Genomic DNA, 72,089 nt, shown 5'->3' on the forward strand with positions numbered 1-72,089 from the left:
GCAAAAATAAAGTTGAAGTTTATCATTTCATTATCAGCTTGTTTTGTTTGCAATATTTATGTTGTGTTTGGATAGATCTCTATAAAGAATAAAGTTTGGACCAGTTGGAAATAAACATGATTAAGATCACATTGCATGTAATTTCCATGTTACTTATCCATATTGACCTATGTCATTGAGTGTACTGATGTGGTGGTCATTGGGGTCTAGTTACATTTGTTGTTGTGACAAAAGCCGCAATGATTCCATTATTGATATATGGGATGGATCAGGTTGTTAAGTTGGAAGTCTAAAGGTAAATGGCATACAGATGCACGCTTAAGGATTTTTGATATAATTGTTACAATATGTAGCCCAAGTGGGAGATTGTTGTAATTTTTTATTCCAATAATTAATGTGGGCTAATATTATAAGATAATTATATTAGCTATTTATCATTATTGAGTTTCCTGTTAGACCGCCAAATCAGATGATATGGACTTAAATGAGCAAATGTCAATTGGTCCATAAGGAATAATAGGAACCCTATTAGGTTAACACACTATAAGAAGGTTATGGACCCTAATATGCCTAGCAGTCACACATAGTTTCTCTTCTTCCCATTTGAAGAGTTACATAAATCAGAAATCACCTACGAATTCAAATTCTGCTGCGTTTGTTTAATCAATCATTATGGATCTAAATATTCCTAAAACTCTTCCTTGATAATCTAACGTAATGCATTTTTAGTGGTTATTGATATTTTATAAGGATCCCCTAAAATCTCAACAGAAAAATAATACTTAATTGGCTAAAAAGTTTGAGGATATAAGTTTTGTATATGAACCAAAAGTGATAGTGATTTTTTTTAATCTTTTGTTAAAAAATACTGGAAACTTAATGAATCATATAAATGTTTGTGTGTATATGCTTGTTCTCTTTGTCTGTTTTATATTGACGGTGGGTTGTTTTTTTTTTTTTTATCTCTTTTGAAAATGCGTTTTAAAAATGTTAAGTATCATATGACTCTGTTTGTTTGTGAAAAGAGATAAAAAAAAAAAAAAAACACTAGGTTTTATTTTGAGTGTTATGTTACGGTGGTTTAGTTATTTATTTACTCATTCGTTAATGCAAATTTATTTTATTTTTACATTAGTTAGATTAAAATTTGAACTTATAACCTATATTACCCAAATCCCACCATTAGGTTGGCCTTAGTAATTTTAATACAATGTTTGATCGAATAGGAGAGCATGCCATTGGTCGTACTTTTATTTTTAGTTCGTGGATTAATATAAATAGTTCAAGTAAACATTTCTTTAACAAATTTTCATCTTTGTCGATAATAATATAATATTATTACTAGAGGTTAAAGTATGAAGATATTTCTAATTGGTACATAATGTAAAGATTGAGAATTGTTAAAATTAAACTCGTTGTTTTTATTTAAATAAATTCTTTCCCCCTAATTAAGACACCATTAGACGCTGTTAAAAAAAGAGACTATTAGACATTAAATCATATTCCTGTTTATTCTTTTTGTCTATTTTATTTTTTGTTGGCATTTTTTATTAAATTTTTTCTTGTCACATATAATAGCTTGTTTAATTTAGTTTATTTAGGACAAAAGGCTTTCTACAGGGGTGCTTTTTTTTCGTAATAGTTTTTTTGTTCATGTAAAGTTTCAACTGAAACACATAAAGTAAAAATATACCGTATACCAACATTCAGCAGAAAAATATTAGGTGCAAAATCAATTAATACAGGAATAACTATACTCTTATAAGTTTTCAGGAAAAAAAAAAAAAAAAAAAACTCATTCTTCAAATTTAATAGTCATACGAGTTCAGGGGCGAAAGTTTCATTTAAGGGGGGACCAAGTCAAAAAAACATAACTTCGTTTGCTTCTTTTTTTCTAAAAAAAAACAATAGGAATAACACTCGTACGAACTTTAACATATATAATAAATATCTTTTATGAGTAAAAGAAATACATAATTGGATTGAGTACAAGCAAGAGATATTTTTTTTTTTGAAGGATACATGCAAGAGATATATTAGTCATACCATGTGTGTACATCACCATATAAATTTAATTTACCATTGTTTCCCAACTATGTTAAAGTTTTAAAACCAACCAGTACAATTTGTTTGATAATTTGCAATTTGAATCTGAAATTATAAAACTCCAACTCAATTGTTTTGGGATATAAAAAAAAGGACTAAAATATCTGAAGATATAACAAGAAGGTAATGAAGCATTAAATGATGAAATGGAGAGAGAGGCATAAAATTGTTGTTGCATAAATTGTTGCATGAATAACACATCTCTATTAAATTATAAATGACTGATTTACCATTGTTAATTTCACAGAATGCAGAAGATAATCTGTACTCTGAAGGGGTGAATCCTTCACTAGTTCATGATAACTTCCAAGGACATAAAAGCAACTGGTGCTCCAGCTACATTACTGATTTTCAACAATGAAAAAGGTTTCTCCCCCAGAAACATTGAATATATATGCAGTGTTGGACTGTCCACAAAGAAAGGCAAAAGGAGCAGTGGTTACAAGGGCGACAAAGGTACACTCTATAACTTAATGTTCTTGCTTCCAGTGAAGATTAGTTAAATGACTCAAATGGTATTTGAATGTTAGAATAAATTGTTCATATATGCACACAACTTGCTTGGATCAATGCAGTGCCTAATTATTTGGTTTGTGAAGAGAATGCTTGTAACTGTTAACAATGCTTTAGTAAATAGCACTGTATTTCTTGGGCAAAACATGGTTAATGTCATATAAAGAATTTCTGAATCAAGGGTAGAAGCTAATGCATTGATGTGGCCTAATGAAACAAAAAGATGCAAATGTATGACACAATCTCTCCTATGGTTGATTTGCAGGAATCGGTTTCAGGACTGTATTTCTGGTCACTACTCAGCCTTATATTTTTAGCAATTGATATCAGATACTCTTCAATGAGAAGCCTTGTCCACATTGTGGTATTGAGTATATAGTTCCTAAATGGGTTGAGGAGAGGCCAACCCTTCAAGACATAAAGCAGATATATGATGCTGGTGATGATTTGGTTCCGACTACAACAATTGTCTTTCCTCTGAAACCGGATAAGGTCAATCCTGTGAAACAGCAGCTCTCAAACTTTCATCCGGAAGTTCTCTTGTTTCTTGCAAAGATCAGACACCTTTCTGTCAGAGAAGATAGATTAACTTTGTAACAAGGAAAAACATGAATGCTGAGCCCTACACACTGCATCCCTCTACTGATGAAAATGGTGGCACTGAAAAGGAATGCAGCTACTATATGTAGAAGCAAAAGTTTCCTATCAGGTTTGAAAATGAGGTGGAAAGGAGAATGGATGTGGAGGAGTGGATTGTTACATTAGCCTTTCCAAATCAGGAGAGGCTTCATAGGGGAAGGAGCTCACCTGGGATCTATGCATTTCTTCCTACACGGATGGTTACTTATTTCCCGTTCATAATTCAAGCAGATTTTGTCCTAGTCTCTTCAAGGGAGACAGTTATCTTGGATGATAAGTGGAACCATGGAATACTGGAGTGTGTTCCCTCAGCTTTTGTAGATGCATTCAAAACACTTGTCAGAGGGTCAAAATCAAAGCAAAACTGCTTCTCGGGAAAACATTATTCCTATTCAGACAGACAAGAAGCAGAAGCACTTTTATAAGCCTTGTGAAGTTGTCAGGCTACTGCCTGAATTCTGGGGTATTTCGAGAGAGGCTCAGACAGGAGTATACTTGCATAACCTATCATCTCACGATGGAAGGAAAATTTTGAGTTCTTCATTGGATACAAGGCAGTATGGCATACTGAATTTTTTAGGGGTACAAAAGGTCAGATTTGATTGGTATGCAAAATGCATTGAGAGTTCCAATCTTGTGAGCAGAGAATCCGAAAAGGTCTATCTGAAGCTTTTACTATTTGTTGCTACAATTTGGGGATGGATGTTTGACCACTCCAACATGAACATTCCATTATTGAAGTATGTGAATTCTAATGGGGAGTATGTCCTATTGCAGTGTCTATGATTGCACCAAAGGTGCCAAGCGCAAGCATTTGGTTCTAGCAGATCCTGACCAGTCCTGTCCTTGTTCTTGGCTGATTAGTTGGAACAGGGAATTTGCATGTGCAACCGACTGTTTTTTTATGCCAGAAATCACACAGCAAGAAATGCTGGGTTTTCTTGACAGCCATACTTTGTTGGGGAGGCTAGGAAATCAAGTTAAAGTTACTACATCGAATGTGTACACTTTTGCTAGTGTTCTTTGCAGTTCTGTAAAAAATAACTCAAAGCTTGCCATTACATAGCTCATTTTTTATATCATTCGTTCTCTAATGGTTACTTAGCAAGCCAGGAGATTGATACATTGTGTAGGTCTATGCCACTTTTGGACAACTTTGGCTGTGTGCGTAAATTGAGAAAAGGGGTTCTTATGCTTGCAAGTGTAAGCAAATGGGCAAGCTTCATTGTTTCTAATCCGTGGAGGAGTGAAGATTATGTTGAGCTGGGAAAAGAGTACTTGCACCCATCTTGTTATGCAGGGCAATCTACTGACTATGAGAAGCTCATCAAATTCTTGACAGATTGTGACATTCTTTATCCCAACATGCATATAAATGGAAAAAATGTATAAAATATAAAATCTAATTAAATCAATTTTATTCAATAAAATCGTAAGTAAATCCTCGTGAATAAAAGGTCCACATTCATTTCATTGTTACCAAATAAAACTTTTCAAAAATATTTTTGGCTAAAAACAAGAACGTTTAAGTTTACAAAATAACTTAAACTAAGCAGCAAAATAAAATAAAGATAACATGTTCGGAACATCATGCAATTAAAACAGAAACTCATGCTCCAATGTCACATTGTAACACCCTTTACCACAACATGCATATAAATGGGAAAAACATATAAAATGTTGAATCTAATTAAATCAATTTTATTCAATAAAATCATGAGTAAATCCACGTGAGTAAAAGTTTTACATTCGTTTCACTGTTATCAAATAAAACTCCTCAGAACTATTTCCAACTCAAAACAAGGTTGTTCAAGTTTTAAAAAAAAACTTAAGTTAAGCAACATGATAAGAAAGTCAAATAACATGTTAGGAACATCATGCAATTAAAACAGAAACCCATGTTCCAATGTCACATCCTATTAGAGCATTATGTCCTGACGTCCTTCAACATAAGGTTCCTTAAAGCAATCCACCTAATCATTTGCTCCCACGAACACAAGGTTCGAGATCATCACATGATTCAAACACAAATAACATACGGGGACTGAGTTATCACGTTTTTAAATAAAATACGGATAAACAAAGACATAAGCAAAATACATTATGAAAATATTTATCACATAGCTCAACTTAATACAATCCACATTATTTCACCACTTTATCATTTAAAATTAATTTTTCAATCACCAATCATGTTACACATGAATCACAAACTCTACTCAAGATGTAACAACACTTACCAATTTCATAATAAACAATTCAAAGGCATTATACAACAATTATATTAAGACTCAAGCCTATATGCAATGTGGTACCATGTCACTAAAAAACAACACTAGGGCGCCTAAGAGTACATAACAAGACATGCCACACAATGGGTATGTCAGGTCATTCTCACTAAGTGAAATCATAAGGTGACAAGTCAGGGTCACTCTATTTTGCAAGAATACTCCAACTATATGGGATCAAAATAGGTTTAAAGGAGCACTCAAACCGAGTGTCTTTACCCCCAAGGCCTAGACTACGAAGAATTTGTTAGGGCCTTATCTTCCTAATTCAAGCTCAATCCCTAAAATAACTTTTGCACACAGACACTGCTCATGAATTATAGAATACCCACGACCTCACACTTGTTTTCAGACACGTTTAACACATTGCACTATAATTTAACACCTCAGGTTTGTAACTTGGAATCGTACACTTTCTTTTTAACACCTCGCACATAAACACTTTTCTCAAGTTAAACACCAGTTGGGTTATTGTATAATTCACAATTCACAACACATGTGCGCTACTAAGCCCAGAAGGGCGCTAAGCGAGGAGACATGCTAGGCCTGTCTTGTGCGCTAAGCGAGCTGTCTCAATCTTCAACTTTTTCTTCAATGTTTTTTCTTCAAGTTTTTGTAACAATTTTTCCTCAAAAACACTTGTAATTTCCTTCTTTTGAATCTTGCTCATAAAAAATTAAATTAATATTAAAATTCTCATTATTCCATTTAAAACAATAGTAAAGTAGAGGAATTCTAATCATTCTTAATCAAAATTGACTATCAATTAAATCAAAATTTTGCAGTTATCATCGCGCATTAACTCGTCACCCTTAAAAGGTCTTACAATTGTGTGATTGTATGGTTTGTAACACTCCATCCTTCATAAAATAAATTAAAAAGGATTTTTATTTATTTAAAAATATATAGTTTTAGAAAGAAAAAAGTGATATTTTTATAATTAAATAAATACGTAGAAATAACTTTATTAATTAAAATAACTTTTTGAAGGAAAATAAAAAAGATATTTTATTTATTCATTTGATAGGAAATAAAATAGAATTCTTATTTATAAAATAATAAAAATAAAAAAAAAATATAGTAAATAATAGGCTGAGAGTACCCTAACTATAAAAAGAGACATGTTATATCAATTTTCATACTAAGGATACGTCTCTACGCTTCATCTTCCTCTCAATTTCATTTTCTTTCTTCCTCTCCCAAAACCCTCTCTTTTTCCTGCATACACTCAAACCTGTTTTGGTAAAATAACGATCTAGGACTTGTTAACCGTTGGATCATTGTGAAGTTTTAGAATCAGCTTTGTAACTCATTCTCCAATATTCTCACCATTGTAATTCTCCAAACAATATCTGAGGTGAGAGAAATGCTCTTCACATTATAGCTTTCTTTTTCCCGCATACACCAAAACCTGTTCCAGTAAAACTAAGATCCAAGACACGTTAACCGTTGGATTGTCGTAAATTTTAAAAACCAGGTTCATAATTCTCATTCTCACACCGCCACCGTCGGGATTTGTGAGATAGTGTCCATAGAGAGAGAAATTTCCCTCACAGGGAGACAGTAAAATAGAGGTTTAATCCCTTCTCTTTCGCTCTAACGTTTGGAAACCCTAATAGAGCAACCATAGGAAAAGCTTGAGGAATCTTAGAAAACAAATAGTGATGTTGTTATCACTACCAAAATATACACGTGAGCCCGCTTCGAGGTAAGGGATAATTTTATCGCAATTGAGATTAGAATGGACATGTGTAGGGATCCTTAGATGACCAAATTGGGGTTTATTTTGGTATGTTTATTGTATTGAAATTATTCCTATATGATTGTGTGAAATTGTTTGAGGGGTTTTACTCCCATTTTTTGAGAAGCATTTTTGTTTAAATTATTTATACTTTGGACAAGATTTGCTAGATTGACATGATAAATTATTATATTGAGATTATGAAATTGTGATTCAAATTGTGAGTAAGTGACAAATTGAACCTGTGATGAATGGTGAGATACATGTGTATTGAGATGTTGTATGTATTGAGTTGTGAGCTATGAACTGTGCAATCACGCAATTATAAGACCCTTTAAGGGTGACAAGTTTTTGTGCGACGAGTATCGTGATGGGATCCATTGTGGGAACCCGACGAATTGAATCACTTTGAGGTGCGATGAGTTAAAATGATTTTGAAAACAATTGAGTAGTTATGTGTATTGCATAGTTCATAGGTAAAATGTATGTGATTCATGAGGTGTGATAACATGTTACTTTGGAATTATACCATTGTGATTGAGACCGAGTGTATGTGATAAATTGAGTATGTATTGACTTGTAATATATATGTGCATTGAGTTGTGAGCTATGAATCATACAATCACACGACTATAAGATCCTTTAAGGGCGACAAGTTAATGTGTGACGAGTATTGTGATGGGAACCACTATGGGGACCCGATGAGTTTAATCATAAGCGCGACGAGATAAAATTATTTTGAGAATAATTAAGGAGTTGTGTGTTTTGTACAATTCGTAGATAGAGTCTGTGTGCTAAAATGTTTTCTGGGTTGGACTTGAATCAGGAGGGAGAGGCCCTGACGGACTCTTTGGAGTCTAGTCTTTGGGGTAAATACACTCGGTTTAAGTGTTCCTTTAAGCAAGTGTCGATCCCACATGGTTGGAGCATTCTCACAAAATAGAGTAACCCTGACTGGTCTCCCTATGATTTTACCTAGTGAAAGTGACTTACTTATCAGTGTGTGGTTTGTCTTGTCATGTACTCCTGGGTGCTCGACAAGGTTTTCCACTAACATGGTACCACATTGCATATATGATTGAGTCTTAGTATATTTGTTGCATAACACTTGTGTATTGATTGATATTGATTGGTTGAGTGTTAGTGTTTGATCCTTGAGTACATGAATGAAGTGAAAATGAATGAGACGTGTTGTGTTGAGATGTAATGTTACATAACAAGTTGTGTAATGACATGAGTTGTGTTTAAGTAAGTTCTATTTTGTTTATATGATATGTATATCTATGTTGGAAATGTGATAACTCACTCCCTGTATTGTTTGTGTTTGGATCTTGTGATGATCTTGAACTTTGTGTTCGTGGGAGCAAATGGTTAGGTGGATGGCTATGGAGAACCTCATGCTAGAGGGCACTAGAACACAATGCTTTGATAGGATGTGACATTGGGGCATAGGTTTCTATATTAATTGCATAAAGTCTTGGACGACCTTGTTTTGAGTCGAGATGATTTTATTATTTATTTGAATGCATTCTGTTATGATGTTAGAAAAATGAATGTGAGTCTTTTATCCTTTTGAAACGCTTTTGTTTAAATGTGTTTTAAAAAATTTTAATTAATTATGCATTCTTATTCCTTTTATTATTAGTACATATATGTGTGGGGTAGAGAGTGTCATACGATTCATAGCTCACAACTCAATGCACACAACATCTTAATACACATGTACATTACAATTCAATACATATTTAATTTATCACATACAGTCAATCTCAATCACAATGGTATAATCCCAAAGTAACATATTATCACACCTCAGGAATCATATACACATCACACAGTATTAATATATACATGACACAAACATAGACTTTACCTATGAATTATGCAATAGACATAACTACTCAATTGTTTTTAAAATCATTTTAACTAGTCGTGCCTCAAAGTGATTCAACTCATCGGGTTCCCACAGTGGATTTCATAACAATACTCGTCGCACAAAAATTCGTCACCTTTAAAGGGTCTTACAATTGTGTGATTCCACAATTCGTAGTTCACAACTCAATACATACAATATCTCAATACACATGTATCTCATAATCCATCACATATTCAATTTATCACTTACTCACAATTTCATGCTCCCAATATAACAATTTATCATGTTAATCTAGTAAATCTTGTCCAAAATACAAACAATTTATACAAAAAACATGAAAACATAATCACAACATGGGTTGTAAAACCCCTCAAACAATTTCACATAATCACGTCAAAATCAAAGGAATCAAAATTATAGGTCAAAAATATGAAAATACCAAGAGCACTCAATTTTATCAACCAATTCCAATCAGGATATCAATTGGTCCATCAAACACAACAATATCGTAATTATAATCGTAAAGGAAGAATTATAACACAATAAACATTCCAAAATAAACCTCAATTTAATCCTCCAAGGATTCCTATACATGTTCATTCTAATCCCAATTGCGATAAACTCATCCCTTACCTCTAAGTCGGCTCACGTGTGTAGTCCGGCAGTGATAGTGGCATCTCTAACGGCTCCCTTAGATTCCTCAAGCTTTTCCTTTGATTGCTCTATTAGGGTTTTCAAGCATTAGAGAGAATGAGGAGGGATTGAAACCTCCATTTTACATTCTCCGTGCTAGGGACATTTCTCTGACAACAAATGGTGGGGATATGTGAAAATGAGTTCCAAACCTGGTGTTCAAATTTCACGACGATCCAACGGTTAACGAGTCTGCGGTCATAGTATTACTAGGACAGGTTTGGGTGTATGCAAATAAAGAAAGCTACGTACGAAGGACATTTCTCTTACTCTGGACATTATTCTGAAAATCCAACGGTGGGGATGTGTGAAAATGAGTTCCAAACTTTGCGTTCAAATTTGATAATGATCCAATATAATGGTTAATAGATCCAGGATCGTAGTTTTACTAAGATAAGTTTGAGTATATGCGAGAAAAAGAAAGGGTTTTGGAAGGGGGGGAGGGAAAATGAATGAGAGGAAGAGAGAGCGTAGAGACGTATCATAAATGTAAAACTGACTTAATATGTCTCTATTTATAACTAGGGTACTCTCGATCTATTATTTATTCTATTTTTTTTATTTTATAAAAAAACTTTATTTTACTCCCTATCAAATGAATAAATAAAATCTCTTTATTATTTCCTAAGAACATATATTTATTTTATTTACCTTTAAACCATTATTTTAATTAATAAAAATATTTCTTCTTATTTGGTTAATTACAAAAACCTCGAAAAAATGGGATGTTACAACATGTTCATGTGTATCACACAAATTAACACATGCTTACATGTATAGTAAACAAGTACATCCTTACATTTTCTCCTAAGTTACTATGACCTTTGTAGAGAAAAATTATAAGTACAGGGGATGCACTTATCATATTGGGTTCATAGTTATCTTGTTTGAAAGCTAAGACAATTATCTACAACTCTTATGTTGATCACAAAAACCGGTTTGACCATTAACTATGTCTAAACCTAAGGTAAACATTGGATCATTGCTTAATCCTGACAACTCAACCTTTGCTCAATAATTTGACTATCTAGGGAGCTAGACAACTCCTAATTGGGTGGAGCCAACGAAATTTGTTAGCTAACATTCAAGGATACAACTTTCATGAATACCACAAAACCTAATTAAGTCATTTTTAGGCTACAATTTAATTCTCGTTGTGAGGAAAATAACACGTGCTTAAAACAACTTATTTTCACTAAGCAAGGGCATGCTCTCATCAAGCATGGTCGTGCTTTTAAACTCCATTTCGTGAAGCAAAAGAAGCACAATTCAGACCTCAAAACATACCCAAATTCAGAATAAATAACACAAAATATGTGATCAAATCATGGGGAACAAAGCACCTCTATCAATTTCAAGAAAATATGCAAGAATTAAGAATTCTCAAATTTCCAGATTTCTAACATTCAAAGTCAAACACTCAATTAAACCATCCAATTTGCATTAGGGCATCAATTGACCTACAAACATGAGCAATTCATAGTTATCATTATATAAGCAAAATTAAAACATATAACACACCCGAAAATTAACCCCAATTTGATCCTCTGAGGATCCCTACACATATTCACTCTAACCCTAATTGCCATAAACTTATCTCTTACCTCTAAGCGGACTCATGTGTGTAGTCCGGCAGTGATAGAGGTGTATCTAGCGATTTCATAAGATTCCTCAAGTTTTTCCTCTGATTGTTTTGCTAAGGTTTCTAAGCGTTAGAAAAATGGAGAAGAGATTGGAGTCTCAATTTCATTGTCTCTATATGAGGATCATTTCTCTCTCTACAGACATTATATCACAAATCCCAACGGTAGAAATTTTCAAAACTGAGTTCCCAAGGTGGTAACCAAATTTCAGGATGATCCAATGGTTAACGGGTTCAAAATTATAGTTTTACTGAGACATATTTAAGTGTATGCTAGAAAAAGAGAGGTTTAGATGATGAAGAAGGGAGAGTGAATTTGGGAGGAAGAAAGACCGTAGAGACGTATAGTAATCGTAAAAATTGACCTTGTATGTCTCTATTTATAATTAAGATACTTCGAACCTATTATTTACTTTATTTTTTTTATTTTTTTATTTTATAAAAATAAACTCTATTTTACTCTTTCATTAAATAAATAACCAATTAAAACATCTATTTATTCTCTAAAATATCACTTTACTCTATTTATTTTCTAATACTATGAAACTCTTATTTTAATTAAAAAGCCTTTCTTCTTATTTATTTAATTTCTAAAAACTCCATTAAATTTTAAATAAAACTCTTTATTTATTTTACGAAAAACGGAATGCTACTTTTAGTCTTTATGAAAATCTTATTAATTTTAAATGATGTGATTTAATTTCCCATTACACAGTTTTCTGTTCTTAGTTAGAAACTAAATCACATCATTTTGTTAATTTATAGAGATTAAAAATGAATAAAATTTTAATAGGGAGAAAAAAAAATCATGATATGACAATAGAGATACCATTTTTTTAGGAGAGAGTTTGCTTCCAATAGTGTACCAAATAAAAAAGAATAGTTGAATTCCATTTAGTATGCGAACTCACACGTAGACAATAATTTCTTAGAAATTGGTTAGTGTGGCATTTTCTTGGTGACAAGAAAACCACATGGTCAAGACAAGCAACGTATCAGATGCTATGTTACTAACAAGAAGCTAAGTATCAGAACACAGCTAAACTAGGGCAAAATTTGATCACTATGGCTTATACAAATGCCTTCATTGCAGATTTTTGTTAGAGACAAAGAGAAACAAACACCAACAAAGTAAGGAAGAAGTATGAATATAAATGGAATGCCAAAAAAGGCTTCTAGTAGTGTGCCCAAATGGCACTCTTCTTCCGTCACAACCAAAATGTTGAATAACTTCAATCCTATATGCCAAGCTACCCAACAATCAACTCTCAAGGGGAAGTTTGTGATCACACACAATCATAGCAAATCAATACCTGGAAAATTAATTTCTGTTCAGATTTATAGTGGGACAGAGGTGGATCCTGGTAAGTACCCCCTTTTACTATACACACTAACATTGGTTTAGGAATCTTTTTCATGAGAAATAATCACTTATTTTTGTTAACTTTAGGAAAGAGCTTCTGAAAATAAGCAAGTATTAATTTCTCGAAAAAATTTGAACCAAAGGTTTTCTAATTTTTATCTTATGGAAAAAATTTAATCTATCATTTTTATAAAGTTGTAATTTAGTCTTGGTAATTTTTTTTTTCCTTTCATGTAATCTCTTTATTAATCCTTTGTTCTGTGTGTTATATACGGAAAACATACCAGGAATTAAAAAGGGAATGAACTTTGACATAAATAATTATGTTAACAAATTACAATATTATAATTTTATTGTATAAAAAGTCAGTGTATGTCCACAATTTAATTGAAAAAAATTGAGGGGCTATGAAACACTGGCTCTTGAAAATGAAACACTGAATGAGAAATTTGTGACATTTAGAGGGAAGATATATCAAACTCATGCTATTTTTAGATAGCAAAAAAAGTAAGCACACTTCATAGATACACAAATGAAAGATGATGAGAGGGGCTATATGAAAAATATGGAGACTAGATACAACTTTAAAATAAGGAATCAAATGAAAAATTGACAATACTCAGAAGGACAAAAATATATTTATATTGTTTTGCTTTTGAAGGACTAGTTTAAATTGCATGATTTACTATATTTTTTATACGCTTACTATTATGTTCTCAACTTTGTGTTGCATTGGACAGAGACTGGTAAAGGGAAGTTGAGTGAGAAAGCATGTTTCAAACAGGGTGAGAGCATAAAACATAGCCATGATGCACAAACCATGATATATAAAATCAAGATACATGTTGACTCACATTTTGGAACTCCAAGAGCTTTTGTGATTCAAAACCAGCACAAGAAGAAATTCTTCCTTCAATCTGCATCTATTGAGACTAATGACCGCATCATTCACTTTGATTGCAATTCCTGGATATATCCAATCAAGAAGACCAAATCTGATAGACTCTTCTTCTCAAATAGAGTATGTTCTATATTCTTCTCCTGTTAAACTGATAGGTGACACTTACGTAGGAATTAATCCCTATACGATAAAAAAATTTAAGCTTTTGTCCATTTACGCGCTTTATTATTTCAAATCAATCCTAATATTACTAAGGGTGTGTTTGATTTATATTTTCAAAAACTGTTTTAAGTTTTCAAAATGCAACTAAACAAGGTTGCTCAAACAATTGGTGGAGGGTGCTGTAAGGCACAAATCAAAGCGTGGAATTGATGGAGAGATTAAACAAAACGAAAACAGAAGAAGAGAAAACACTTCCTAGCAGTTTCTATTTTTGGTTTTTAAAACACTTGTTTTGGTATTTGATTGCTAAGTAGTGTAGAATTGTTTTAGAAAAGAGTTTTTGAAACAAAAAAGTGAGAACAGAATCAAATAGGCCCTAAGTTTCTTAAGTTCTATTCTCCAAAAAACTAAAGTTTTAGTCCTCATATGCCCTTATAGGGGCTAAAACTTAAGCTTTTTTTCATACAGGACTGATTCTGAAATGAAATGAGTGTCATCTACAGAGACCAAATGATTAGTTTAACCTTCTTTTCCTGTTTTACTGGCAATTTTATGTTACATGAAAGTGCATAACTGTGTGATCATGACAGTGCTGTCTTCCAAGTCACACACCAAGAGCACTAGTGGAGCTAAGAAAGGAAGAGCTTGATAGATTGAGGGGTAATGGAATGGGAGAAAGAAAGGAATGGGATAGAATTTATGACTATGACTGCTATAATGACCTTGGTGATCCTGACAAAGGTCCAGAGCACCTTAGACCTGTCCTTGGTGGCTCAAGGTTATTTCCATATCCACGCAGAGGAAGAACAGGTCGAAAACATAGTACAGCAGGTACTTAATTTACTTTCCCCTTAAAGTCAGTTCAAGGTAGAAATCTAAATTGGCATGAAGCATTGGAATTGTAGCATATTAGCATGCTTTAATACACTTGGTTTAAAGTTGGTTCAGTATACAAGGTATTTTTGAGTGAAGGATGGATGCACCCTTACTTTCTTACTTTTCACAATTTTACTTCAAAGGAGCAAAATCCTTAGTAAATATGTTTGTTTTACAGACTAGGCTTAACATTTCCTGTTTCATTATCTGCTTTGGAACTGTTTTCCTTGCATTTGTGATTGGAGGACTCCAGTGAAAAAGGAACCTAAGTAAGAATATAGCCTTCTGAAGTAAAGGCTATGTGTTACATCGTGTTTGCATTATAGTCAAGCAGCTTTTAGAGTTGATTCTCATTCATTTGTTCATCTATCTCCGTTGAAAATTTTAGGTCCATCGTGCGAGAGCCGGCCACAACCAATTAACTTTGACATACATGTTCCATCAGATGAGAGATTTGGCCCCAATAAATTGAAGGAGTTGAAATCAAATTGTGTCCATGCTATGGTACATTTTTTATCACCAAAGGCAGAATTATTACCACGACGAAATTCTGCTAATTTTCAATCATTCGAAGAGTTACTTGACATGTTTTCTAGCAATAGGAACCAAAAAATAGAGGGATGGATGAGAGACAACTTAAAGAAACTGATACCTGTTGAGCACTTAAAGGAAATAAATCATGCAATGAAAGAAAACCGTGGGCAATTAGCTATCCCTCAAATCATATCTGGTAAAAAAAATCTCGATTCCACTTGTTTGTATATAAATATTTCAGTCAGTTGGTTACAATGTTAGTTTAGGAGATCAGTTGCATAGTAAATAAGTCTTAGATGGAAAAATGTAACTCATTGGTAAACTTAGTTAAATTTCCAGTTTTCTCTCCTTAAATTGAAAAGAAGAGAATTAGTGTTCTATCAGAGCATCAAATTATGAAAAATTATTTTATGACATTGTTTTTGGGGATCTTGTGCTTTTCAGAAAATGAATGGGCTTGGAAAGATGATATGGAATTTGGACGACAAATGATTGCAGGAACTCACCCCACCAGAATCCAGTGCTTAACGGTACTTCATACACTTATGAACTAGGCTTTAGAAATAATCTGTTATATATGTATAGAAGAGCCATTCTGATGTTACCTTTATCTCCCTGGGAGTAAAAAAGGATCATGTATCGGAGTGGATGCTGTAGGGTAAACGTCCACTATAGAAATAAAGAAAAGTAAAAGTAAAATTTCTCACAATGGAAGCATACCATATCTTGAATTCAAAAATTTAAATGCACTGTCAATGTAAACGTTTTTTACACTATCTCCAGTTATGGATTCCTATGTATGATAAGATTATTGACTTCTACAATAATCTGCAATAATTACTTTAAAAGTCATATCTAGGGTGTTTTTTAATTGATTGACAATTTAAAAATCTTAACACTTTCAATGCTTAAAAATCTCTAATATCTTTTGAAATAGTTGTACAACATTGCTCAATTTGCTTGAATCTTATGAAATGATTGTATGTAACACATCATTTTTTTTCTCACTGTCTTAAAGTTTCTTTTGAATAAGTACATGACAAAATAGTTTCAGTTCAGCTTTCACATGTTGGTGATACATTCATCACTTCAGCAACATATCCAGTCTAATAATAATTGTTAGTTCTATAGTTGTGTAATCAAAATGGTATTTAAACTCACATTTTTACCTAATTATTGTTGGTATCAATTTTCCTTTCAGACATTCCCGCCTCAAAACAAATTTGGAATACAGAGTTCAATAAAACAATCAATCATAGAACAGAAGCTAGAAGGATGGACACTTTCTCAGGTAAGTAACAAAAGTCAGGAAACTTTGACATTTGAGAAGATCATTTTTCTTTTCATTTCTCTTGGGAGACAGTAACTCATGTGGAAGTTTTAGCAACTCTCGTTTTAGTCACAATTGTTGTTTATTTCATTTATTTTAACCTTTCATGAGACCAAAAATTAGAAAACTAAAATGTAATTTGTAACACTTGAGCACTATTGGAAAAATAAGTATCATGGTTCAGAAATATGCCACAGGATTCATTTCATCATCTGAAGTATAAGTTATGAGATGATTTGTTATCTCATGTTCTGCATGTCCAAATCTCAGCTTTAGAAGCAGGTCAACCTTAGAAGCTTTCGGATTTCGTTTTCTTCTTTTCATTATGTTTGTCCTGCTGTGGGGTCGAATTCCACCAAGGAATAAGCCCAGTGGTGTCCTTTTGAGCTTAGAGTTTATTGGTGATGCTTTGTTTCAAGGGTATGTTATAAGGGAATAAAGTATGTGGTTAAGTTTTTTATGCTGATATAGTCATTCCATCCCATACCCCTAAATTAGAGGAGAAGAACATGAGGTGTATTAGATGAAATTAAATGAAACATAGTATCATTCCATTCCATCCTATTTTAAACAATACAACTACAAACAATAAAACCTAGTATTATTCCATTCCATCCCTTTTTATCAATCCAAAGACAGATAAGACTTTCTGCATGCATGCTATTATAGTAGTTAATAAAGAAAAATTATGTAAAGCACCAATGCTTAATTGAATGGTAGTTTATGGCTGTTTTTGTTCAATGGGGGTGTTGTTTATACATTGTCCTCTATCCTTACAAAATTGTGTAGGCAATGGAACATGGAAGAATATTCATGTTGGACCACCATGACTTTCTCATTCCATATTTAAACAGAATAAATGCAAATGGGGTATGTGCTTATGCATCCAGGACTCTTCTATTCTTAAGGAGTGATGGCATGCTTAAACCATTGACAATAGAACTTAGCTTGCCAGGCCAATCTCCTCACCTTGAAATCCACAGAGTTTTTCTTCCAGCCAAGCAGGGAACACAAGCAGCACTTTGGCAGCTGGCTAAAGCTCATGTTTTAGCTAATGATGCTGTTTACCATCAACTAATTAGCCATTGGTGAGTTAAATTTTTTTCGCAATCATAGTTACTCATTTTCACTCTACAAAGATTCTTGAACATAATTTGCTCCACATTATTTTTTATATACTTTCTTTTACACCACTGGCACCTCCTGTAAAATGTCAAATCATGTGACATAGAGAGAAGAAAGAAAGGAAAAACCGAAAAAGACTTTCTTTTGATATATGTAAAGCTAAGTATGTAAAAAAAGTGAAGTGTATAATCATGTTTAAGACTCTTTATCCTTTTCTGTTGTCTAAATTAAGGTGCATCATTAGAATTCCTCAGAATTTGTTTTCTTTATAGGAGGCAACAATTATCCTTTTACATATTATTAAAATTGTAAAAATGATTATCCTTTTCCAATATTGATTTAAAACATTCTTGTTGGTTGCTAGTGGCCAATGAATCTTTCCTGACTTTGTCAATGAAAAATGACTTCTTAATTAAACAAAGGATCGTTTGTATATGAAACATTGAGCCTTCGAAAGCTAAAGAAATATTGCTTTATTACAGAAAACAATTAATTGATTCACAAACAAAAAGTAAAAGTAGAAGGTAATAGGATAAAAGGGAATAAAGGGAGTTAAAGTGACTCTTTAGCAACTGACACTTAATCGATTACCACCACATTATACTTATGGCTTTTTAATTCTGTAATGAAAAATTTTGTAGGTTATACACCCATGCAGTTGTTGAACCATTTATCATTGCCACCAAAAGAAGGCTAAGTGTTATGCATCCAATCCATCGATTGTTGAATCCTCATTTCAAAGACACCATGCACATAAATGCCTTGGCAAGACTGATCCTTATAAACTCAGGAGGAATTTTCGAGAGAATATTATTTCCTGGTGAAATCTGTATGCAGATATCATGTGACCTCTATAAAGAGTGGAGATTCAATGAACAAGGACTTCCTGCCGATCTACTCAAAAGGTATCAGAAACCAATACCTTCATTTACAAGGTCTAAACTTTCAAAAAAAAAATGTGATACATAAAAGAAAGATTAAATTACTTATTTGATCTCTATATGTGACTCTCATTTAAGAATCAAACCCTATATGAATGAGAAAACGTAAATTTTATCCCCTATGCTCTCTTATTAGTATACATTGGTGTAGGGACTAAAATTATTTTTTGTAGAGGGATTGATTCTTGAATGTGTGACACACATAAGAACCAAAAGATTAATTTAACCTAAAATAAAAATGTCGATATCTAAATGAGGTGTAATAAAAGGGAGTGATAAGGTTAAAGTATTAACTTGGTCCATATAGTTGTCCCAAATTTATGTTTTAGCCCCTATATGAGAAAATGACAGGTTTTAGTCCCTACACAGTTTATTTGCAATGATTTATCATCATCAGAAAGTTTGTAACGGTTCACATCGCCAGAAAGTCTTCGTTGGCATTAACAATTGGAATGGTATGTGTAGAGACTAAAACTTACAGTATTCTAGTATATGGACTTAAACTTAAAATTGGAATTTAGAACTATAGGGATGAAGTGAACAGTTTGATCAAGTGAGAAAATATCATGGTTCTATTAATTTCCAACAACAACTAATTTTGCAGGGGTATGGCTGTAAAAGATCCAGACAAAAATAACCCCACTAGGATTCAGCTTCTATTGCTGGACTATCCCTATGCCACTGATGGACTTGAAATATGGGTAGCCATCAAAGAATGGGTCAAAGACTTCTGCTCATTCTTCTACAAAGACAATGAGGCCATTGAGGGTGATGTTGAACTACAAGCCTGGTGGTCAGAGATTAGAACACAAGGCCATGGTGACAAATACAATGACATATGGTGGTACCAAATGACAACACTCTCAAACCTTGTGGAGTCACTTACAACCCTCATATGGATTGCTTCTGCCAAGCATGCATCTCTAAACTATGGCCAATATGCATACAATGGTTTCCCTCCAAACCGCCCCATGCTATGCCGAAAGTTTGTGCCTCTAGAAGGGACAGTGGAGTTTGGTGAGTTCCTCAAGGACCCAGATAAGTTTTTCCTCAAGATGCTACCAGACAGGTTTGAGATGAGTCTTGCAGCAGCATTGGTGGATGTGCTCTCAAGGCACACTTGTGATGAAGTCTACTTGGGGTGCCAGCAATCACCAGGGTGGATAGACAATGAAGTGATTCAGAATAGGTTTGCTGAATTCAAACAAGAACTAAAAGAGATTCAGACAAGGATCATGCAAAGGAATAGGGACCCTAAGCTTAAGAATAGGCGTGGCCCTGCAAACATTGAGTACACTCTTTTGTACCCTGATACATCTAGTTCTTCTGCCTCAGCTAGTGGAATCACTGGAAGGGGGATACCAAATAGCATATCAATTTGACTTGTTATAGCTTTCTGTGCATCAAAGTGTGCATTCATTGATGGATAAAATGTAGATACATTTTTTTAAAGTGTATTTTGTGTTGTTATACAATTAGAATTGAGGTTTCATTTTTATAACTTGCATAGACTTTTAATACAAATCTTTATTATACTGGTTATGGTGAAGTTCTAATTTTGATTGAAAAACAACTAAAAGAAATTAAGAAACTAAATGTAAATTTTGTTTGTTGTTGATATAGGTCAATGCAACAAGAGGAACTAAACGTGTATGGAATAACATGAAACAAGTTCACACATATATTTGTGTTTGTTTCTCTTCATTTTTTAACTAGGACCCTATAAGCCAGTATGAAGAAAAAAATTGTAAATTACTCTCATGTCGTTTTTGAGATTGTACACACTCTCCGTTTAACATTTAAAGTAACTTTTTCTTGTATGGGGATACACGGTGTAATGTTTATAAGCTTGCTTCTAAAGTTTAGTAGCCACTTATTGACTATGTCAAAAACTGAAACAATAAAGGATAAAGGTAAAAGAACAAGCCACGTAATGCAGGCCAAAAGCAAATAACTAACACTAACAAACAAGTGTTTTCTACAGTAAGATCAATTTTCATTTTATTTATCATGTTTAGGAAACAAATGCTTAGCATGCATGGCTCTGATCCATAATATCAATTTCCTCATTTAACCTTATACTACCCCCGTTTTGCTACAGATAAACAAGTCTTCATGGTTTGTTATGGATTGAGCAAAGATTCATTAATGTTGTTTTAAGTCTGGTTTGTTTTGTCAGGGAAATTTATTCAGTTGAAAAGTTTACAAAGGAAAAAGGTGAGACATTTTTTAATAATCAGGGTTTTAAAAAACGGTCCCCAATCGCAATTTCGGCTGCAACATCAAGGCCTTTTTTGGCTCTTTGTGACCTCAATTGCAGTTGCACCAACTGCATTTGTGACACCCTCTACCCCGACATATATATAAATAAATAAAATATATTGGTAAACAAAATCACATGGATAAAAGGTTCACATTCACTTCAATTACCAAATAAACTCATTAAAAATATATTCGGCTCAAAATAAGGCCGTCAAAATTTACAAAAATATTTTGTTAAATCAATGAGGTGAAATAAAATAGACTAACATCATAAAATTAACATAAAAACTTATATCCCAATGTCACATCTTATCAGAGCGTTGTGTCCCGACGTCCTTCAGCACAATATTCCTTAAAGCAGTTCACCTAGTCATCTGCTCCCCCGAATACAAAGTTCAAGATCATCACAGGATCCAAACACAAACGGCAAACTGGGAGTGAGTTATCACATTCCTAACTAATAGAGAAACAAGACAACTAGATATACATATCATATAAATCAAATAAAACTTACTTACACGTAATTCCACCACTTTGTCATTCAAAGTTCACTTTTCATCCATCAATCACACTTTTCAACCATCAATCACATTACACAAGAATCACACACTCTGATCAAGACATAATAACACCTCAATTTCATAATAAACAATTAGCAAGCGCATGAGACAATTATACTAAGACTCAAGCCTACATGCAATGGGGTACCATGTCAGTGAAAAACCACCCTGGGGCGCTTAGGAGTACATAACAAGACACACCACACAATGGGTTTGCCAGGTCACTCTCACTAAGTAAAATCATGGGGAGACCAGTCAGGGTCACGATGTTTTGCGAGAATGCTCCAACCATATGGGATCAGCATAGGTTTAAAGGAGCACTCAAACCCGGTGACCCCCAAGGCCAACACTCCGAAGAGTCCGTCAGGGCCTCTCCCTCCTGATTCAGGTCCAACCCCTAAAATCATTTTAGCACACAGACACTGCTAGTGAATTATACAATACCCACGACCTCACACTCGTGTCTTAAACACGTACAACATATTGCGCTACAATTTAGCACTGGTTCCTAAATAGGAACCTACACTTTGTCTTTAACACTGGTTCCTAAATGAGAAATCTACACTTTCTCTTTAACACTGCGCATTTACACTTTTCTCAAGATAACACTGGTCGGGTTATTGTACAATTCACAGCTTACAACACAAATAATGTCACATCAAGAGTTAATCACACACTTATTCACAACCAAAACTCATTCACAATTTCACATCTCATAATGTCACAATCCACCATCACATGTTTTCACGTATCTCACAATTTAACACATGTTCTACTTTACACTTTTACTCAATCTCAATAACAATATTATAATCTCAAGGCGACATATTATTCCACAATTCATCACATATTTCATTTATAAGCACTGCTCATGAATTATACAATACCACTACCTCACACTCATGTTTTAAACATGTTTAACACAATTGCGCTACAATTTAACACCGGTTCCTAATTAGGAACCTACACTTTCTCTTTAACAGTACGCATAAACACTGGTCGGGTTATTGTATAATTCATAACTCACGATATAATTAATGTAACATCAAGTGTTAAACACATCCACTTATTTACAATCGAATATCATGTCCACACTTTAATATCTCATAACATCACATCAACCATCTCATAACATTCCTAATGATACTCATAAGGTACAACATACACATGTTCATCAAATTTAACCATAATATTCTCAAACTCCAACACTTAATAATTTTTGGAATCATACTATAACACTCTACAATATTATTTACATAAATTATTATTATAAATAACTACCTCTATATATATATAAACTAGCATACATCATATTGAATCACAAATTACAAAGTAAGCTTTCAATGCACAAATTCTAAATAATTATATGAACACTTTGGTCAATTTCAATTATGATATTAATTTTTTTTTAAATTATATATAAAAACCTAATCAACAAGAAAAAGAAAAAATACAAAATCAATATCTCTCTAATTTCTCCTTTATTTCATCAATTCATATTAATTAGAAAAAGTACTCGATTTATAGGGTTCACGCTCAACACAATAGCATATCAATTTCACAACAATTGGTCTGTCAAACATATATAATTCACTGTAATAATTATAAGGATAAAATAAAAATTGCAAAAACACCCCAAAACCCATTCCAATTGATATCTTTAAGGATCCCTACACATGTTCTCACTAATTCTCAATTGTGAATAACTCATCCCTTACCTCTGAGCGGACTCACGTGTCTTCAGCCAGCAATAGCAGCAGCATCTCTAGCGGTTCCCTGAGATTCCTTCAGTTATTCCTCCGACTGCTCTGATTGAATTTCCAAACGTCAGAGAGACGGAGAAGAGATTGAAACTTCCACTTGTACTGTCTTCATGCGATTCCTTTTTCTCCCTCCACGATTATTATCTCGCAAATCCCAACGGTGAAAGTGTGTGCAATTTAATTGGGAACAACATATCCAAATTTCATGAAAATCCAACGGTTAAGGAAATCGGGATCATAGTTTTACCGAGACAGTTTTGGGTTTCTGCGGGAAATTTAAAGGCTATAATGCGAAGGGTTTTCCTATGAGCTCAGACATGATTTTGAAATTCCCAACGGTGAGAATTCTCAGAATTGGGTTGTGAACCTGGTGTTTAAATTTCACGACGATCCAACGTTGAAGAAGTCCGAGATAGTCATTTTTCTGAGACAGGTTAGGTGGCCTACGGGAGAAAGAGAGGGTTTTGGGAGAAGAGAGAAGAAACAACATTGTGAGATAGAGGAGTCGGTCTGAAAACTGACCTAGCATGTTGTTATTTATAGCTAGGGGCATTTATGACTTATTGTTTACTCTATTTATTTATTTATTATTTTATAAAAACAAACTTTATTTTATTCTCTATCAAACAAATAAATAAAATATCTTTTTTATTTTCTCTCAAATCATTATTTTAATTAATAATTATATCTCCTTATTTATTTATTTATAAAATCTCATCATTTTTTTTAAACTCTATTTATTTATAAATAACAATCCTTTTTAATCTAGTTTACGAAAATTGGGATGTTACAGGCATTTGTACACAATTTCCCACATTGTCAAGAATTATAACAAAACAGAGACCTCAATTTGAAACCTTGTTAGTACTATATTGAAGTTTGTGATTGTTGCGGCACTAAAAGTAAGGTACCATATTTGCTTAAATCATAAATCATTGTGCATGTATTTCTCTGAGACCTGTAGATATAATCACATGATGTTTTCCTCCACATTTGATAATTTATAATCAATATGTGGTAGATGCAGATATCTTTTGAAACTATGGTATGTTTAGTAATTCCTAAAGTATGACCTTTCTTACTGAACAAACCACTTTGCCTTAACATTTCTAGTGTGGTAAATTTGCAATGAAGAACACCCTACCTAACTTCAGAACTCTTATTTTGGTATACAGAAATGAAATCCCACGTAGTGAAATTCAAGGACCACAGTTGCATGCAAAAGTAAAGACATAGAATGAAAATATGGACTAGTCATACAATGAAAACAAAGCATTGACCATGAAATGGAGTGAGTAACTTATAATTCTTCAAATCTTAACAGCCAATACCACACTTTACTTAGGTAATTCAGTAATCACGCACCACTGATAGACAAGGTCACAAAAAACCTCATAAACATAATTTATTAATAGGCATATGCATAGTATATAGAAGCATGCAAGCCTGAATTAAAACATTTAAAAATCTATGGAGAAGACTTAGTTAGAAGGGAAGGCAGAACTGAGGAACTCCTCATCCTCACAGTGCAAGTTCTTGGACTCCATAAGAAATTCAATTGTCTCATTGTTGAATTTCAGCACAAAAGCCAATGTGATGAGCTCAGAGAGTGCAGGAACATGATCATGATTCTCACGCAAAACACCCTCTGAGATGGCTTCTGAGAAATATGTAGCATATTTTATTAAACTTGCATTTCCACTTTGCCAGTTCGTTTGAGTGAAAAACTTGGAACTTTGCCCTTGCCACCGTACCATTCTGTCTGCCTTTTTGGTAATGATGGCCCCGGATGATAGTGACAAACTGTAACTTACATTGACTGCTTCCTTTGTCTCAAAGAAACTCAAGTTGAGTAGACCTTGAACAGCTTCACGCCTCTTGTTTGGTTCCATTTTTAGGCTAGAAGAAGAAAGAAAACTAAGAATAAGCTTAGCCAACACCTTCACATTACAAATATTACCAGGATCAACTTGCTTGAGTTCAACACCATTGAGCAAGGACGGCTCTTCCATGCATATAGATTCAGAGATATTTCGAGCACCAATTTTCCTGTACACGTCAAACAACTCACACCTGGACAATGGTGCCAGGTTCTGAGGATACCAGACAAAGACTTTCTCCTGCTGAAAAAGCTTCTTCAGATGAAGGTTATCAGGAATGAAAACATCGTTTTTATCTAACAAAACTATTTCATTGTTGCCTGATGTTGCCGGTAGCTTCACCAAGCAATTGGAAAGTTTCTTAGTTTCTGTGCTGAAATGTTTCAACATAAACATCCAGAACTTATAGCACTTGTCATATGACAATTGTTCCACTGAACTCTCCCAATCATTCCAAAGATTGACATAATCATCAATGGAGGGCTTGTTCCGGACTTCCATGGCAAAGGAGAAAAATGGAAGAATCTTCTTATCATACATATCTCCCAAAACATAAAACTTTGAACCAAAAAGATTATCCTGGTCGTGTATGACACATTTTTCAGAATAGACCCACTTTGCACTTCCTGGAATCCAAATCTTTCTGGCAGCTTTATCATCAGGCTCGGGTTTCCAGTGGTGTTCACTCAAGTACCTATACAATTGCACAATTTTGTAATAAGCAGAGAGAAAGTATAATAGAATAAATAGATATCTCCTAGAACATATAATTGTGAACCAAAAAGAGAAAAAAGAATAATCATCTAGAGAGAAAAAGGAAGTACCTATATATTCGCTCAATGGTGTCATAATCAGAGAGAAAGTCAAGGTGACTAGCAACCAAGAGGCACCCTTCCCCGACGTCAATTGTGACTCCAATTGCATTGAGTTCTTTCTTGTAAGAAGCAATTTCAGGTCCATAAAATTTCTCATCAATGAAAGGCCCATCAGTTGGCTTGAGGTGCTTATTCCACTTGGAATCAAACAACAAACACTTACCTGGAGACCTATAACCAGAATGAGTTTTCAACCAATTTTGAGACAATCTTTTTTTGAAGCCATCTTCAATGGGGGGAACAACCCCGTGCATGAGGAGACGGATGCATTCAAGCAAAGAAAACACACTTTCAGGAGAAATGGTGGAGGGATCAGAAGGAAAATTCAAACATTCAGGCACAAACTTCACCCCATCTTTCACTTCAGTAACAACACCAATGCTCTTCAGTTCTTCCTTGTATTCATGTATTCCCTTACCATAGCAATTTTCACTGTCATCAATGAAAGGGAGACTAGTTATTGAGGAGATAGGTTTCCACTCTGGACCATCTAAAATGCATTTTCTTGGACACCTATAACCACCAACCCCAGTTTGTAACCACTTCTGTTCATGTATGATCTTTGAGAAACTGGAAGGGAATTGGTATTCAGTTCCCTTCAGAAGCCTACAACAAGAAAGAAACGATTTAACATGATGTCGGTTAAACAAAGTTTGTGATGCCTTCTGTTTGAAGAGATCAGCAATTTTTTCTATAGCCTCCTCAAAGTCAACCACAGCCCCTATTTGCTTCAATTCATCTTTGTAAGTGAAAATTTGCTTTCCATAGAATTTATGATCTATCACAGGAAGACCACTGAATACCTCCAAAATGCAGCCCCATACAGGATCATAGAAGAAACATTCACTTGGTGTTTTGAAACCCATGTTTGTCTTCAAGCAGCTTGTTATCTTGAGTGAATCTACGAGTTCGCTAGATCCTTGTGAGAATCTTATACATTTCATCGTTAAAAGAAGAGCATCGGCTGTCAAATTGGCCAACTCCGAGGACGATTTTAAATGGTCAATGACAACTTGGTAGTTTTCATTGAAGCCAACTATCACACCCAGCAACTCAAGCACCTCTTTAAATTTACATATATCCTCACCATAATAATCCTTATCAATGAAAGGTATAACACTAATTTTTGATGCAACTTTCCATCCTGAATCATACAATACAGATCCTGTTGGAGACCTGAGACCATGAGAAGTCCTTAGCCAACTTCCCTCTTTGATGCTGTTGACAAATTGGTCCAAAGGGAGATAATTTTGCCTCAGATATTCGATGAATTCAAGCATCAAAAGAATATGATTCCTGCTTAAAGTGAAAGACACTGCACGAGACATTAGTTCTCTTCCAATGAATTCACATGCTTCTTCACAACTGAACATCACCCCAATTGTTTTCAACTCATCCTTGTACTGATTTATTCGACTCCCATAGAAGCTCTCATCAATCAGTGGAATGTCAACAAGAACAGAACCACTTTGCAAAATTCTTCCCAATGATGAGCCAATTAAGAATGACTTTGATGGTGGTCTCCATCCATTGACTGTAACTTTAAGCCAGCTTCCTTCCTTTATGCATTTCAAGAACCTCTCTGGTAGATTCACACCCCTATACTTCAGGTTTCGAATCCAATCCAAAAGCAAAAAAGCATTGTCTTTGGTAAGTGGTGTATCTACAGCAGAAAATCCAGCATTTGGAGGATATATGTGAGGAATATCAGAAGCATCAACATGATTTTTGAGGAATTCTATGAGCTTCCCAGAACCTGTATATTGGCCTGCATTACGAGATCGGTGCAAGTACTCCTTTCCCAGCTCAACATAATCTTCATTTCTCCATGGATTAAAAACAATCAAGTCTGCCCATTTGCTCACATTTGCAGGTACAAGGACCCCTTTTCTACAAGTGCATTCAATCACATGTCCATAGCTGTCCAAAAGTGGCATGGAACTACACAAATTATGAACCTCACGGCTTGATAAATATAACTTTGAGAAAGACTGATATAAGAAATGAGCATATTTAATGGCAAGCTTGGAGTCTTTTTTTATACAACTACAAAGGACTTGTGCAAAATAGTTCACATCCAAAGTAGTAACATGAACTTGATTTTCTAGCCATTCCAACAAAGTATGCCTGCTGAGCGAATGCAAGATAGCTTGCTGTGTGACTTCCGGCATAAAAAATCGGGAGGTTTTGCATGAAAATTCGCTATTCCAATCAATCAGCCAAGAGCAAAGACTCGGCTGACTTGGATCTGCGAGGACTACTTGCTTGGCACCATAACGGTTGCTGCATTGATCAAGAGTGAAATGGGACAGGTTCCCATCTGAATCCACATATTTGATTAATGGAATGTCCGTCACTTTGGAGCTTTTAAAACTTGACCAATTTGTAGCAATAAACAGTAAAAGATTCAGATAAACAACTTCTGACACTCCATCCACAAGATTAGAACTCTGGATGCACTTCGCATACCAATCAGTGTTGACTTGTTGTATCCCTAAAAAACTGAGAATGTCATCATACTCAATTTTATCAAATGAAGAACTCAAGATTTTCCTTCCATTGTGAGATGACAGGTTATGCAAGTATACTCTTTCCGCCTGAGCCTCAGCCAAAATGTCCCAGAATTCGGGCAGTAGCCTGCTAACTTCACAAGGCTTATAGAAGTGCTTCTGCTCCCCGTATGTCTCAATAGGAATAATGCTTTCTCCAAGCATTTTTTCTTTGATTTTCTCCCTCACATAATTTAACTTTTCAAAAGGAGAACTATCGATGGGAAGGAACCTGAACACGGGTGGCAAACAGGATATTGGAGCTTGATCTGATCCTAAAACAAGCGTTTTGAATGCATCCATAAAAGCTGATGGAACACATTCTAGTATCCCTTGGTTCCACTTACTGTCGAGGAGAATCGTCTCCCTCGACGAAGCCAGAACAAAATCTGCTTGGATTATGAAGGGAAAATTAGTTACCATTTCCGTAGGAAGAAATGCATAGACTCCTGGTAAGCTCTTTCCCCTATGAAGCCTCTCCTGATTTGGGAAGGCTAATGTTACTATCAATTCCTCCACATCCTCTCTCCTTTCCACCACATTTTCGAACCTGACAGGAAACTTTTGCTTCCACATATAATATCTGCATTCCTTTTCAGAACCACCATTTTCCGCGGCCGACAGATGAAGTGTGTAGGACTCAGCATTCATGTTTTTCCTTGTGCAAAAGTTAATCTCGCTCGAAATGGATACAGCATTCACACTATTCAGCTTTGGATCCTCATTATCTTCCCTTACAGACAGGTGTCTGATTTTTGAAAGGAACAACAGAACTTCAGGATGAATATTTGAGAGCTGATGCTTCACAGGTTTGACCTTGTCTGGCTTTAGAGGTAAGATAATTGTGGTAGTTGGAAGAGAACCAGCACCAGCACCATATATCTGCTTTATGTCATGAAGGGTTGGCTTTTGCTCAACCCACTCAGGAACTATATATCCAATGTCACAGTGTGGACAAGGTTTCTCACTGAACCGTATCTGATATCCGTTGCTAAATATGTAAGGATAAGCAGTAAGCAAAAATACACTCTTGAAACCAATTCCTGCAATTCAACCAAGGGAGATATTCTGTCAAACATTTTCATCTGTTTAATATGGCTACTTTAATGCATAATGCTGTAGTTCTTGATTTAGAAGCCTTTTGTATTATATGAATTATCATCATCCTATATTAAATAACATGGCCTTTGAAAAGATACAGAACATATTATTGAGTAACATGTTTAAATTTTGAGTAACTGTATTTTGCATTGAAACACAGTCCATTTGCTAAAGCATTGTGAAATTAGCCTTTGTTTCTTTTGTTTGGTATATCAATTACAAGCATTCTCTTCAAACAAATTACTAGTTATTGTATCCACTTTGTATTGTTTCTTTCTAAGGTTGATTCACTGTTTGTGGTCTTCTTTTTATTTCAATATACTACCACCGTCCCAAATAAGCTTGGCATTTGAAAAAAAAATTCATCCCAAAATAAATGTCACATTTGACTTTTAAACATAACATTAGTTACTCTTTTCCACCCATACCCTTAATAAATATTTCTTTAATTTTTGAATCTAATATTAATATTTTTCTTTTTCATTTATTTAATAAGAGTAATTTTATAAAACTATTATTTTCTTTCATCTATTTATAATTTTTTCTTGGTTTGGGACACTTATTTTGGGACGGAGGTAGTAATATCTTTTGGTCATTTAAAAAAAACAAACAAATTACTAGACATTGAATTGATTCAGTCTACTTAATGCATGCATGTACAAGTGATCCATGAATGTAAATACCATTTAAATTATTTAATTAATAAACAAGCACATTAACGATTGTCCTTCTTAAAACAAAACTATAAAAGCCTTTTGTGGAGACATTTAGGAGTGAGAATGTACCTTTTTCGCCAATGTAACCACTACTCCTGTTGCCTTTCTTCGTGGACCGTCCAACACTGCAGATAGATTCAATGTTTTCGCGAGAGAAACCCTTTTCATTGTTGAAAATTAGCAATGTGGCTGATGCACCAGTAGCTGTTATGTCCTTTGAAGTTATGATGAATTCAAGTGATGGACTCACTCCTTCAGCATACTTATTATCCTCTGCATTCTGTGAATGTGACAAGAATTGATGGTGGTGAGTTAATCACTAATCGAATGATATCATTGCATTATTCCAGTTAGAGTATTATTCAAGGCTAGACAGAGAATAGAAAATGAGAGGATGTCAACAAAAGTGCTTTTTTTTATCACATTTCATTCATTTCCATACTAAATATATACAAAAGGTTTCTGCAGAACAATTTTTTTTGGGGTCAGTATCTAACCCAAGACTTTCCGCATAATAAAGATAATCAGTTTTACGCAACTACCAAGTACTGTTACTCATTTTGGCTACTGAAACTAGACTTATGCTCAAATTTTACCATAGCCACACATAAACTCGGTTAATAATTTACCATTAAGAAAGTTTCATATATCCATCAATTCCATTGTGCAACATTTCTCAAATATGTATGATTCCTTTTATAAAATATAAAAATTAGTATATAATAGAAATGCATAACATATATACATGACCTTTTTTTATACATGACACTCTAGAAAACTTTCATAATTGACTTAATTGTACTTATAATACATTCTAGAAGTATTGGTCTATTATCTGTACCTCTAATTAGGTGGTTCTCTAATTAGGTGTTTGATTAACTTTTCATAACGACGATTAGACGGAAGGAGCCAATTAAAAATAATTGTTCAGTGCCCGGTTAAAAGATGAAAAAACAGTTCATTGATCTAATTGAAAATTTTATAAAATTATAGGAACTCGCGGAACAATATAACCAACGATTTATACATGACCTGAGTCATAAGTTTAAAGGATCTTTATTTGAAACTTAAATGAAAAATTTTCAAAATATAATTAAAATAAACTTAACATATATTGTGCATTCAAAACAATTAACATATGTTGTTAATAAAATTATAAAATAAAGTATTATAAAAAATACATAATTTTTAATTCCATGATAATAATATACAAAACTAAATAATAATTTACATTTTCTATTTCTTTGTAGCTATTTTCCAAACTTGTGTAGGTATTAAATTATATATTAAAAATAAATTAGAATAGATAATTTCAATAATATTATTATGTTTTTCATTGTTATTCCTAAAAAAAATTTATTAAATACGGTTTTGGCCTAAAATAAGATAATCTGAACAAGTTATTATATGTAACAACAATAGAGAGGGAAAAGGTAAGAGACTTTAAAATTAAACAACAAATTAATTTGTTTGTAATTTTAGTGTTTTTAGTTTTAGTTACTCATATTTTATTCTTATAGTTCCTAATTGTTAAAATAAAATATTTCACCCAAATTCGATTTAATAATTAATCGGAATGTAACAAAGGTTTCAAATGATTTGTATAATATCACAGGAAAAATATATAAAATATTTAAAGAAAAAAAGGCTTAATACAGAGTGGTGAAACAGAGGGGGGGGGATGAAGCCATTTTTATTTAAATATATTTTATATATCTTTTTCTTTTGTCCATTTGTATAAACCAATGTTGTGTGATATTTCCATCATATTCCTATTTATTTTTAGCTATTATTAATACCAATATTTTTTATTAATGTGTTTAGAAACATTTTTATACAAAATTTGAGATGAAAGACTTAATTTTAATAATTGAAAAAAAAACATATAATTAAAGTATGAAACTCAGCATGAAATTCAGACGGTTCGTTACTTACCTTCTTTTTCTGTTTCAAAAAATATATATAATATATACAGAGAATACGGGTCTTTAAAACATTTAAACAATTAATAATAATCATTAGATTATCATTAAAAATAACATACTATTAAGATTAAAATATTTTAAAATTTAAATTAAAATCTAATATATATATATATATATATATATATATATATATATATAAAAGAAGAGTTTTCCTCAATTTTTTTTAAAATGAAGCCCAATTTTTGAAAAACACGACTGAAGTTTTTTTTGTTTTTTGTTTTGTTTATAGAGCATGACTGAAGTTATTTTCAACATTTTCTTTGATATTTTTCGAAAATGAAAAAAAAAAATCAGCTTCCATCTATGTTCAATTCATACTTCATAACACGCTAATCAAGTTTTTCTTATTTGTCTATGTATGTGTTAATGTATGAGAAATTCTATCTTTTATTATATCTCTCCTCTACTAAAAATCTATAAATTCATCACTTTTATTGTCCATTTAAATCTAAGTTATATATGCATCAATAAATTTTAAGATTGAATTTTATGTAAAATAAATAAATTTGAACTCTAAGTTAACTTATTTGTGAAATATAATTTGTAATTAAGTGCATTCATAGTCATTTAAATGTATTAACCTAAATATATAATTTTGATATTATTTTAAATAATAATTTTCATATTAATAATAAATTAAATAATATTTGACTACGTTTAATTTTATTTTTGTCAAAAATAAGGTACATTAAAGTATATATTTCACAAAATGACTCAAAATATTTAAAATATTATATACCATAAAATAATATATATTAAAATTATCTAAGACATTATTATATATAATAAAATAGTAGACATTATTATTATATATTAAAATAGTATAATATATTATTTGTTTCTTAATTTTTCAGTTGATTCTTTATAAAAATTAATTATTATTAAAAACTTTTAATAATAATTTTTTTAAAATTAATAATATTTATAGTCATTATTGATTATAATAAAAATTGTATTACTGTTTTTCATCGGTGTTTACTGTTGATATATTTTTACGTCAAGGAATTATGATTTTTGTTATGAATTTTATGAATTATATATATATATATATATATATATATATATATATATATATATATTCTCATTCCGAGTACAAGTAAACACTAATCAAAATCAAGTATGGTATCCAAAACATTGGGGGGGGGGGGGGGGGGGGGAATGCCGAGAACAATATTGTTTGCACAACACTATATATAAGCAATGAAGCATTATTACATAATCAATAGCTAACATATATAACATTATACTTAAAAGAAGTGAAAACAGAAATGATGGTGGATGGGTGTACCTGAACGAGCTCCATGAGGAAATGAACATCTTTGGCATAAAGCTCAGTCGAGAGATTCTTTGTGGCTTGGTGCAAGTCCTCACGCAATGGGTTTGGTTCCCCTCCAATGGAGAATTTGGTCCTTCGTATCTTCTCAATGTGCTCCTTTGGTGTGATCTCCATTACCTCACTTCACAAAACAAAACTACAAATGGCTCACCACAAAATCACTATTAAATGAAGCAAAGTGTGTGAGAATGTGTAAAGGGATCAAGAAGAGTGCCTTAAATGGGATCAAGACTTTGGTCTACTTAAAATGTCACAAAGATCGATGAAAGACCAAGACTACTTCGTGGAGAAGTAAAGCAGAAAACTGTTGGTCTTCGATTTAATTATCAATTATTAATATACGGTAAAAGGGTAGTGTCATTCGGAATTGGGTGCCTTGAATTTTTCTTTCAATTTCCTTGTGCTAAAATATTTTAACTATCTTAACTTATCACCATTATCATATTTTATAGAATTAAAAATTATTTTAAATGTATTTTTTATGAAAAAGTTGATAAGTTTAACATACTTGACCGTATAATTTAATAATGATGGTGTAAAAAGTTTTTAGATTGTTAATATATTTTAATTAAATTTAATCGCTTAAAATAATATTTTTGTTATTGATAATTAAATTAACAATTTATATTGCCATTATATAAGATTACTAGTAGACGTGTGAAAATGATCATAAATACTTTCCATATTATTATATTTTAGAAGGAAAAATGTTTAAAACTTTTATTATTCGTTTTTTTTCTCCAATTTCTATCTTTGTTGTAAGAGTTTCTTTTTGTTGTTTTGTTTTTCTCTTGAAAACAAAATAATGAATAAGATCATTGAGTATATCAAATATTTGTTGGTTTGACTGAAAGTAAATTTGAATATTTTAATCTTATGCGGAGAAAGATAGAAAAAAACAAAGTGTAATTGAAAATAAAAAGCACCACTAAAAAAAACTAACAACCGAGATTAATCATTAAAAAAAGTTTGGAGTAAAATATATTTTTAGTGTTTAAATTTTTTTATATTTATAATTTTGGTTTTTAGATATATTTTTTTTTCAACTAGTTAATGTTTTTTGAATTTTCCCCATCTAATATTTTTTCATTATTTCTATCTCTTTTTGGCCATCAGACTCTTGAGATTCCTATTAAATGAAGCAAAGTGTATGAGAATGTGTAAAGGGATTAAGAAGAGTGCCTAGGTAAATGGGATTTTGGTATACTTAAAAGGTCACAAAGATCGATGAAAGACCAAGACTACTTCATGGAGAAGTAAAGCAGAAAACTGTTGGTCTTCGATTTAATTATCAATTATTAATGTACGGTAAAAGGGTAGTGTCATTCGGAATTGGGTGCCATGAATTTTCCTTTCGATTTCCTTGTCCTTTCCACGGGACCAATGGGGAGAAATAGCTTCGTGCTTTTCAATTGCAAAAGGAAAAAAATTAATATTTCTTTTTGACAAGCAAATAAAAATTTATTAAAGAAAGCTCAGGATAAAAGTAGGGTCATAAGCAATTTCCCTATCATACCCGAGAAAACCTGCAATATAAATAAGTTTAGTAATCAAGAGTTTTAATTGATTAAACAGAAATATAAATATTATAAACTTTCTTATATATAACACTATTGTTTTACATGTTCCCACAATAAAGGATTATCCATTCAAAATAAATCCCAACAAATTCACCTATACCCACCACGCAGCAAATAAAAGGCATCGTATCTGTGTCTCTCTTTATATATATATATATATATATATATATATAATACAACTCCAATAAAAATATTTTTTTAACATGAGAATTATTAATCATACTTATTAGATTATGATTAAAAATAATAGATAACTTAGATTAAAATATTTAATATAACTATTAATTTTCTAAAAGATTCATCAAATAAAATATGCGTTAAAATATTTTAAGTATCGTCATCTCCATCATTATGTTTTATAAAATTAAAAATTATTTTAGATGTAGTTTTTATGTATTTTTTATGCAAAAAGTTGATAAGTTTAACATACTTGACAGTATAATTTAATAATAATGGTGTAAAAAGTCATTAGATCGTTAATATATTTTAATTAAATTTAATAGCTTAAAATAATTTTTTATTGATAATTAAATTAACAATTTATATTGACATTATATAAGATTACTAGTAGACGTGTGAAAATGATCATAAATACTTTCCATATTATTATATTTTAGAAGGAAAAATGTTTAAAACTTTTATTATTCGTTTTTTTGGCCAATTTCTATCTTTGTTGTAAGAGTTTCTTTTTGTTGTTTTGGTTTTCTCTCGAAAACAAATAATGAATAAGATCATTGGGTATATCAATATATCTATTGGTTTAAGTGAAAGTAAGTTTCAATTTCTTAAGCAGTTTCTCATATTCTAATCTTATGTAAAGAAAGAGAGAAAATACAAATTATAGTTGGAATAAAAACACCACTAAAAAAAAGTCAACTAGCAACTAAGATTAATTATTAAAAAAAAATTGTGGTAAAATATATTTTTAGTGTTTAAATTTTTTTATATTTATAATTTTGGTCCGACAGTTAATGTTTTTGAACTTTTTTCCCATAGGTGGGTGTGGACACTATGGTATGCTGTTAACCAGATCCAGGTTCTACATAGAACTCTCAACGAGGATCAACTTTCAAACAAGGCTCATACTCAACGTTTGATTTCGTTGCAATCTCCACGAGAGAACTTTGTATAGATTAATATTGATTATGTTTTACAAAACTAAATGAAAGATTAACGGGTAGTTAGAAGCTAAAAAATCCAACTTATTAAATTATAAACGTTTGATAAAATTAACTATTGAAATACTTGAAAAGTATAAAACAAAAAAATAATAAAATCGAAATTTATTTAAAAAAGGTAACAAGAAAAACGTATATATAAATATATATGTATGTATATTGAGGATAAAAGTGAAAGAAAATATAAAAAACTAAAAGCTAGTGTTTTAAAAAATGTTACTTTAAGTACCGTTTAAGAAACACTAAAAGTTATTAAAAATCTACTAAAAAAGTTCATTTTCCGAATAGTCAAACAAGTTTTTCAGCCAGTAATAAAAGTTAGAAACTAACCAAAATATTTTATCGAACACGTCATTAATGGTAGCTCTCTAGGCAATCTAGGTCTATCTAATTATGGAAGAGTAATCTATGACACTTATGGCAATTGGAAGTTGGGTTTCTTAGGTTTTTACGGCTTTAGGACCATAGATGACGTACTGGTCCTGAATCTTCTAATAATTTCTTGATATACAGTGGCATCCCTATACCGCTATCATTAATAAGATCAAGGTGTTGAAGAACTATAACTTTGGCTTTCTTTCAATCATACTTTGAGAGAGGGTAACTAATGTCACTACTAGAAAAAATGTTTTCTACAAAGGCGAAACGACAATGGTTCCCCAAGAACCGTCTTAGTATATTAGGCAGTGACAATTTTATAAATAGGAGGTTTTTCAATGAAGACGATTTTACGAAAATCGTATTGGAAACTACCATTCCACGATGGTTTCGCAAAAACCATCTTAGAATGGTTGCCAATGCATGACGATTTTCAAAAATTGTTTTAGAATGTTATCATTCTAAAACGGTTTTTAGAAAATTGTCTTAGAAGTAAGTGTCATTTACTCTCTCGCTTCTTACTCTATCCCTCTAACTCTCACTCTCATTCGATTATGGCTATGTTTGAAACCCCTAACCATCTTCCTCTCATCTGACCCCCACCTCCACCTGGTAGACCTCTCTTTCATCCTCTTCCTCCTTGGCCACTACCTCTCCTGCATCCACTCCCCGGAGCCACCGTCCCTTGAGGGGTTCAAAGTTGTCCTCTCCGCCTTCTACGCCACCGAGACCAAATCCCGCAGTGGCAAATTGCTTGTGGTCACAATCTCTGACATCTACCACACGTCCCTCCATCAAGCCCCAAACCCCTAGCCTTAACCCTCACCCCACCACCCTCGGTTGGACTCATTTCGCCCCCTTTAGAACACCAACTCAACGTCAAATCCACCAAGCCTGCCTCCATTGTTGGCATCGCACTCCACTCCTTCTTCTCCCAAAGCTCCCATGTAACACCTCGTTTTTCGTAAAATAAAAAAAAGAGTTTTATTTAAAAATTAATAGAGTTTTTAGAAATTAAATAAATGAGAGAAAAAGGTTTTTTTTGTTAATTAAAATAAGAGTTTCATAGTATTAGAAAATAAATATATTAAAATGATGTTTTAGAAAATAAAATGATGTTTCAATTGGTTATTTATTTAATGAAATAGTAAAATAAAGTTCCTTTATATAAAATAATAAAATAAATAAAATAGAGTAAATAATAGGTTCAGAGTACCCCTAACTATAAATAGAAACATATTAGGTCAGTTTTCATATTTATAATATGTTTCTATGCTTTTTCTTCGTCTCAAATTCATTATCACTTCTTCCTCTCCCAAACCCTTCTTTTTTCTTGCATACACCCAAACTTCTCTCAGTAAAATTACAATCTCAAATTGGTTAACTGTTGGATCATCCTAAAATTTGGACACTACCTATGGAACTTAATTTCACATATTCTCACTGTTGGGATCCGTGAAATAATGTATGTAGAGAGATAAATTTTGCTCGCACAGAGATAGTGAAATTGAGGTTTCAATCCATTCTCCTTCTCTTTAACACTTGGAAACCCTAGTAGAGCAACCATAAGAAAAGCTCGAGGAATCTTAGGGAACCACTAGAGACACCATTATTGCTTCTAGACTACACACGTGAGCCCGTTTAGAAGTAAAGGATGAGTTTATCACAATTAGGGTTAAAATGAACATGTGTAGGAATCCTTAGAGGATCAAATTAGGTTTTATTTTGGGATGTTTATTGTATTGTAATTCTTCCTTTACGATTATAATTATGATATTATTGTGTTTGACTGACCAATTGATGCTCTAATGCGAATTGATTGATAAAATTAAGTGTTCTTGGTGTTTTCGTGTTTGTGACCTATGATTTTGATTCACTTAATTTTGATATGATTATGTGAAATTGTTTGAGGTGTTTAATCATATGAACATAACATATTAATATTATTATTGTGTGACATTTATATGATACATGAGGCATGATAATGTGTTGTCTTGGGATTATGGAAGTGTGATGAACTATGTGTAAGTGACAAGTTGAGTATGTGTTAAATTGTGAGATCGCACATGTTTTGAGATGTGTGCATTGATTTGTGAGCTATGAACTGTACAATCCCACAACTGTAAGATCCTTTAAGGGCGACGAGTTTTTTCATGACAAGTATTGTGATGAGATCCATTGTGGGAACCTGACGAGTTAAAATGATTTTGAAAACAACTGAGTAGTTATGTGTAGTGTGTAATGCATAGGTAAAGTTTGTGTTGTGCCATGTATATATTAATATTGTGTGATGCGTATATGAATCATGAGGTGTGATAACATGTTGCTTTTGTATTATATCATTGTGATTGAGATTGGTTGTATGTGATAAGTTGGGTATGTGTTAAATTGTGATATCACACGTGTATTGAGTTGTTGTGTGTATTAAGTTGTGAGCAATGAATTGTACAATCACACGATTGTAATACCCTTTAAGGGCGTCAAGTTAATGCACGACGAGTGTTGTGATCAAGTCCATTGTGAAAACCCGACGAGTTGAATCACTTTGAGGCGCGACGAGTTAAAATTATTTTGAGAACAATTGAGGAGTAGTGTGTTTTTTATACTTCATAGATAGAGTTTGTGTTAGAAAAATGGCCTCAGTTATCTTAAGAAGGGGGGGTTGAATTAAGATAACAAGAACTATTCCCCAATTTAAAATTTCGCTCTCTCTTTTTAGATTAACAATGCACCCTTAACATGAATTACTCAAAAGATAATTCAGAATAAACTTATTTAAAGGCAAAAGATAAATAGCAATAAATAAAAGAAGTTTAAGGGAAGAGAGAAATGCAAACTTGATTTATACTGGTTCGGTCACTTCCTGTGCCTACGTCCAGTCCTCAAGCAACCCACTTGAGATTTTCCACTCTCTTTGTAAAATCCTTTTACAAAGTCTGAATCACACAGGGACAACCCTTCCCTTGTGTTCAGGAATCCTTTACAACAAGAGACCCTCAGTCTCTTAACCCTTTTTCAGAAGTAAAAAGAAAAGAAGAAGAAATCTCTCTTGAAAGAGACAGATTGTACAATGAAGATCAATCACAATTCCTTATTTGAATATGCAAGTGTTTGACCAAGGAATTCTTTGAGAGGATAAGACATTTCAATTTAGAAAAACTCTCTTAATCTTTTGAGAGGATAAAACTTTTTGGGCTATCAAAAACTCTCACTTTATTCGTGTTTCCAAGTCACATATAAATAGACCTTTGATGGCCATACATAAAACATTTGAATAGATGTGACTCTTGAAAGTTATTTTCTGAAAATCTCCTCTGGTAATCGATTATAATAATTGTGTAATCGATTACAGACTTTAATATTTGAATTAAAACGTTTATTAACTGTTGGTAATCGATTACCAATATGGTGTAATCGATTACACAGTCTAAAATTTGAATTCAAATATTTAGTAGCTGTTGTAAACCATTTTTGGCCACTGGTAATCGATTACATCCTCTGGTAATCGATTACCATAGAGTAAATATCTTGAAAAACACTTTTTAACTCAAATTACTTGGCCAAACCTTTGCTAAATCAATTAGGAATTCCCTTCCTAAAATACTAGTGATCATCTTGATGTTGTGGCTTGTATTCTTGAATCATTTGCATCATTTGCATCAAATCATCATGATCATCATCAAAACATCAAAGTCATTTGCTTCTACAGTTTGCATGCTAAAATGTTTTCTAGGTTGAATCTGAATCAGGAGACAGAGGCTCTAATAGACTCTTTGGAGTCTAGGCATTGGGGGTAAATACACCTTATTTGAGTACTCCTTTAAGCCTGTGTCGATCCCCCATGGTTAGAACATTCTTGCAAAATAACGTGACCCTAACTGGTCTCCCTATGATTTTATCTAGTGAGAGTGATCTGACTTACTAATGTGTAGTCTGTCTTATCATGTACTCTTAGGCGCGCGATGAGATTTTTCATTGACATGATACCATATTTCATTATATAGGATTGAGTCTTAGTGTATCTGTTGCATGATGCTCGTGTAATGATCATTTTGACTTACTACGCAATGGAATGAAATATGATTTTGTGATTAAATCCTTGGGACAAGTGATGCTACACGATGAGTGATAAAATGATGCGAACTTGTTAAGTTGAGCTTGTTATACTTATACTATATATATGTATCTTCATTTATCTTTATTCATTTAGGAATGTGATAACTTACTCCTCGTGCTGGAGGACATAATGCTTTGATAGGATGTGATATTGAGACATGAGTTTCTGTTTGGCTTAATTGCAAAATCTATCCCCCTATTTTTCCTATTACACTACATCGGTCCCTTATTTTTTAATTCACTGATTGAGTCCCTATATATCTCAAAATACACTATCTTAGTCCCCATTTAAACCGTTGATTAACCGTTGACCATTGAATTTTAAATGTTGACTAGATGTTTACCAATATTTTCTTAAAAAATAAGAACTAAAAAAATGCTTAAGGAAGGATTAAAATCATGATCCTTGAAATAAGAAACACTCTTTAACCACTATACCCAAGTGCTCATTTGAATATTTGGTGCAAAATATAGTATTAATATAAGTTTTATGCAAAAATAGTTTAAAATTCAAATTTTATTCTTTTTTAATTTATTATATTTTATAATCTTATATATTATCTTTTAAAATATAATATATAAGATTAAATTATATTTTCACATAAATTAAAATATGTATACTTATATAAGCTTGATTTTTATTTTATATATTATATTTTTATAATCTTATGTATTTTATCACACTATTCAAAAATTATTTTATAATATAAATTTTATCTTTAATGTAAATTTTTTTGCATAAATTATCATTTCATAAAATGATAGTATTTTATTATCTTTTTAATATTTTTATATGTGATTTATTGATAATATTTCTTACCTATATTAAGATATTCTAATTATTTATTAGTCTTTTTTATTTATATTTAAATTTATTTAATTAGTTACGAAATTTTTTAAAAGAATTAAATTATACTGTAAAGATACATAATTAAATAAAATGATAGTATTTTATATTTTTGAAAATATTTATGTATGTAATTTATTGACATTATTTTTTATCTTTATTATAATAAATATTTTCATACCCTTAATTGATAAGTTTTTAATTTGGTGATTAACATGAATGTGAACGTTTTACTTACGAGAGCTCCTTTATGTTTATTGAATAAAATCATTTTATGTAATTTCATATTTTCATGTATTTTATTATATAAATATATATATTAGGGTAAAGGGTGTCACATTCCACATGCGCATGCCCGCCCAGTTTAAGCTCCACTTCTGCCAATTCGTTGCCACTTGAGGCAATGGTGCCTCCCACTGCCCCTGCCGCAATGAGCTCAACCACGATGGCAAAATTGTTGGCAAACAATTTTGCCAATGCAGTCGAGATTCGTGATGATATGGAAGGAAAAGGGAGAGGATTCCTTTATCATGGGAGATTCGACGACCTTCACTCAAAATCCTGGGGCATTGTCTATTGAGACCATTGAACTCACAAGATGTGAAGAACGTAGTGCGGTGCCTGTACGCCCGTGCTTCACACGATTTGGTGCCACAGGCGATACTCGCGACGAGAAGTCTCATTCAGCTTGATGTAAGGACATTGTGTAAGTAGTCAACTTCTCGACTAAACATTTAAAATGTTGATATCATCTCATTGTAATGATACTAAAGTACTAAACTTTGATCATATTGTGTGGTTTAAGTTTGAATAGACCTTTCATTCTAGTTCAAACAAATGAAGACTTGTTTGTATGGAAATAGAAAATAGAACAAATTGGTAATGCACTGTATTGATTTTTCTTTCTTATGTTTGCTTATCATAGATTGTGTTAGCTACTGAAAATTGGTGACTAATCTTTATCAAGGATCGTGAGCGTATACTAGGTAAATATTTCTCTCCAAACACGATTTGTTTCATACCCAAGGGCCAACCAGAAAAGAACATAAGCCGTTATTGCTTGTGCCAACCGTTATTGTCTGACATACGTTGTTAATTAATTAATTTTATTGTTTTCTTTAATAAAACAAGAATTATTTAAATATATTCGTATATATTCTCCTTTATATGTTCAATTACACACACACACACACACACACACACATATGCAAACTCACGTAATTATTTGATTTTATCCATGTGTATTTGTCGTAGTTACTAACTCAAAAATAAGATAAAATATAAATCTATTTTGAAAAAAATGTTTCATCATTTTTGTAGAAGAAAATAACGCAAGAAGCAGGATTGAATTATATTTTTAGAAATTTAAAACTTTTTAAAAGAATGAAAAAATGTTTATCATTTGATGTAAATAGACCTAAAAACACTTAAAGATCAAACTATATTAGACAATGAGAAAAACAAAACAAGATATAAGATCTAAAAATAAATTCAAACCCTTTGCCAATCAAAACAAAATAAAGAAGCGCACAAAGAATTATACTGGCTCATCTCAAACCCGAGAAATTGAGAGCCTAACTTAAAAGGTAGATGCACATTTATTCGCTACAGTCATATGAATGAAGCTTGTCTTGCCCTGATTTCATCCTTGTACTAGTTTAAGCACAGACATATCTGTGAGCCATAATCATAGAACTCTCAATCTGAGAAGCCTCAACTCATCTCAAGATCTTCAAGATAGATTTCTTCTATATAGAAGGATTCCCCAGATTGAGCATGATTCTAGGGAAGAACTACGTTAAATGTAGCCATCAAACCAAGAAGTCGTTGTAGGTCTAGAGGAGTATAGAAAGGCATTTCATCATATGCAACCTCTATTCTTGCCCAAAGTGTAGCTCCTAGAGGATAGACCTTTATGTCAGTTGGTCTGTGTTCGAAGATGATCCTGTTGAGGTTTGGAGGAGAGGGATTCCTTGAAGGAAAATCCCTTATGTGACTTGTTCTTCCAAAATAATTGGACAAAGCATGGACCTCTTCTTATTACAAGGTCTTAGAAGATGAACATGAGAAAGGATCAATCCCTAACACACCTTCTTTCCATAACTTGACCATATCTAACTTTTGAAGCTCAATCTTTTGCATTTATGGGTTTAAGCGTTGGGTGACAATGTCCATCTTCTCTCTCCAAGCTCAATTGTTAGTCTACCCTTAAAACAATTTGTATCCCCCAAAGTCGTGGTAAAGTCTAACGTTTCTGTCTAAAATAGGGATTGGCTTAGGTTCAATCCGAGGTTTAGATTTTGAGGGTAACGGCCAATCAATTGAGTCTCCATTTGTTCTACTCAAATGATGATGCAAATTATTGAAAATATCAGTTAAGAGTTATGGTGTAGCAACAATGTCAACTCTTTTCCTGATTTCTAGTCTAACTTTCATAACATCAAAAGGGACAGACTAGTGGCTCCATAGATGTTCTCCAATCTTGAGATGTCCCCTTCTAATATAGGTTGAGCAAGCAGAGCATCAACAACAACTTCATCTATAGTTATGAATGTGCAATGGTATAAAGGTATAACCCCAAGGTCTATTTCAATAGTGTCTAAATCAGTAGCAACATCAGACACTTGCAATGAGACTTTAATAACAAACTAAAGCATTGCAACATCTAGAGCCTTTCTTTCTTTTTCAGCTATTGGCTCTCACACCATGGTTGGTTAGAGTTCAACATCTCTTTCAGCAAAAGCTATGAGAATATCTCAACACCTGTTTCCAAAGCTAAATGCATTCTTGCATTCAACTCAGCCTTCTGCAATTCCTCTTCAGACACAACTTTTACAACTTCAAGCACCACCTCATCAAGTACTTGCTCAATATCAGATTCATTTCTCAACTCATCTTCCCTTGTCGAGGTTTTCAGAGATTCTATAATAACTTCCTCAATGGTAGCGACCTTCTTTGCTGCTTTTGCCTCTCCCATCTTCTTTATGGCCTTTTCTGCTATTGCTTTTCTATTAACATTTGCAAGATAGCATTGATTTGCCATAGTAATGGCAACAACTTCAGCCTTATTGGGAGGGGTGAAGCAGATTTAGGTGTAGACTGAGAAGGAAGGGCCTAGGAAGGTGAACGTAAAAGGGTACAAGTTTTTATGATTTCCACCTCACATGATGGTGAGGCTGGTTTGGGTTGGGAAGGTTCAAGGTTTTGAAGAGGGTGAGGTGATGGTGGTGAAGGTGCTGCTAATAGTTGGGTCTAGAAAGTTTGATTCTGATGGTAGGAATTTTGGGTTTGAGTGCATGGTCTGAGTTAGAGTTTGAACCCTTTGTTTTTTTAGGGTCAAATAGAGGTTAGGTTCTTGGCTTTTTGGATAAGATTGGGGGTTTGGGGTTAGAAGATGGAGGTTGGTCTTTTCTTTTAGTGGGTAGCTTGTGTTTGGTTTGGCTTGCTCCCCCTGCGTTTGTTGAGAAGACACTTCAGACTCTAGATCAAAAGGATTAACTTGAATTCTGATTAGCGTCACATAAAGGAGTCTCAATCACCTTCTTCTTCACTTTCTTCTTTATGTGCCTTTGCACATGGTCTTGGAATTTTTAAACAGTCCCCATCTTCACAAAGGTTGCCTCATTTAGTTGGGTGGCTCCAGATGATGCTCTATCAAAGAAACCTCCACTCTAGCTAGCCTCAAAATTTGGGTAAAGAGTATTCCATATGGAATAATGATAATTAATATTTAAGAGCACAAAATGCATAAAAAAGTAGATGAAAATTAGCAATGAGCCTCCATTTTTTGTGGTTTCTTTTTGTGAGAATTATGAAATAACTGAATTCTTATGAGTTTTACATAGTAGAGGTCTCATCATGATGATTGATAGGGTTTTTATGGGATTGAAGCCTCCATTTTGTACTGTCTTTGTGTGATTCTATTTCCTCTCTCCATGGATATTACTTTACACATCCCAATGGTGAAGGTGTGTGGAATTGAATCTCTAACCAAATATTAAAATTTTACGACAATCCAATGGTTAACGAATCCGGGATCTTAGTTTTACCAAAACAGTTGTGAGTTTCAGCGGGAAAAGAAAATGCTACGATGTGAAGTATATTTCTCTCAACTTCGACATGATTCTGAAATTTCCAACGGTGAGAATGTTTGTAAATGAATCACGAACCTGGTGCTCAATTTTCACAATGATCCAACGATGAATGAGTCCGAGATCATTGTTTTTCTAAGACAAGTTTGGTGGTATGCGGGGAAAGAGAGGGTTTTGGAAGAAAAAGAGGGGAAAACGAAATTCAGAAAAAGATGAGGCATCGCTAGTGTAAAAAATGACCTAATGCTATTTAAAACTAGGGTACTCACAACCTATTATTTACTCTATTTATTTATTTTTATTATTTTATAGAAAGAAACTCTTTTATTTCCTATCAAACGAATACCTTTTTTTATTTTCTCTCAAACCATTATTTAAATAAAGTTATTTCTCCTTATTCATTTAATTAGAAAAATCTCATCATTTTTCTAAAACTCTATTTATTTATAAATAATAATTTTTTTGAAATTAATTTACGAAAAATAGGATGTTACAATTTACATCCTCAATTCAACAAAAAGAATTATAAAACCAGCTATGGAGGAGTTGATTAACAAAACACAACTCTCTCTCAAAATAATCTCAACGTCATCACGTCAGCTCGACAACTCCGTAAAAGAAGCTCACTTCTCATACTCTACTGCTGTCATTCTGCTCCCACGAACAAAGGTTCGCGGTCATCACAGGTACCAACCACACGGTATAAAATTGCGAGGGGTGAATTTATTATAAAAGAAATTAATACAAAAAAAATCAAATAACCATGATTAGTAAGAAAAGATTAACATATATCATAAGCTTACACAAACATTCATTAGTCTAACACACACTCAACAAATAGTCATCATCCGTCCATGGTTCCAATCAATCATGCTCAGTATGATGCATGCACCTGACCTCAACTCTCAAATGCAATGTGGTATCATCCCCAAGGAAATAGTCTAAGTGTGTCCACACGATACTCTCACTTAGGAAAATTAGGCAGTAAGTATCGAGGTCACCCTGTCTTGCACAGGCAACTCCTCCCCCCCCCCCCACGATGATCAGCTTGAGTCACAAGGGAGTTCCAAACCGAGTGACATGCCCTCAAGTAGAAGTATTTTTTCTCTCATGAAAAACTTTGAGTACTTATTGACAAAGTTTGTACTATTTCCATGCAATATGAAGTATGAAACATAGACACCATCAATGCACTGACTGTGGATAATTAAAGATTATAAGTCATCCCCCTCCAGAAATGCTTAAAACTCTTTAACCACTATATTTCCTCACCAGAGATATCCAACAAGGTCGTTGCACCCCCCATGTACATACACAACATACTACGTATGAAACATGGGCACCATCAATGCACTGACTGTGGATAGTTAAAGATTTTAAGTCATCCCTCTCCAGAGATGCTTAAAACTCTTTAACCACTCTATTTCCCTACTAGGGTTATCCAACATGGTCACTGCACCCCCCGTGTACATACACAACATAACATCATCACAATGCATTTTCAACATCATCAACATTTGATCTCAATATCATCATCAACATCACAAGCAATCATATTCCACATACATACACATAATTTCATGCCTGAGATTCACACTCCCCATGTCTTCAGACAACATAAACCTCATACAACAACAATCTATATTACCACGGGACTCATGTTTTTTTTAAGGAAAATTCTAAATTAAAGAGGAAAACTATAGTATTTAAACAAACTCTTATGCCCATCTAAAATTTAATAAAGAAGTAAATAGAAGAATAAATATAAAATTTTGGGTAGAATCTCCTCTATATTTAAGACTTTTCCCAAAAATTTCAATCAATACAACAACAACATCATTGACAATTTCTATCATCAGTAACAAACCTATCACATCCCATTAGTTAAAAACACAGTTTTTCTTGAAAACCAGCATGCACATCAATAACAATATATCACATCCCATTAGTTAAAAACACAGTTTTTCTTGAAAACCAACATGCAACAGGGATAGACATACATCCCCATAGTTAGGTTCCCTGACCCCAACTATGGTATTAAAAACTGTAAACAATAATAATCTCCCCTCACCTATCGTGAGCTCTACGTCAGTTTCTCTTTGTGTCGCCCAAAGACCTCTCTCGTTCAAGTTCGTTAGTCCAAATGCATGGTTCTATATACCAAATTGAAGGAAATTTAGTATAGATTTCAGAAACTAGATTAATGACAACATTCAGGGTCAAATACCTATGTCAAAACATAAAGGGCTAAGGGGTGTTTCGGATTCTACTAAAAGGAGACATCATTTTACAATTCCGATCACGCCAATGTGACCGGGGTTCAGTGAAGGTCACAAAAATAACATCAATGTTATAAAAAGATAACTTTTACAATGTCTCATTTTCAAGGGTTTTTCAAAGGAAGTGTTAAAACATCCAATAATGGTTCTCAAGTCAGAAGAAATGCAAAGATAAACTGAAACTAACAAGGAGAAGGATTAGAATCACGGTTACCTCGAAGAAACCACGAAGGATGGATTGGAGGCTTCGCTCTTTACCGAATCTTCGAGTTGAGTTTTGAAGATTCCGCTCCGATTAAATTGTTTTTCTCCTTGCGGTGATCCGACCACAAGCAAAGGTGGCTCGTGGTGGACACCGGTGGTTAGTGGTGGTGGAGGAGGAGCTTGGGGGTGTTAGGGGAGGGTTTAGGGGAAGAGAAGGATGAAGAAGATGTTTGTTTTACGCTGCTATACATATTTGAAGCCTGCAACACTCGCCCAAGCGAGCTGACCCACAACTCAAATTTTCTGCTTTGGTAAAAAATTCATATCTCATACTCAAGATATTATATTAAAAATCTCGACGGTCCAAATGTGGATAATTGTCTTACTAACAAGCAAACAAAATATAAAGACGATCCAACGGTTAAAGAATATGGGATGATGATTTTACTGAAATAGGTTTTGGCAAATTTTGAAATCTCACAATTTCAACTTGTCTCAACAAAATTCCACATAACTCTACATCCACATCAAGAAATTCACACATGACTAATTCTAGCCATACATCAACTCATTCAAGTCAATCATATAGTCAAATAAAACGATAAATACAATTAAACATCGATTTATAATTAGTAATTTCTCAGGGTGTTACAATAATCATATGACAATTTCGAAGAAGAACATCATTGGGCATATCCTCTTCATTGTCTGATGAATTACAAGAAGTATCAGATTCAAAATAGGTTTTTATGTCGACCAGTATGGGTAGTCTTCTCCTGCAAAGCATGGTGACCTTGTGAAAGATGACCCCCAATGCTGAACTGACGTTGGTTATCTGTCCACTGGATCTTTTCCTCTACACACTGTTAAGTGCTCAACCCTTAAAGGTTGAGCTCTGATACCAAATTGTATAAGCAAATAACACAAGAAAGGGGATTAATTTTGTTTTCAGAAACTTAACACTTTTTAAAAGATTGAAAACATATTTATCGTTTGAAGTAAATAGACTTAAAACCACTTAGAGATCATACTATGTTAGATGATGAGAAAAACAAATTTCTTTGTAAAACAAAATATAAGATCGAAAAACAAATTCAAACCCTTTGTCAATTAAAGCAAAAGAGAGAAGTATGCGAAGAATTATATTGGTTCGTTTCAAACTCGAGACTACGTCTAATTCTTAGCAACCCACAAAGTTTCCACTAACTTAACAAAGTTACAGGTATTTTTCACTATCACTTCCGGCTCTTATACTTGCAAGCTCTACCCTAAGCTTGACTTAAACGTAGTATTCTTTGTCCTACTAAGCCACTATTGGCTCTAAATAAATCAACGAAATTTGTTGGAAGTTTGCGCACTGAATAAATATGTGAAAGTCTTATAGACGAATATATCACTCAATACTTTTAGTATTTTCTCTCAAGGTATGCAAAGTATTTTGAGGGCTTAGTATCTTCACAAGAATTTTAAAAAAAAATTACAAGAAAGAATGAAGGAATATGTTCGCATAGATGATTCTATCTTATTTCTTCACATCTTCTTATATATATATATATATATATATATATATATATATAGCCTTCATCTCCAGGTATTCATTGTCTCACAACAGTTAGATTCTTCACTTTATTCTTCGTCTGAAGTCTTAAGCCTGTTGGAGCATTTAATAATTACATTAAATGCATGTCTCTTCTTCATGCAAAGCCCATGTTGATAGGCTAGCATGTCTTGTACTCCAATAGGAAAGTCACTTCTTTCATCATAACAGGTTTGCAACAACATGGTGTGCCTTTTGACGAGGATTAATGTCTTCCAGATTATGGAGACTTCATTTATTCTTCATAGGACTTTGATAGATCTTAGGATAATATTTTCTACATGAAAGAATCTTAAACATAGAATATTAAATGAAGGTCTTAAATACATAACTTAAATGTTATATCAGATCATCTTATGAATGCATTGTTTGAAACTTCAAATGCATAGATACAGATCATGATTTGATAGCATGCCAAACACATATTTTATCATTTGTATTTATTTGCATATAATCAAAATAATTTGGAGTCTTGATTCATCTTTAAGATATAAATATCTTTTGACTTAACAATTTTGAGATTTTTTAATCCTAAATGGTTGAACAACAATTCTAAAGAGGTAGAACAACAAACAAGGAAGTAGATTATAGCTATGGTCCAAAAAACAAGCTCAAAGTTAAAATGTTAACTTACTAAATTATAAGTGTTCGGTCAAACTAGTTACCAAAGTAGTTGAAAAATGTAAAGTGACAGAAAATCAATAAAACATTGATTTACTTAAAAAGGGTAATCAATAAATTTGATAAATATATTAAGCATAAAAATGAAATAAAATATAAAAAATAGAAGCTAACATTTAAAAAAATTACTTCAAGTAACATTTAAAAAATGTTAGAAGCTACTAAAAAAGTTGTTTACCAAATAGTCAAACGTGCTTATGGTTGACAAAACTAATTGAAAAACTAGTTGAAAGCTGAAAACTAGTCGATAATTGAAAGTTAAAAAATTGGTTTATCAAGGCTATGTTCGATCAAACTAGCTAAACAACTAGCTAGAAGCTGAAATACTATCATATTAAATTATAAATATTTTGTAAAATTAGTTGTTAAAGTAAATGAAAAGAGTAAAATGACACAAAATAATAAAATTATGATTTATTCAAAAAGAAAAATTAGAAAAATTGATAAATATATATAGTATGAAAAGGGAAGAAAGTATAAAATGTTAGAAGCTAGAAGATAACGTTTTTTAAATTACTACTTCAAGTAGCATTTCAAACAACACTAGAAGTTACTAAAAAAGATTATTTGTCGAATAGTTAAACAAATTATTGGGCTAGTAACAAAAGCTAGAAACTAATTGGAATGTGTTAATGGATATAACCTAAATTATAAGTGTTTGATAAAATTAAATATTAAAGTAGCGAAAACATATAAAATGACTGAAATGAAAATAAGATATTGTTGGACCTTGTGGCCTCAATAATCGTAAGAGGGATAGGCTTAGAATGCAGAAGAAGCAACAACAATCAATTTAATAATGTTCTATAAACATGCAAGGCAAAATTGATTGCAATAACATAAATGAGATAAGGGAAGAGAGAATGCAAACACAATTTTATACTGGTTCGGCCACTTCCTGTGCCTACATCCAGTACTCAAGCAACCCACTTGAGATTTCCACTATCTTTGTAAAATCCATTACAAAGTCTGAACCACACAGGGACAACCCATCCCTTGTGTTCAGGAATCCTTTACAACAAGAGACTCACAGTCTCTTAACCAATCTCATTGAATAAGAAGAATGGAAGAAGAATTCTCTCTTCAAGAGAAGAATATTACAATGAAGATCATGTAAGAGTTCATATAGATTTTGCAAGTGTTTGGTCAAGGATTTCTTTTGAGAGAGCATTTGACAATGAAGTTCTTTTGGAATCTCTCTCATTGTCTTTTGAGAGGATAAGACATTTTGGACCAAAAATACTCTCTGTCTAAAATTCGTGCCCAAGTCACCTATTTATAGGCCTTTGATGACCATTCATAAATCTAATGAAAAGATGTGACTGTTGGCAGATTTTCTGAAAACTTTCCACTGGTAATCGATTACAATGTTTGTGTAATCGATTACACAGTTATAATTTGAAGGGTTATGACTTTTGAATTTGAATTTCCAAAGTTTCGTTGCTGGTAATCGATTACAGACATATGGTAATCGATTACATGTTGAAAATTCAAATTCAAAACCTTTTTCAACAGCTATTTCTCAACCCTGTCTTCTGGTAATCGATTACACTTCCTGGTAATCGATTACCAGAGCCTTGCATGTCTTGAAAACACTTTGTTTTAAGGCAAGGCTTGATCTTTAGTGAATCTTAAAACAAGGCTTTGTTTGTTGAAGCAATCTTGAATTATTCTTGAAGCAAATGCTTATCATTTGAAGCAGCCTTGTTAGATTCTTCTTTGACATCATCAAAATCATGTATACATACATTCACACAGATATTTTTATATAATTTCAAATTTATTTATGGATAAAAATATATTTGAGGTATTACAATTTTGTTTTTTAATTAATTTTTAACTCTTGTAATTTTTATAGATAAATTATTTTCATTAAATTTTCATTTTCAATTATTACATTTATTTTTCACATTCTCTCTCTCTCTCTCTCTCTCTCTCTCTCTCTATATATATATATATATATATATATATATATATATATATTCTACTATTAATTTTATATTATGCCTTAAAATATATTTAATCAAGTTTAAAATAAAGTAAAAAAATAAATATAAGTCATATAATTTTATTCCTAAGTAAATATTTATTTTTATTATGTTAATTTGTGTAATAGTTAACATAAATTATATAATATAAAATTATTCAAAAATAATATAAACTAAAATAAGGTTAATCTAACATTTATCATTATCAATTTCATGAAGTAATGTTGAATAATAAATTAAATATTATAAATAATACAATGGTTAAAATAAAGTAGTTTAATATACAAAATATAGGAGAAATAAGTGAAAAAAAATGAATAATAAATCCATGTTTTATTTAAAAATGATAATAAGAAAATTTAATAAATATTTTAGGATAAAAAAATATAAAATAACTAGATACTAGAAATGGTAGAAGATACTAAAAAAAAATTAGTCAAACAAATTTCAGTTAGTATAAAAAAATCAAAATCTAACTAAAATGACTTGTTTAACATAACATAAATTTATAAATAAATTTTAATTTATTATTCATTATCAAATTTAATAAGATTTTAAACAAACAATCGAACATGCTAGATTTGAAAGGATGTTCTTAAATCGATCTAAAAAAAAATTGAAAATTGATCCAAAGAATAAAAAATAGAATAAATTGAAAATCAAACCAATCAAATTTTTTAAAATCAATTTTTTATTCGATCGAATTTCATTATTAAAACTGACCAAATTCAATCTAAACTGAACTTGTACATTCGTGTATATATATATATATATATATATATATATATATATATATATATATATATATATATAACTCATTTTTATTTTTATTTCTTATATATTTATTAAAATATGATATAATTTATATGTATTTATGAAAAATATATTTAATTAATGATATTTTTATTAACTATTTGAGTTAAAATGTGTAAATATACCATTATTAATTATATAATGATATATAAATGAAATATTTGATATTTGAAATTATTTTTATTATATTAGTTTTATTTAACATTTTTTCAAAAGAAATAAAATTAAGAATAAAATGAATAAATAATTCAATTCAAATCATTTTAAATTGGAACGAATCAAACTGAACTAATTGAATAATATGTTAACAAGATTTGATCAAATGCAATCAGTAAACCCCTCTAATGTAAAGTCTATCTAGGTGATATATATTGGTAAATGCGTACATAATTTTAATTGTGATTCGCGGAGCATGATTTTTTTTTTATGTGATATAATCTCTGAAGCATTTGATTATATTATGTAATTATTAATTATTTTTAATTAATTGTCTTTTAGGATATTAATATATATTTTTTACTTTGTCGATAATATTTCTCAAGCTTTTAAAATTTTTTATACCCTTGTCTGTTACTTAATTCATAAATTTGAAAAAATTATTTGCAATTTTTGTGTGAAAATTTTGCAAGAAACATTAAGATTTATATATATAATAATTCATATCTAAAGTATTATCCTTAATTCTTATTTTAAAGAAATTATTATGAATCATTTGAAAATTATTTCGCTATTTTGGTGTCACTGGTGTGATCTCATTTGTAACATGTAATGAAGTTCAACTTTTAAGCATGTTGTCACGGTTTCATTTTGTGTATGAAAAAATATATATTATTAGAAAAGGTCAATTTCCTTTCATTTTTAGTGTGTATGAAAAAATATATATTATTAGAAAAGGTCAATTTCCTTTATATTTTAGTGAGGTTTGTCTTAATTCTGATATACTAGTATAAACTAGCTGTACCCATAAAATGTAATGAAGTTTTATTATTATTTTTTTCTTAGTGAAAGTGATCCCCTGCATCAATTTCTCCGCACGAGGTTGGACGCCAGGATTTTGATTTTTCTTCTTTTTCTACGGATAAATGACATTTTAGTTTCTAGAAAGCCAGTAACAGTTTAGTCTTGTAGAAACAAAGTAATAATAATTTTGTCTCAAAAAAATTAAGTTATATCATGGTTGAAATAAATTATAATAATTTGTATTATTTAATCGTATTATTTAAGGTTTGAATTCTGATATTAAATATGAAATATACTATGTTAATAAAAAATATCCATTTTGTGTGTTTATGGTTCCAAATGAAATTAATTGTGACTTCTAGCGGCAAATACTTTATACCAATTCGTAAAAATAAAAAAAAGAGTTAAGTGATAGTAATATTTCAGAATTAATTTAACATTAAAGATGTATTTGAATTTTCAATGGAAGAATTCAAAAGTATGTTCAGAAAAATAAATTTTGAATCATAATTGATTATTGTCCAAAAAAAGTATATTTGAGGATAAAATTTTCGAGAAGCAATAATTGAGTGCATGTTTGGTTTATTGTCGCAAACGGATTTTTGGGACAAAGCAAAATGAGGTTTACCAAAGCATCAAGACATTTTCTTTTGCAAAATTATGTTTGTGGATTCTTAGATTTATCTTGGAATTCATGCATCACATCTTAAACGGAAATTCAAACATAATCCTTCTTGCAAATCTAAATTGAGATACTTTTATGAATTCAATCTGCAAACTTAAGTTTGATCCAAAGTTAAATCTGCAAACTTTAATGCAAAGATTGCTAAAATATAAAATTTACAGACCAAACTATTTAAAATATAATGGCACATTGATTGATTGAGCACGATCAATCAGTTTTATAATTTTTTTTATATGGTATTAAATTTGTATGGGTAAAAGAAAAAAGTGTAATGGTCAGATTGGTCATTTGCCCTTCTCTGTTCCAAAAGCCACAGAGCCAAAGTACTCCTCCTGATCCTCTGCTATTATTACTTCATACTTCTCGATGGATGAGAGTAAAACAGTTCACATAGCTGTAGTTCCCAGCGCAGGCTTCAGCCACCTGATCCCAATCCTCGAGTTCTCCAAGCGCTTAGTGAACCTCCACCCTCACTTGCATGTCACATGCATAATCCCCACACATGGTCCACCCCCAAGTGCCTCAAAATCCATCCTTGAAACCCTTCCCTCCCAAAACATCACCTCCACTTTCCTCCCCCCAGTTGACCTGCCTCAAGACCTTGACACAGTTTCCCAAATCCAACTCACAGTCACCCTCTCCCTCCCTCTCATCCACCAAACCCTCAAGTCCCTCTCTTCCACCACACCCTCTCTTGTGGCACTTGTGGTTGACACTTTTGCTGCTGAGGTACTTGACTTTGCCAAAGAGTTCAACCTCTTGGCCTATGTGTACTTCCCCTTGGCAGCCACCACTGTTTCCTTGCACTTCCACATGCTCAAGTTGGATGAGGAGACATCATGTGAGTATAGGGACTTGGATGGCCCTATTGAGATGAAAGGGTGCGTGCCTTTCCATGGTAAGGATCTTTACTCCCCAGCTCAAGATAGGTCTAGCAGGGCTTATAAAATGATGCTGCAAAGGATAAAAAGGTTCTTTTTTGTTGATGGGGTTTTTGTGAATAGCTTCTTGGAGATGGAGAGTGGTGTCATAAGGGCATTGGAGAAAGGTGGGAGGTGGAAATACAAGTACCCTCCTGTGTATGCTGTTGGACCAATTGTGCAAAGTGGGGTAGGGTTCGGCGGTGGTGGTGGTAGTAATGGGTTGGAGTGTGTTGAATGGTTGGATAGACAGAAAGATTGTTCTGTTTTGTTTGTTTGTTTTGGGAGTGGGGGGACATTGTCACAGGAACAGATGGATGAGTTGGCTTTGGGTTTGGAATTGAGTGGTCATAGGTTTTTGTGGGTATTGAGGCCACCAAGTAGTGTGGCTAATGCTGCTTATCTTGGTGGTGCTAATGATGATGGTGTTGACCCTTTGAAGTTTTTGCCATCTGGGTTCTTGGAGAGGACCAAGGGGCAGGGCTTGGTTGTGCCTTTGTGGGCACCCCAGGTTCAGGTGCTTGGTCACAGGTCAGTTGGGGGGTTCTTGAGTCACTGTGGGTGGAATTCGACGCTCGAGAGTGTGCTGCAGGGTGTGCCTCTGATCGCGTGGCCCCTGTTTGCAGAGCAGAGGATGAACGCAATTCTGCTTTGTGAGGGGCTCAAAGTGGGACTGTGGCCTAGAGTGAATGAAAATGGCTTGGTGGAAAGAGGGGAGATCGCTAAGGTTATAAAGTGTCTGATGGGTGGGGAAGAAGGGGGCGAATTGCGCCGAAGAATGACGGAATTGAAAGAGGCTGCCACTAATGCAATCAAAGAAAACGGGTCTTCTACGAAGGCCCTTGCTCAGGCAGTACTCAAGTGGAAAAAATTGGCATAGGAAAACATGTTTTATAGAAAGATTTTGTCAGGATCTTTGTTTTTGAATTCTGCTTCGCAATGATTGTCAATCCTCTTGTGAAACCTTGGCACAAGTGGGTAATAAATGTGATTTTCTGATCTAGAATGTGGTCATCATGAGAATTTGCAATTTTAAGCTTATACTTAAGCATTCTTATATGGGATTTTATAGAGAGTTGGCTTGAGTTGGTCTTATCTTCAATATGAGCATCCATTATTGGATTTGCATACTAGTGTGTTTGGTGGGTTGCCTATGAATATATGATTAATTTTGCATACTTATACAGTTTCTTTTGGAACTAATTTTCTGTTTTTGTAATAATCTAATAATTTGTCACATCTATATTTCCATTTCCATTATGCAGCTTATATGGTGATTGTGCTTCTGGCTGTGTTAGATAGTTAGACTTTGGTCACTACAAATCACTGATCACTTTCTTTCGTTTTATGGGGTAATAAATTCTCTTGGACTAGGCTTCGAGCCTGTGGGATGAAGTTCCTTTTCTTCCATAATGTCAAATGATTTTAGATTAGGAATGGATCATTATTCTTTGAGGGATATATTATTATTACCTTGGCATAAAATTGAGACTTGAACCTCATTCTTCAGACATTCCTAATTTTGTGCAGTCTTTCTTAGTTCTCCGATTTCAACACCAATTCAGTGACAACACCAATTCAATGACGTTCAATAATGATTAATGTACTTCCACTGTGCTTGTGACATGTATAACACAACTTTCTTAATTGTTAGTGATTTTAGCTCCTTCTACCCAGTATTCCCTTTCATTTTATGTAGCTATACAGTTTATCTGCTGTTGTATCTTCTGCAATTTTCATATTTATTTTAGATTTTTTTGCATAATCGGTGCGAGGTAATAATCCTAGTGATTTTTACCTTTATATATGTACTTAATGGATTGCAGAGTCTAAGTAGATATGTACTTACATGAACAGCCAATGATCATCATTCGACATATTTGAGGGCTTGTGGCTTTGGCAAGATGACAATTCAGTGAACATACATCAGAAACTACCTCTGTTTGGGTTAATAGTTGGTAGTTGCTCGTCTTGGATTCTTTATTGCTAGACATTGAAAATTATGTTCAAACCGAAGATGTTTTTGCTCTAGACTTCATAGCATCGGTTTCTTGCTTCTTGTTTGTCCTTGCATGATTAGAGTAGATCCATTGCAAAGTCCTTTGAGTTGATGAACAAGAAGGTTTACTATGATAGCAGGCATTTTAATAATCTGGTCTATCGTGAATGTTTTATTTGAGACTTCATTTATACCATTACATCTTCTTGGTTCTAGTTTATCCTCCTGGTATGCATAGACAAGTATAGTTCTATTTAGAAGCCTTTTAAGTTGTTCAGTTGAAGTATGATTATTTGTTCCATCTCTTGTCTTGGAATGAGAAATTTGCTGGTTTCTCATGAAGACTTCAAAAGTGATGACTATGGGATGTTACTAACGTAATTACTTGGATTATTTGGCTGCCTCATAAACTTTTGGTAGAATCCATCTTAAAAAATATGGAATGTCACATATATGTGTTGGGTTACAAGTGTGAGATGAAGTCTTATCTCGGATAGAAGTGAAAAGGTTGAGCACCATATAAGTGAGGAGAAGACCCATAAACCTGAGCCTTAAGGTTTTGGGTTAGAGTGTGGTGTCAGACTTCCTTATGTGGTGGCTCGTGGTCAATTCTACTCTTATGTTAGAAAGAACACATAATTATAAGAATCAAGAGTTAAGTGTAAATCTCATTAAAATGTTTCATCGGCTGCATAGTGTGTTCTCTTTCTGTTTATTGTTTTTAAATGTGGTGCAAACGAACGTTTTAAACTTTTAATTGGTAATCCAAACACACTTTCAAAAGTTAATCCAATTAAATTATCCTTTTGATGTTGATCATACCAAGAAGTTCACACAGGCTTACAACATGGTAGAGTACAAAATGAGGGGATCACTTAAAATATCATTCCTCTCGGCAATAATTAAGACTTTATTAGGGAAATTAGAAATATATAATCTTTTCTTGTTTTCTTTTATATAGAATTTATGAAATTTTATATTTTTGCTTATATATAGAGAAAGTATATGTACTTAAAGTGAAGATTATTATTGAATGAATATGCCAGATTTTCTCAATTTTTTAACTTCTTGGTATTCTTTTTAATCAATGAGTCATTGAAACTCATTCTTTCCCATCAAGAATGATGTGTCAAATATGATATCAGTAATCAATACAACACACCATGTCGCCAACAGGAATGTGTTACTCATAATGCTAACATGGAGAACGTGATTCAACGATATGAGATCACACTGTTGCAATTGTAGGTGGCCCACAACAGTTGGTTGCTCTTTAACCGTAGCCAAAACATCATTTCGTCCAGTCTTGGATAATAATCATTCAGTCTAGGACAACAATCCAGTCCAGGATGACGATGATTTTGATATTGGTGACTACGGCCAATTGCTCAAAAGGGATCACTTTTGTAAACTTATTCTTGAAATAGGGCTCTTTTAGAACTAATTTTGGTATGGTGCTCTTTTTCACGTAACCTGCATGCATAAACCATGCAAATCGCCATTGGCAATGGCGCATTCGCTGCGGATTGGACACGTGGAAAGCAAATCGCTAGCCATGCTGGTGACTTCGCTGAACGTGGCATCTCGCCACTTCCACTGGCGACACAGCCAGTGGTTGTGAAACTGCTGGTTTGACTGGCGACTTTGCAGGCGCGCAGGGCTACGGGGGTGCAGGTGTAGGCTGGGAGTTGCAGCCTTTGACTTCTTGGGCTTAGGATATTGGGAGTTGCCACTAGCGTTGGCGAGTTACGCTAAAGGGGACTCGCCAGTAGCTTTGGCAATTAGGGAAAAGTAAAGGGGACTCGCTACTGGCTTTGGCGGTTTAGGCAAGGCCTTTAAATACGTATCCCGTCTTTCCAATTACTTCAGTGTTTTGAAAACTTGCAGTTTCAGTGTACTTGAGAACTTACTGAAATCCTAAAAAATTGTCTTCTTGTTTAAATTTGTTTGAAGGTTCCATTGAAGGTTCGAAATTCCCAATCAACCAACTACAACATCAAATCTTTTTTTGAATTAATTTTTTTATAAATTAGTTTTATATTTCATATGCTTGTTCCTTTGTGTTAAAAATTTGTGTATGGGTTGAAGTAAAAGTGTACTGTGTGTAAAATAAAAAATTTTCTGCCATCATCTTTATTTCAAGAAAATATTTTGAGTCCGGAACAAATATTTTGACTTTTAACTGAATATTGTACTTTTTAATTAGGTTGGTGTTGATACTTTGTTAGTGTGTTAAAAATTGATGAATATTGTACTTTTAACTGTGTTTAAAATAAAAAAAAAATTGTAGCATCATATTTATTTGAAGTATTTTGAGTGTGAAATTTTTTTTAGTATGAAGTTGTAGTATTTTTTTAATTAGATTAGGTTGATGTTCATGGTTTGTTGGTGTGTGTTAAAAATTTATAAGCGTTCAACTTGAACGGTGTTTAAAATAATTTTTTTTTGGCATTATATTTATTTGTAGTAAGTATGTTAGTGCGGAAAAAAATTCAATATGAACTGTGTAGTATTTTTTTAATTAGATTAGGTTGGTGTTGATGGTCTGTTGTAATGTAATTAAAATGTCTACTTCGAAAGTGTTCTTTGATGCTTTGTTCTGCCTTTTTAAATTTATACTTTTAAGTTTCTGGTTGGCATCATATTTATTTTAATGTATTTGTAGTAATTTTTTAATTACCTTTTTATTTTGAAGTTATGATTGTTAAGATTAATTATTTATAATACTAACTTAGTTTATGATTTATTTTGCCTTTAAAATTACTACCTTGAAATTGTTAATGTTTTTTAAGTGTCAACCATTCTATTTATTTGAAGTTAATAATTTTTTTAGAATAAAGTTTTAATGTGAAGTTCCAGTAAAAGGACTTTTTTGTGATTACATTTTATTATTTTGAATTTGTTATGATTAATTATTTAAAATATTGTTTTTGTAGATACATCATGAATTCGATTATAACAATGTTGTATTTCAATGGAAGGGTATATGAAGAGAATGATAGTATAATATTTGAAGGCAGTAAAATAGTGATTCAGATTAAACATGGAATTAGTTTCAATGCTTTGAAGAAAAAAATTGGAGATAAGGTAAAGTTAGAAAATAATGAAATTATTTTTGCTATCAGTTGTAGCTTTTTAGTGTCTGGAAAATATGTTGCGTTGCAAATTTGTGATGACGAAGATGTTGAAACCATGCTTGAAACAACAAGATCAAATGTCAGTTCTGGAATTGTACATAGAAAAGGATGTGGCTGGTGGTTCTATGTTTCATTATGCAAATTCTCTTACATCATGTGGAAATAATTTATCTAATAATGAGGCGTAACCGCCAAGAAATGTGAGCAATTTACATGGTGATGAAGATGATGATGATGATTATCTTGTGTCTAACTCATACGTGGAAAAGTCTTTAGACAAAGATGATAGTATTGACGATATATCTGATACAGACGATGAAGTCACCGACATGATTCAACCAGTAAGAATTGTTCACCCAGCACAAGGTATAATTTCCTCTAAAAAAATACGTGAATACATTTATCATTTGATGAAAATTGTATTTAATGCTAAATAAGTATGATTTGAATTTTTTTTTTGGACTATTAGGTGTACAAGGAATTCAAAATCAATTTTGGAATGATGCTTTGCATTATAATAATATCAACTGGAGTAATCCTGATGAGGAGGACATTTGTGGTTTGGAGATGCCATCGAGTTTTAATGTTGGCCAAGAATTATATGTTGGCATGAATTTTGATAGTAAAGATGCTGTCAAGAATGCAGTCAAACAATATGTTATGAAGGTGCACCAAAGTTTCAAAGTGGTTGAAAGCAAATTGAACAAGTATGTCATTTGTTGCTTGAATAAAAGAGCAGAGTGTCCTTGCCCTTTCTATATAAGGGCAATTTTATCTAAAAAAACTGATTCATGGAAAGTCACACAATGGGGTGGACTACACACATGTCTCAATATGACCATGACACAAGATCACGAGAAGTTTGACTCAGATTTAATTGCCACTTGTGTAGTAGGTACGTATTTTATGTTCATATTATCCTACTTTTGCGTTAATTGTCATATAAATTTTGTTATTTTATTGACAGGCATGATCAGGGAAGATCAATCTATAAAATTTTTTTTGATTCAAGAGAGGATTAATAGTGAATTTGCCTACAAGGTGTCGTACAAAAAAACTTGGTTGGCGAAACAAAAAGCCATTGCAATAGAATATGGCGATTGGGAAGAGTCATATGCGAAACTTTCATCGTGGCTAACACACATGCAAAATCATTCTCCTAGATCATATTTTCAAATACTACATGACGATTTTATTATTGGGAATACGGTTAGTCACGAACACCGTCAGTTTCATAGAGTGTTTTGGACTTTTGGTCAATGTAAAAAGGCTTTCAAGTATTGAAAGTCAATCATACAAGTTGACGACACACATTTGTACGGAAAATACCGTGGGACCCTCTTAATGACCACATCACAAGATGGAAATGGTGGTGTCCTTCCTTTAGCATTCGTCGTGGTCAAAGGTGAGATGTTAACAGCGTGGTCATGGTTTTTGGCACACTTGCGTGAACACGTCACAGATAAAAATGGTATTTGTCTCATATCTGATCGTCACGCGAGTATAAAGTCTGCTGTGACTAACGAAACACTTGATTGACAACTTCCCCGCGGTTATCATGTTTATTGCGTTCGACACATAGCAAGCAATTTCAATCGCAAATTCAATAATGCCAAACAAAAAGAAATGTTGAAGAAATTGGGTAAGATTTCATTTATGATGGTCACGTTAATTTAAGTTTCATATATACTTAAAATTATTGTTGCTAACTAATTTTATGCAGGCTACACTCCTTGCAAGCACATTTTCGATCAAAATTTAGAAAAATTTTGTCAACTGAGTCCAGCCATAACAACATGGATTGATCGCATTTCAAAGGAAAAATGGACGATGGCTTACAATAGAGAAGGACGTCGATATGACCACATGACAACCAACCTCTCGGAATGTATCAATAATGTTTTGAAGGAATGTCGCAACATACCCATAACAACGTTGGTCAAATCAACATACAGTAGGTGTCGAAAGTACTTTGTTCATCGTGGCCGCCAAGCCCAAAGACAGTTAAATAAAGGACAAGTATATTGTTCTAAGCTCGTTAAAAAACTTAGAAAAAATTAAGAACAAGCTTGTTCGCACATCGTTCACGTGTATGATATCCACTCCACAAGGTTTAAAGTAGAGGAGACCTTCAACCCTATAACGCAACGTGGCGGACAAAAGTGGGCAATTAACTTGAATGGTCATCATTGTCAATGCGGAAGGTATTCTGCGCTTCACTATCCATGTTCACACATTATTGCAGCTTGTGGTTTTGTGAGCATGAACTACTACCAATATATAGATGTTGTTTACACAAATGAGCACATATTAAAAGCTTACTCCACACAATGGTGGCCTCTTGGGAATGAAGCGGCTATTCCTCCTTTTGATGACGCATGGACACTTATCCCTGACCCAACTACAATTCGTGCGAAAGGTCGGCCAAAATCAACAAGGATAAGGAATGAGATGGATTGGCTCGAACCATCTAAGCACCGACAAAAATGTAGTAGATGAGGAGCAGAAGGGCACAACAGGCGTCGATGTCCAATGCAATCTGACCGTGAGAGTTGTTCATTTAATTGATTTATGTATGCTACACGAGTGACTTGTATTGGTTTAAGTTGTCTTCAATGTATTTACTTTGTGGTCTTCAATGAACTTGTTAGTTAGAAACATTACTTATTTTGGTTTCTGTAATTTAGTTATTTTTTTAACATTACTTATTGTGGAATGTAGCAGTCTCTTAATGGCTTGTCTAGTTTAACCCTAAGCCCTACGTAGAAAACACTAAACCCTAAACCTACGTCGTAACCCATACACCCTAAACCCTAACACCTAAACCCAACCATAACCCTAAACCATAACCCTTCAACTAAATCCTAAACCCTAAACCCTAAAACATGAACCTTAAACCCTAAACCACAATCACTAAACCCTAAATCCTAAACACTAACACCTAAACCCTACACCTAACCCTAAACCATAACCCTTGAAATCTATGCAGCTTCTGATGATGAACCTTATAATTTGAGCAAATAGGTAGGTGGAAAAAGTCCAGACTGATGTATTTAATGAAATAAAATTACATTTAGAAGTTGAAATAAATTCTTCCAAATAATCCACGTTGAGTGAGTGGAGTCCAATGAAGTATTTGGATCATAGTGGACATATGAAATTGGTGTTCATCGTTAGTTATTACCATTACTTATTTTCGTTTGTCTACTTTAATTTTTTTTAAACTTTATTTATTATTATAGTTTGATGCGCGACATAAACTGTATCAATGAGTAAGGCTTAATAAATGAGATACGATACATTAAGTGTCAAATTCAAATGGCAAACATACAAAAACAAATTTAAACAGAGACATGAAAATCATTCATTATGATGTTCGTGATGACGTGAGGATGTGCCACATGGTCGATCCCATCTTCGCGTTTGACGATCAGGATTTCTTCTGCCGCGATGTTTCCCCGTTTCTACTTGCTCAGCCTCAGCAGAAAACTCGTGACGCAAATCAACAACTAATAAGTCACCCATATGAGGTATTGCTCCGGGTACATTCCATTGCGGAGCTAATGGGGCGTTAGGTGTTGCCATTGGGGCATCATGTTGCTGTGAAAGGGTCATAGTCAGCCATGAAAAATGAGGATGTGTTTCCACAACACCACCAAACGAATGTTCGCTTGCAGACATATCAATGTCATGACGTTCGAAAGGATACTGATACATTTGTGAAGGATACTGAGAAAATGTTGGTAGCGTGTAATACATTCCATGGTCACGCTCCTCCACTTGTTAGGAAAATTCTTCCGCTTCAACAACCTCCCTTCGTCTGCCAAAACCCCGAGTTTCAACACTTGACTGAAGCATGTGAAACTCTTGTGGTGGAAATCGACGCTCTGATGCTGGACCATGTGCCACAGGCTCAGTGATTATCTCTTGCTCCTCGGATAAAATCGTTATCTTCTCCACATAAGGCACACGATCATCAATTGTTCATGTGTTCTTCCCTTGTGGTGACACCATATACTGTAATGTCTCCGCAACTTCAGCCTGCAATTATTGGGTGAAGAAATTAATGTCGATACTTTAAAAAATAATTTGAAGTTAAATATTCAAAAAGAAATAAATACCAATGTAGTTGTGTTTGCATTGTTTGGGTCGACAAACATCTTCATTTTTTCGTCTATACCAGACCATGTAGTCCGAGTTAAAACTCAATAGGCCCTCCTGTCGAGGATAAACGTCGACCCTAAACTCAACTCGATTGTTCCATTGACTGATTATCGGGGCCAACAGTTGGAACCAATTTTCATCTTGTTTGCCTTTCAACGTTATGCCATGGAAATTCAGTGGTTGCGAAGGACACTTGGGAATAGGTTGTTGCATTCTAAATTGTCGCAACACTCTATCGGGTTGGTGTTACTCAACAACATGGAAACAAATGAGTGGCACCACTGCGCACCACGCTACGCTTCCAACCAAACAAATTGGAGGTAACACTGACATAACAGTTGCTGTGTAAGGCTCCCACAGAAACTGCATGCAATAACACAGTTGTTAATTTTCACTGAAACATGACATATTATTTATTATTTAACCAATACATTACGATCTTCTTACCTCATGTCGTTTCATGATATCCAATATGCTGATTTCCACGTTGCAGCCACCTACAAAAAAAATATGAAATTATAAGTGCCAACGCGTTACATTATTAATTATTTTCAAATGAAATCTTATTTTTTAAACAACTAACCTGTGTCCGAGTGATTTATTTTCTATTACGGGAGGAGTCCTCTTTGGAGTAAAAGTTGTGCATCGTTCCCATGCCCACATTTGGATTAAGATGCACATACCTCCAATTGATTTAATTTTGTAATCAGTGGCACTGCACATCTCTCTTTATAAAAAAGCAAGCATGGCAGGTCCCCATGCATACGTGCTGCACTGTTCAAAGTCACATAAAAATTGCAGGTACCTTAGGGAAACTTTGTTGCTGCTTTTGTCAACAAATAGGACACCTCCTACGAATCTAAGGATCCACGCACGCGTAAACCTTTGTAGTTGTTCAGCGTTACCGTCATGGTTATTTATTTATGAAAAATGGTGAGCCAGCCAACTTAATTTAACTACACTGCCTTGAAGTTCACCTTCCTATGGTCTGACTCCCAATAATTCTTCACATAAATCAGCCTAATCAAGATTTGTTTGACCAATTAATGGCGCCCCATCTACACGCAGACCTAATAATACAGAGACATCTTGAAGAGTAATCGTACACTCTCCACATCTCATGTGAAACTTATGTGTTTCGGGCCTCCATCTTTCAATATTAATCAAAGCAGTAAATAATGACACATTTATTTTTAGGTAGCCCATCTTCATTATCCAATAAAAACCAGATTGTCGAAGTAGAGGAATAATTTCCTCTGATATTTCTTCTTGACCTTGATAAATGGGGACAACTCTCGTCTGATGTGTAATTTTCTGTTAGCTTCCCCATTCCTAACATGTTCTGAAACATGCTTAGCTTGCATCCATAAAATGTCTCCATATATTGGACCAGACTTAATTTGTATACTTGATGAACATGTCGACGAAAATATCATTGATACTGTAAAATAAAATATAATACAAAAAATTGACAAAAAAATTTTTACATTAAAAAAATTAAGTACACTTACAAAAAATTAATTAAATATACATACCAAATAATTAAAATCTAAATAAATAAAAAAATACATCAATTTGAACAACAAAATATACGATACAAATAATAAAATTTAAATATACTATCCAAATAAATTAAAATACATGCAAAACTTAAAATACTAACTAAAATACTCTACAAATAACAAAATTAAAAATTAAAATACATACATAAATTTAAATAAATGACCAATTTTTTTTTCCAATTAATAAAATTTAAATTAAATAACATATATTATACAAATAAATTATAATAAATCCAAAAATTACTATGGAAACAAAAATTTAAGCAATATATATAACATCAATAATACCATACAAACTAAATAAATACCATACAAACATTCTAACTAAAAATAAGTACCATACCCATAATAACGTTCTAACATAATATATACAATTTAAACTAAACCTAAACTATACAATAACTAAAACTAATTAATATTAACATTCAAACTAAATAATATTAACATTCTAACTAATTAACATACTAATAACTTACAATAACTAAAACTAACGTAATATACAATAACTAAAACTAATTAATATTAACATTCTAACTAAATAATATTAACTTTCTAACTAATTAACATACTAATAACTTACAATAACTAAAACTAACGTAATATATAAAATTTAAACTAAACCTAAACTATACAATAACTAAAACTAATTAATATTAACATTTTAACTAAATAATATTAACATTCTAACTAATTAACATACTAATAACTTACAATAACTAAAACTAATTAATAAGAACTAAAACTAAACTATACAAAATTAATAAGTTACAGTATCTAAAATTATTTCATTATATATAAGAACTAAAACTAAACTATACAAAATTAATTTAACAGAAACATCTAAATAAATAAAAGACACAAAATATTAAATAAATAACTTACTCAGAAATTGGAAGAACACGAAGCAAAAAAAGATGAAGCTCTCCTTCTCACAAGAAAGTTTTCTCCGTCAAAACTCAAAGCTCACTTTTACCAAGTACCAATTTGCTCCACTGCGCCTTCGTTGAAGCGGATTTTATAATCCACCAAGCTTAAATCACCAGCAGTAATGGCGATAACCGAAGCCCAAGAAGTCAAAGCTGCAGCTCCCAGCCTACACTTGCACCTGCACCCCTACCACTGGAGCTCCTGCTCCTACACCGTAGCCTACATGCCTGCTCCGCAAGCCTCCAGTCAAACCAGTGGTTTCACAACCACTGGCTGTGTCGCCAGTGGAAGTGGCGAGATGTCACGTTCAGCGAAGTCACCAGCATGACTGGCGATTTGCTTTCCATGTGTCCAATCCGCAGCGAATGCGCCATTGCCAATGGTGGTTTGCATGGTTTATGCATGCAGGTTACGTGAAAAAGAGCACCATGCCAGAATTAGTTCTAAAAGGGCCCCTTTTGGGTAATTTGCCTGGTGACTACCCCTTTGATGTCCCCCCTTATTCAGATCGTTGGAAAGTAGGATTCAAGGTCGATATGTTTGGTTTTGATTTCAACAATGGACCTATTTACAACATTGATGATGAGTCCTTTATCAATGCTATGTTGTACTATTTTAAGCCCTCATTTTCCAACAGATAATTTACATTTTACTTTTTTTTTTGCCTCCATATGCACTATTGTAGATCGAGGATGAATTTTTTCAACCACGGAGGGAATGATTTGGGGGTCTAGAGCAACCATGGACTAAAAAGGGATAAAGGTGTGAAAGAGAATGTCATAGCTCTAAATATCGAAAGAGAATGTCATAGCTCTGAAAGAGAATGATGTGGGGGTCTAGAGCAAACCATAGAAAGTCCAAAATGAAGAAATCATTTAAAATATCATTTGTCAAGCATGAAGGTATCCTCCCAACAATAATTAGAACTTTATTAGGAAAATTAGGAATATATTATATTTTTCCTTTTTAAATAAAGATATCATATCATTACATATTCATAGCATCACTATTAGAAAATATGCTTTCTATATCAGTTATTTATGACTTTCAACATCGGTTTTTGAACCGATGTTGAAAGTACCGACGTTGATAGTATTATCGTAACCGATGTTAACATAAAATTACCAACATCGGTTATATAAATAACCGATGTTGCTAATATGAATTACACCCAAAAAATGTATATTAATGTTGAAAGTTAACATCGGTTTTTACAAAAAACCGATGTTAACGAATGTGTTAGTGTTGACAGTTAACATCGGTTTTCTGTAAAAAACCGATGTTAACGAATGTGCTACTATTGACAGTTAACATCAGTTTTTAAAAAAATCGATGTTAACAGTTAACATCGGTTTTCTGTAAAAAAAACCGATGTTAACGAATTTGTTAATGTTGACAGTTAACATCGGTTGTTTGTAAAAAGTCGATGTTAACGAATGTGTTACTATTGACAGTTAACATCGGTTTTTTGTAAAAAAAATCGATGTTAATGAATGTGTTCCTATTGACGGTTAACATCGGTTTTTTACAGAAAACCGATGTTAACCCACGTTAACATCGGTTTTTTTGTTTTAAGGAATTTTTTTTAAATAATGTCTCTGTTTTTACAAAAATACCAAAATTTAACCTGTAAATTTAAAATCAGACCACACAGCACACAACATATATCATTTGCATTCTGTTTTCAAATAGGTTTTAGCAAAAAACTAGCTATCAACAAGGGTTATTCAATGTTAAAATGAAACAACAATTATAAAAAATGTAATGCAAAATATGTAAACTAATTAAGTAACCTAAAGTTACATAGTTGCCTAACATCCTATGTTTGATTTCTAACTTTTAGATAATACTGTGTCCACTGGATGCGAAACGCCTTGAATCTCTCTGCTTCCAATGGTCTAACTTCATTAAAATACTGTATGATCAAATAAAAAAAATAAATTAATAATGTAATAACAATTATAAGAAAACCAACTTTGTTTGAAATAAACAATTACCGTCTCCCAATTATTCCTGAAAGATCCTAAGATTATCGTGGACATCCAGTGCATCATATAGTAGCCACATTTAGTGATTCCTTTTTGTCTATACACTAAATACATAATGAAATTTGGATATTAATTAAATGTTAACTACAATTAGTATACACACATAAAATATATATAAGTAGAACTTTTACTTAAATCATGTACCTTAACAACAATCCACCTAGCAGCAGCCTTTGATTTCGGTTGTGGAGCATCATCAAGTCCTTTCAAAGCACTAGTGTTGAATATGAGGAACATTAAAGTATTGATGTTGTTGAGTTATGCCAATGAAAATGTAATGAAAACAATACTGACCTGTTAATTATTCCCTTAAGGTAGTTGTCTGACCTGTTATGTAAAGAACAAAATCAGACAACTAGGTTTTCCTTAGGTAGAATGACGACCATTTGCCAGTGTCCGCTGCAGTAGAGACGAATATGGGTTATTGTAGTAGTATAAATTATTTAAATTCAATTATTGTGTTTGACTTACCCATTCAGGTAGGCTCCAAGGTAAACATCTCGTTTTGAACTCTGTATCCAACTCTTGATGTAACTTTCGGATTCAAATTGTGATTGCCTAGATCTCTGATTGGACTGTGGCTCGAGGAATTCATACACATCGGAATTCCCCGCTCGCACACTTGTCTCAATCAGATGACTGTGTTATTAAGTCAAAGTTAATTATGTATGAATTTAAAACAATTACTTTGGTAATTAATAGTAATGTAAAATAACTTACAGAATCCACAACTGTATAACAGATATGCTGAGACATTGACCACCGTGTGCAATTTCAGAGAGATCTTCGTGCTTTATATACAATGGGAAATTTTGATTAAACATCCCGAATATGGTAGCATCCCACATAACCTGGAGAGGCTTCAAAAACAGTTGTGGGATGATCAATGTCATCAGGTACAGGGGATCATCGACCACTTCATCCGGGCTTTCTAGAGGTTTTGCTGGAGACACAGCTGCCTGTTGATAAAACATAATTAATTAGCAAGTTTTGATTACAGTGAACAAATTAATTGAAAAAAATAAACATATAATCAGAGTAAAATACATGTTCTGATAAACGCTTCACAAGATGTGTTGGCCAAGCAAGGAAGGTGTTAAGCGCCTGCCCTACTAAGGTAACTTCGTCAGTGGGTACAGGAACGAGAGCCTCTGCATCTTTAACCTCCTCAACACCAACCTTGACTTGGCCATGCAACAAAGGGATGTTGTGAACTGTTGTGGATCCCTCATAAAGTCTTCCTAGGGCAACCAGGCTGGAAGGATTTTCTTCAATGTATAGCCCGTATTTGGCTGAGTGACCCGTCCCTGGATCGTTCCCTGAGGGAGCAACACAACTCTCCTTTGTGCTGACACGAGGACCTGAGGGACCAACCTCTGGCTCTGAAGGTAGTGCAAGTCCCTGTGATTGCATCTGAGACTGAAACTGGTACTGCATCTGTCTGAAGGATGCCATCATCTTTCGAGTCACTTTTTCTGTGATTGGGTCAGTTGTTCTAGGTCTTCAGGAGGCATGGAGGAAGAACTGCGAGACGTTCGTGAAGCCGATCCAAAGTATTGCTTTATGGTGACACCGGCTCCAACAACACGAACATGGCCAGGGTGCTCTGGTCGCCCAATGGCAGCAGTCAGGATATCCTGACGTCCATGGGGGACGAACGATCCCTATGACGCCTGCTCGTCCAAAGAATCTTATACCGAACACATATTTGTCCAAGGAATTCACAGAATACACAAAGATAATTACAATTATTAATTAAAAATGACTTTCAATCCTGTCAGCTATTTCCTTTGCTGCCTCAGACGTCATCTGTCCAGTTTTCTTCGTGCGAGCCATCTTCCATTTCACGTGGCGTCTGATGGGAGATGGAGGGTCAATGATGCCCTCAGTGCTTCTAGACTGGGCAACTTCTTCCAGTCTTTTCTTTGTCTTCTCAGCCATGAGCTTTTATTCTAAATATTCATAACTCCCACGAGACAATATGTGGGGGCAGTGTTTTGCTTCTGGGAGGCCTGTGCCTTTTTTCGCACATCCTGCATAAGTTTAACATTAATGAAAATGATTATTACAATAAATTATAATAAGTGATTTTGTTGTGGAAAACAACTAAAATGACAAAGTACATACCTCCCATGAGGGGTCTCTGCGGGTCTGACAAAACTGGGTACATTTCTCCTT

The 72,089-nt window shown here is 33.1% G+C and overlaps 3 protein-coding genes across 4 annotated transcripts; 2 read left to right on the plus strand and 1 right to left on the minus strand.

Annotated features, from left to right (window-relative positions):
* Positions 1-12,530: 12,530 nt before the first annotated feature.
* On the plus strand, positions 12,531-20,259 carry LOC114406378 (linoleate 9S-lipoxygenase 5-like). Of its 2 annotated transcripts, XM_028369071.1 has the most exons (9): positions 12,532-12,862; positions 13,602-13,882; positions 14,515-14,755; positions 15,189-15,530; positions 15,779-15,864; positions 16,536-16,625; positions 17,454-17,752; positions 18,431-18,694; positions 19,335-20,258. In XM_028369071.1, the coding sequence occupies exons 1-9, from the start codon at positions 12,643-12,645 to the stop codon at positions 20,110-20,112; spliced, it is 2,601 nt and encodes an 866-aa protein (XP_028224872.1). In that variant the 5' UTR covers positions 12,532-12,642; the 3' UTR covers positions 20,113-20,258. The 2 variants fall into 2 exon arrangements, with proteins under 2 accessions (XP_028224873.1, XP_028224872.1); XM_028369072.1 differs by lacking the exon at positions 15,189-15,530 and having other exon boundaries at positions 12,531-12,862; positions 19,335-20,259.
* Positions 20,260-24,532: 4,273 nt separating this feature from the next.
* On the minus strand, positions 24,533-34,029 carry LOC114406379. Its single transcript, XM_028369073.1, has 4 exons — positions 33,710-34,029; positions 30,506-30,716; positions 26,020-29,662; positions 24,533-25,889 (listed from the first exon to the last, which is right to left on the minus strand). The coding sequence occupies exons 1-4, from the start codon at positions 33,869-33,871 to the stop codon at positions 24,797-24,799; spliced, it is 5,109 nt and encodes a 1,702-aa protein (XP_028224874.1). The 5' UTR covers positions 33,872-34,029; the 3' UTR covers positions 24,533-24,796.
* Positions 34,030-55,419: 21,390 nt separating this feature from the next.
* LOC114406380 (hydroquinone glucosyltransferase-like) lies at positions 55,420-57,252 on the plus strand. The gene has a single exon (XM_028369074.1). It carries the CDS (start codon positions 55,521-55,523, stop codon positions 56,952-56,954), a length of 1,434 nt encoding a protein of 477 aa, XP_028224875.1. The 5' UTR covers positions 55,420-55,520; the 3' UTR covers positions 56,955-57,252.
* The last annotated feature ends 14,837 nt before the right edge of the window (positions 57,253-72,089 follow it).

This window comes from Glycine soja, chromosome 3, assembly GCF_004193775.1.
Source record: "Glycine soja cultivar W05 chromosome 3, ASM419377v2, whole genome shotgun sequence".
Classification (NCBI taxonomy): domain Eukaryota; kingdom Viridiplantae; phylum Streptophyta; class Magnoliopsida; order Fabales; family Fabaceae; genus Glycine; species Glycine soja.

Excerpts from the sequence above, each read along its gene's own strand:
- LOC114406378 (XM_028369071.1), top strand. The coding sequence starts at position 12,643 with ATGAATATAAATGGAATGCCAAAAAAGGCTTCTAGTAGTGTGCCCAAA. Across the intron at positions 15,865-16,535 it reads CCAGAATCCAGTGCTTAACG|ACATTCCCGCCTCAAAACAA; the intron begins GTACTTCATACA and ends TTTTCCTTTCAG. Across the intron at positions 18,695-19,334 it reads CCTGCCGATCTACTCAAAAG|GGGTATGGCTGTAAAAGATC; the intron begins GTATCAGAAACC and ends CTAATTTTGCAG.
- LOC114406379 (XM_028369073.1), bottom strand. The coding sequence starts at position 33,871 with ATGGAGATCACACCAAAGGAGCACATTGAGAAGATACGAAGGACCAAA. Across the intron at positions 30,717-33,709 it reads TCCTCATGGAGCTCGTTCAG|AATGCAGAGGATAATAAGTA; the intron begins GTACACCCATCC and ends TCACATTCACAG. Across the intron at positions 25,890-26,019 it reads ACCATTGAGCGAATATATAG|GTACTTGAGTGAACACCACT; the intron begins GTACTTCCTTTT and ends GCAATTGTATAG.
- LOC114406380 (XM_028369074.1), top strand. The coding sequence starts at position 55,521 with ATGGATGAGAGTAAAACAGTTCACATAGCTGTAGTTCCCAGCGCAGGC.